Consider the following 72,089-nt stretch of genomic DNA (forward strand, 5'->3'; position numbering starts at 1 on the left):
CTATTAAATATTAGACAAATAGGTCCGGTGAGAGGGAGAACTAAAAAAGATCCACTTTCCTCCTTTCCCTGTTATTTTGTTTGTGTGCATCAATTCAATGGATAAGCAAGCAGCATTTTAATTTGACTTGCCAGGTGGCATGAGTGATGGACCCATCCCAAATCCTCTACAATTGCCTGATTAAGCTGCTTCTTGGGTGGAGAGGGGGAGACTTCATTCCTGTGCACCTCTTGGTTCTTCCCGAATCCTTTGACTAACTTTTCCCTGAGAAAGAGGAACTGGTGCTGCCCCACACAGGCACACAATGTTTATGGTGGTTTAGTGCCCTGGAACCTCCTCCCTGCTCAATTGTTTCTTGCAATTCAGACAGACGTCATACCTGGGATCCACTGCCAACTCAAAGTAATTCCAGACCATGATCTGCCACTTGCTCCCAGGTACTAGTGCTGCAGGGGGAACCTACAGTTGCTGTGCATCATCACTTCTCCTGCCTTTAACAGTGAAGGTGAATTTGAGCTTGGTTGGAGTAGAATTCAGCCATTGCTGTTGCCACCTCTGCCATTGCCCACACACTGCCCTTGGGAGCATCATGTGGTTTGTTGCTAGCACCACAGTCCTGCCTCATGACCAATTGTGAACAATAGAATTGTGACTGTGTAATAATGATGACAAAGTGTATTGTATGATGCTTTGCTGCTCACAAGTGAGTGCTTCTGCACACAATAGCACTGTAGTTTAGTAACAGACTGTTGTGTGTGTGAAACAGTCACAGGCATTAAAAGAAAACAGCATTATTAATTTAACAAATAAATAGGTAGGTTATGGTTTGGCAATGAATTAAATAAAAATCCCTTGGGGCAACCTATGGTGTCTGTGAAAAAGCCACATACAATGTATGAATATAAGGCTGTATAAAATGACTTCAGACAGACTAAATAAAGACTACAATGAATTTAAAGCAAACTCCTCAGACCGAAACTATTTTAGGAGCAGGATGGAGGATTCAATGACTCTAAGAATAAGGAAGCAGTTCAAGATTTAAAAAATAAAGACTAAAAAAATTAAAAAAAAACACCAGCAAAAGGAATAAATGAAAAATAACTCTAATTTGAAAGAAAAGGGCGGGTAAGGGGAGGGATTTAAGCAAAAGAAAAGTCAAGCACTCCATCAGACTCTTAATAACATCCCTGATCCTTAGAGACAGAAGCAAGTCATGGGATTAGACAGTCCTGGTATAATCATTTTCTCTGATTACATGCTAGACCTGTCAGTTACTTTCCTCCCTCATGTGTTTGATTTACCTCCTCCTTAGCCCACTCTGGCATTTTCATTATATGGTAAGCTTAGAGACATTAGTTTTACCTTTAGCAGACCATTTTGGGGGGAGTCTAAATCATTGAGGCACTAAAAAGTTGTTCGTGGGGAGAGCCCTTGCTTTGAGGCATCTTACAGATTCTGCTTTGCCTTGGACAAGTGCAGATTCCCTCCAAAGCAGTCCGCTTTGATGTGGGATTCCTCTGAATCCGTTGCTCACTCTGATAAGCGACATCCCTCAGTGTACTTTCTCTAAAAACAAAATAATGATTGATATATTTTTTTTTGCAATTATGATGTTTGATCCACATACATGCTCTGGTATTTAAACTACTTTGAATGTGTAGCTGATTTCCCACAAATTATTCTGTGCCTATTTGGATGATTTCTAGACTGTCTGAATTGCCATATAAACACATAGGATGTGATCCCATGATCCCTAAAATGATGTTCTGCTCAAGAGGTGCATAGGCAGAGAAAGAGGTCAGCCTTCATAAGCCTGTCCACTGTGGGTGCAGAAACTTTTGCTTTCCAAGTATGACAGCTGTGGAACTGGTGCAGTTTTCTCTCTCTTCCCATTGGGAAGGAATATTTGGATGGGAAAAAGCTATCTGAAAAGGAGGGGAATATAAAAATGTGCCTCCATTTTCCACCCTGTTGGGGCTTTGGATTTTCTGCTTCAGATTCTTCTCCCTCCTCTGCCCCGATAGGACTGCTCTATCCAAATGTAATGAGCCATTACTAAGAATACACAATCCATATATAAAAAGGGTTGGTTTATTGTCGTTCAAATACGTAAACTGAACAATCCCAACATTTCAAAATTAAACTTTAGAAACACAAGTTTAACATTCAAAACAGGAATATAGTTTACAAGAAATATCCAGAAGGGAAATCCATATTCTAATCCAGAAGTTGGTAGAAATCACTTTATGGTAAATAAAAGTGTATTTGTACAACCGTGCTATCCTGGGAAAAACACTTTTTTCCTGTGCATTTCCAATTTACAGCAAAAACATTAGCAGACTACTGGGCGAAGCAACTTGATTTTGCCTACTGGGGAGGACAGGGAGAGCGGGGAATTAAAGCAGGCCTGTGAACAAGATCAAATGGTGTTTATTCAATTTGGTCACTGTAAGGTTCATTCTCCTCTCATGCTGGATCTGACACTAATGGGGTTCGTCCTGATTTATAGACAGGAAAGGCCACACTTGAGTACAGAATTAGGATCTGTATTTTCAGGCTCATGAAGGGGTATAATCTTACTGCGGTGTTCAGCAGTCAATAGTTTAATCATCAGAGTGCCTGACCTTGGCTCTCCCATTAGGACATCTGCAGTTTTTTTGTCGTTCTTAACTTCAAACCACAAATATCAATCATCCCAAGGCTTTCACATGTAACACTGCTGAGAATGCCTCAAAATGCTACCAACATTCACACTTTGTACACAGATATCGCATTGTTCTAGGACCTAAAAATCACTGGAAATAGCTGCATGGTTAGAATATTTGTCAGTCATGCAACAAAGAGAAAAAGCATCAGTAATGCAAATGTTCTCTCTTTATAGAGACTGCTTTATGTTCACAAATGCTGCTTTTCTCTCTGCTCCGTGGATGGTTCTGCAATAGGTTCACGGTAATGTATACGATTAAACCTGCTAGACGGTTCATGCAATCTTCTTGACTTAACAGATATTCTTGTTTAAGAGTACTTTGCAATTATTTTGTTGTTCGTCTTGTAGGCTCTGAAGCTGTGGGGGGTGGAGGGGGTCCTCTGCGATCTAAGTCATCTACATAGGACACTATGAGTTTGCGTCTCTCCTCGGGCACACAGTCAAGTACCAGATAACGTTTGTCATTCTGTAGTATCTTTTCAATATCCTTCAGGTGCTGGTCAGATTCCTGGATCAACTTTTTGGATCTGCAATTAAGTGTAGGGGTCATCATTACCATCAGGAGACTGGGTGCTACATAAAATGAACTGGAATCTTGATGAAGATACTAGTGGACAGGTGTCCCAGTAACAATACCACCCACCAAAATAAATCTCTCTTGACATTGCAACCAGGTAGGCCAAATGCTCAAAAGGACATAGAGACTGGGCTATCCTCTCACCTATAAGGTTGCCCCTTCAGGTCAGGGGTGAGGCAAAATGGCAGGGATGTGTGAATGTAAAAAATCTTGCACTGCCACTGCCTGTGCTGTATCTGTTCTGCAGGTAAACAGAAGACTTCAGTCTCAAGGGCTGCCAGTACCTTTTAAAATCAGCACTAAGTTAAACTATAAAAATGTAAAATAAGAAAAATGAGCACATTTCAAATTAAACACTGTAGTTGAAGAACACCTGTAAAAATGGATGCCAATATCCCACTTGTACTCTAGACCAACTGAGGATTAATCTCATTATTACATTCATTTGAGATAGCACTCTACTTCAATGACAACAATAGCAACAATCAGGTGGGGAGCTCATGCCAGCAGCTCTTGACTAAATCACTGACAGCCTGCAAGAACTGCTGGGGCAGTTCTTTCCCCATCTTCCTGGGGTTACTTAAAGAGCCCTGAAGGAAAGGCAGCAGAGAAACCCAGGCTAGGGTAGCTTATCTTTTCATTCCTGGTAGAGATCACTAATAGCTTAAGGTAAATCTGCTGTTTTATTAGATTGTTCAATATTAAAACAAAAAGTTACATTTTTTAAATTGCCTTGAATGCTTTAGCATAAAGGTGGTATGTAAATTATGTCCATAAATACTTTGTAAAAACACTAACTACACAAAAAAATAAGACAAGCCATTAGGATCAAATTAGCCTTGCTAAATGGATAGGTTTACATAGATTTTGGGGACTGATAACAAACAAAACAGTGGTTTGGATCCAAGGAACCACCAACAGGAGAAGGAGAAACATTGCTTTTCCTTGAGCAATTCCATAGCAGCTACAGTAGCCTTCACCAACCTGTGGCCTTCCAAACGTTTTGGCCTACAACTTGCCCTCGACACCTTTTGGGTGGGGTAGGAATTTAATAATAACTAAAGATATCAGCCCCAGCCAACACACTCATAGGATCCGGTACCTGATGTGAGTACGGCTGTTTTGGCTGGGCTGATGGGAGTTGTAGTCCAAAACATCTGGAGGTCACCAGGTTGACAAAGGCATAGCTAGAGAACTTTTCATAGTGCAGCATCACAGTACGTATGGGGTTGTGTTACACCATTAGAAACTACACATAATACTTTCATAGTCTTGGAAATAACTGGTGGCAATCCAAAAATTCCCCATGTCAAAAAATTGCTACATTAATATACAAGATTAAAAAGGAACAAAATAATCTCTGTGCTGCATCTGATTACACACCTGTATGTTATAAATTTGGTCTCTTTCAAAAGCGTTCTGAAATCCGCTTTGGCTGTAATATATTTGTCTCTGATGTACTCTTCAAACTCTCTTTGCTTTTTCTGCATGAAAAGAAAGAAGCAAATTTGGACATCTTACCATCACTACAACACTGAATTATTGGAAAAAAGCATCACAAGGAGAAAAATTATTCCTAGTTTTAACAATGCATGGGAAGTCCAGAATGACTACTATAAAGCTTCTCACCCTGTCACTAGAAGAGAATTTAATACACCTGGGATCTTCTTTAATTATTTTCTTTACTTCTTTCCATGTTGATGTTAAGGTAATCTTTTAAAACAGAAAAACAAACATTACAGGATGGTATATGAAATGCAAACATGCAGTGCCAACTTGAAACTTTTGCAATTATCTGGTTCAAATGATGATTTCTGATCTAGCATACAATGACCATGATTAGAGACAAGTATCCAAAAGTGCAAGAGGTTGCCTCAGAGAAGCAAACAATCCTATATTCAGAAGATGTCCAGAGAAGGTCCCAAAACACACACACGCAAGCATCATATACTACTGCCCCATAACAGATTAAGTCTACCTTGCATCATGTGAAAGACATTGATACCCTTTCACACTGTTCAACTGTTAAGAGAGAGGAAGGAGGGAGGAAATATAAAGGTGCTACCTGAGGGCACATATTTATGGATCTGGGCAATTGTTATATTTGTTTTCACTTTTGAGCTCAATATTATTTTATTATGCAAGCTTTTAAAAGAAGGAAGTTGAGAAACCGAGTTCATTTAAGTAGCATTTACAGTAAAATGTGAGATATTTAATTTGGCAGAATGTCAATCAGTATAGGCCACTGCAAATATAAATTGTTAAAATGTACTGATGTAGGATCAAGCCTATTCCATTCCCTACCAATGAATATTGTTATGCTTCTTTGAGATCCTTCACTCACTACAAAAGTTTGCCAGAATTACAAATCTCTCTCCAGCCCCAACATGGCTCAGTTCTAGAAATAGGAGCAGATCATAACAGTCAGGCTGGACACAGATTAATTGATACATTTAGTAAACATGTATTTTGTTCCAAGTTTTGCTAGGCAAAAAACAGTGGCAAATGAAAGGACAGATACCAATTTCCTCTCAAGAATAATTTTTAGTAAAATTGAGAAATAGCTAAAGAAACACAGAACTATAAAGAAAGTCCAGGGGAAAATGTGGAGCATCTCTCTTACTGATGAAGTTTCATCCAGAAGTTGCCGGAAATGCTCCTTCTTCTTCTTTGTAAGTGCCTCAATGTGTTCATTAAATAGTTTTTCCTTCTCTTCTCTTTCCAGAAGGGAGCCAGATTCCCACCGATGATCTTTTCGTAGTGTCCTTCTGGTATCTGACCACGACACATCTGAAGATCGCACCTAACCAAGGAAAAAGTTTAGATCACTATACAGCTTGTTGTTTGTTTTAAAAAAGATACTTCAAAGCCTTTGGGTTAATTTTCATTAAGAACATTATCCATGGCTTAGATACAAATGCATCTATCAAAGAAGCAGAAAGATGTCTACATTAATTTAAACATGTCCCCAGGGTAGTCTCTCGTTCTGTGGGTGTCCAGAGAAAAATAAGTCTGAATTTTGGCTGTGCTGAAGATAATATATAAACCTAGGAGTTCTATGAAAACACAGAGTGCTACCCAGCTAAGTCATACTCATTGCAGCCCCTTTGAAATAAATAGGCTTAAGTTACTTCAATGGGTCTATTCATCACCCATTTTACCAAATTGGAACCTTTTAGTACTAAAAATACTGACTATCTATAGAGAGAGAACAGCGGTATTACCAGCTACAGTATTATACAAAATGTACAACATGAGGATATATTCCCAAATTACTTCAAGGGGAAAAAATTAAAGATATCCTTGTTGTCTAAAGTAATCTATTCACTGCTTATGTTACAGACTACCAAGATCACATTCTTTATTCTTATGGCTAACTGCAATACTGGAGACACTGTGAATTCTAGAACAGGCACAGTTACTCACCTGCCTTTAATAATACCAATACAAGGCAATCTACTGAGTTCATCGTTGGGGCAAAATTTTAAATGGGGGCTTCCTGGTTCCCAGCTTATTTGCTTAAGCCACTACACTACCTCTCATGCACCATGCAGTTATCAGGAGATGGCAGGACAGGGGCTGCTCATATTCTCTGGAACTTGGAAATGGAAGAGGAATTTAACAGGATTCCCCTGTAAATATTCCAAGCTCTCTTGTCCACAAAAACATCTGAAGGCATGCAGGAAAGAAGTATTTGCTGAAAGCGCAGATACAAAAGGGGATTACAGAAATTGCCTGCACTCTTGAGGGAGGCAGGGTTTTTGTGCAATGCAACACTCCCTTTCCTTAACATGTCTTCTGCTACCATTTAAAATTCTATTTCTTACCAGAATTCTACAAAAAGTAATGAATAGAATTATGAAGTCATTAGTTTTATGCAAGTATGTACTGGTTCAATCACTTATATAAAATAGAGAATTAAGTGTTTTTGATGCTAAGATATTTGGTATGGAATCTGTTCTCACATGGAAAATACACTCAATTGCCGTCCTTGAAAAGTCAGTTGGCAAAAACATTAGAACCAACCAAAATGTCACATGACCATGGCAAGCTTTTGAGTTATCTACCTTCCTTCACGAGACAGGATGTTACACAAAGGAAAGGACTGAGGGGATGAGGAAAAATATAAAGTCCAAAAATTAGGCCGGATGTTGTAACCATGAAGCTAGCTTGTAGACTCAGTTCCAAGATGGAACTTGGTGTCACATCTTGCCTGTTGAAGAGTTCTGAACTAAAAATGCTTGCCACCATTTCTGTGACATTTTTGTTGGTTCTAATAAAGTTATTACTCAATTGTGGATTTTGGAGTTTGTTCTCATGGACTAACTCTGCTATAACTGCTTTTTATGTCTCATTCTTGTGTTTACTTGATACAACAGAAATGCATAAAGAAAGTTTGGCACTTGAAACTATTCCACTGGAGCAACTAAAATTACTAATTACAGTGGACAATCAAAAAGAAAAAAGGCAGTTAATTTAGTTCTTCTCAATTCATAGGACCTTAGGGAAGGAATCTATACTCACATCAATGTCTCCAGAAGTTCGTATATTAACATCAACAGGAAACAATTTTGTATGCTCACTGTACACAAGTGCATGCTTTCACTTGTTAATTTCAACACACAGGAGCCTCACCATATCAGATAGGAGAGCTTTGAAATTCTGGATGGCCTCTTCCCGTTTGTGCTGTTCCCGTTCTCTATCAATCTCTTTTGTCTGTTCAGAACGAGCTTTCTGAACTTCTCTCTCTCGTTCACGTAAACTTGCCTCAATGCGAGCCTGTCTTTCCAATTCTTTTTCTTTTTCTGAGTCCACGTTCTGAAATTGAAAAGTATATATTACATTCTGTTTAGCCTAACTACAACACAAAATGAACTAAAAAAAAAGATTAAATAAGTTAACCTGTTTAAAATACAATCAATTTAATGGGGAAAAATTGAAAACATTACTGCTGTTACAGTGTGAGGTTTCAATTTATATGTGTTAAGAATGTGTCAACCAAAGTCATTATATCTTTGAAGTGTGTGGGGGGAATTGCCAACAATCACCTTAACACCCACTATACTGAGGGAAGGCTCTGCTGGATCAAAGGGCCTTTCATCAGTGGAGGGACACCAATTGGGTACAATCCATCTCATAGCATACTAAAAGAGGTGACAGACTGCCTACAAAATTACAGCTGTTGCGTTTTGTTTATATTGTAAGTGGAGGATAAATCAGGGATGAGATTCAAAGACTAGTTCTCTGTGTTCAAGGAGACTTTGATCTTATATTGGCAAATCATCTTTGAAATTTTCAAAAAGGAGGAAGAAATTAAAGAACTACATACCCAAGTCCTTTGGAACACCTACAATAACTCTTGAAGTCCAAGTGCAGTATTCAACTAAAACGTTCTGTGAGCACAAGGGTTAGTACTGGCTCAACATGATTTCCCCCCCTTTCCCCCTAGGCTATCCCCAAATCTGCTCTGGTTGGTTGGGAGAATCCTCCAGAAGAGAAGTACTTGCACTGACTGATATATCAGCTTAGTGGTACAATGAATACAACCCATGGTCCACAGACTGGGAACCATATTCACCTCTCAAGTAGCAGAATAAGCGACTAGAAGTTGATTAGGTAAGGCCAGGAATTGTAGCTCAGTCTGAAGGAGAATAAAAATAATCAGGACTAAGGGTGATCCTTGAGGTGAAAATAACAGAAACGCAATGAGAGTATCATGGCTTATGCAGTCCTTAGGATGAGAAGTCTTGTCCACACTTCTGATTTATACTGTCCTAGGACTTCAATCACATGCATAAATCAAAACAAAATTCCTGAAAGGAACACATGTAAGCCAGAATATGTAAACTGAAAAAACTGCACTATTCAAATTAGCTGCAAGGCCTAGGAGAGACAAACTAATTCAGTGCCCCTTTCTAGGCACAATCAAAAATATTGGTTCTTATCTTTAAATCCTAAATGGTCTGGGGGCAAGCTACGCAGGTGAGCTGCCATGCACTTAAAATGAGTACTATGTGTATTCAAATGCCACGACCGTCAGAAGCTAAACTAGTCACAAGGTGCAGGGTTTTCTAAGTAATAGGACCCAGTCTTTGGAACTTTTCTTAAGGGAAGTCAGCTTCACTTATGATATGTACGTCTCTTCACTGATATTTAGGTGCATATTGTTTAGTAGAGCATTTGAAGGATGAACGTTTTAAGCTGCTGGACTGTTGTTACGACTCTATGATGAATCAGTTTTAGCTTTAAGTGGTTTTAAAATTGTTTTAGAGCAGATGTTATTGTTCCCATTCCTATTTTAAACCACCTTGTGGTGCTACCAAACTGAAAAGAGAGGTATACATTTTAGTGAGCAAATAAATAAATTCATAAAACAGTGTTTTTATGAATTACTAAAAAGATATTCTTCAATTAGCAGCTCAAGTTTCCAGCAGGAAGGAGCAAAGGAAAGTTTAAAGGAAATGACAAAAAGGTCTTTTGCAGAATAGCAGGAAGGGCAAATGGACAGATGCAGATAATTTATATAGGGAGAACATTGTTATTATTATTTAGATGTATTAGTCACTTGTCACCCAAAGGTCTCCAAGCAGCTTATAACATTGTTAAAAGTAACAGTAAGTATATAATAAAAACAAACAGAACAGTAACAATCACCCCCACACAGTCACAGACAGCTTTGGCAGCACACTAATACAAACTACTTCATCTTAGCCTATCAAACGCCTGGGAAAAAGTTGTCTTTACCTGGCACTGGAAAAGACACCAAATGAAGGCACCAGGCAGACCTCATTCTATAGATGGGTAGCCGCAACTGAAAAGTCCCTGTCCCTTGTCACCATCCTCTGAGCCTCCCTCAGAGGAGAGAGTTGGAGAAGGGCCTCACAAGAAAATCTAAGGGTCTGCGTAGGTTCATATGGGGAGAGGCGTTCCAGAAGGTATCGGGGTCCTGAGCCAGAAAGAGCTTTACAGGTCAAAGACAGCACTTTGAATTGGGCTCAAAAGTGTTCAGGCAGACCGTGTTATTGGAACAGAATTGGTGTTATATGCTCTGTTTGCCTTGAACCTGCCAACAATTGGGCAGCCACATTGTGCACTAAATGATGCTTCTGAATGGTTTTCAAAGGCAGCCCCAAGTAAAGTACATTGCAATAGTCAACCTTGAGGTCACTTGAGCATAGATGACTGAGCCAGGTTATCCCTGTCCAGATAGGGTTGCAGTTGGGCTGCCAGCTTAAGTTGATGAAAGGCACCCTGTGCCACTGAGGCCACCTGTGTCTCAAATGACAGCAATGGAGTGTGACCTCATCTAGAGCAGGCTGCACACTCAGCCACTCAGAGGAACCACCCACTAACAGCATCTCAGTCTTAGATTAAGCTTCAGTTTATTGACCTTCATCCAGTCCATTTTTTGCAACCAAGCACTGATTCAGCACATCCACTGCCTCACCTGCAGAAGATGAAAAAGAGATATAGAGCTGTGTGTCATCAGCATATTGATGACAATGCACTCCAAAACTTTGTGTTATCTCACTCAGTGGTTTCATACAACATGAGAGATAGAACTGACCCCTGTGGGACTATATACTGGAGAACCCATGAAGCCAAGCAAGGCTGCCCAAGAACCACCTTCTGGAGCCAGCCATCAAGTAGGAACAGACCCACTGCAATGTGGTGACTCCAACACTGAACTCAGCCAGTCGCCCCAGAAGGATACCATGGTTGGTGGTATTGAAAGCCACTGAAAGATGGAAGAATAACCTGTTGGAAGTGGGACAAGAGCAACCCGTTTGGGTTCTTTTGTTTGTATTCCAGAAGGAAGATAGAGTTAGGGTCCTCCAGATGGCTAGGCTTGCCTACCTTTACGTGTACTGTTCTTTCCTAACTTCCTTCCATTGTAAACTGATATGCTCAGGGAAGCTGACCTGCCCATCCTTCCTTTGTCATCTTTTTTGACCATCTGAGGAGAGAGATCTTTGTCTTTGCTCTCTCTCCTGAGCCATGAGGGCAATACCCAAGTCTGGGCACTGCGCCTCCAACTTAGTTAGTTAGAACTAGGTATGCCTTTCCTATGACTATGTATTTTTATAAATAAAGTAAGTTTTTCTTATTTTACTAAGTCTTAAGTCTCAGTGATCTAAATGCAGGGTAAAAGCCTGCTGCTTAGGTAAATACACACACTGGCACACACGCAGCTCAGATGCTGATTACCTCTACATATTTTCATAACAAAGGGTTATGGCCACCCAGTAAGCTAAATTGAACTGCAAGTTGTGCCTGAAAGCAAAAAGGCTGTGTGTTATTTACAAAAAGAAATCAAAAGGAGACTAGATTAGAGAAAGAAAAGCAGAACAAAAGATAGGAAACCATGGCTGAAGAATCAACACAAGACAAGCATCCCAAGGCTGGAGAAGGACAATTATGTAATTTGGAGTCTCCGAATAACAGCACTTCTGGAAGGGGAGAATCTGCATGGAGTCCTGACTGATCCTGAACCTTAAGCAGCGGATGAAGTCGCTGTTGCTTCCTGGAAGCATAAGCATGCCAAAATGAAGTCTGTTCTTATTTCTGCTTTATCAGAAGAGGCACTAAATGTTTGCATGGGCTGTAGGAATGCTAAAGAAATATGGGGAAAGTTTGAAAATGTGTATCAGAGAAAATAAAACAATCATGTGATGTTTCTCTATGAGTCGCTGTACATACTGAGACAATCTGACAGAGAGGCTCTGAATCAGCATCTGGAGAGATTTATAAGTCTGCTCCAAGAATTAGAAAGATGCATTAGATCTTTAGAAAAAGATTTACAAAAAGTAATATTCCTGGCCTCTCTAAATGAACACCGTTATACCACAGCTTGCATACTTCAACAGATCAGAATTTGGATCAGATTATAGCATGTCTGAAAGATCAGGACTATAAAGAGAGACAGGAATAAGCTATGTCTGAAAAAGCAAATTTTACTGTGGGCAAAAACAGCAACCAAAGGCAAGATAGAGAGTTGAGTCATGCCCCAAAGCCGCAGCACGGCACAGAGAAAGGAAGAATTGCTTCAAATGAAAATATCCTAATCACCTTCAAAGAGATTGTCCTAGAAGGGAGACAGGAGAAAGTTGATTTTAAACAGAAGCAAGCTGAAAGAAATTCAAATAGCGAAACTAAAGTGAAGCATTCCAGTTACTATGTATCTGATGCAAAGAATGATTATAAAACCAGATTTTTAATCAACAATGGGGCTACCACACAGTTAATAAATAATAAAAAATTATTTAAGAACTTTAGCCCCCATACACAGAATATAATTACAGCATCAGGAGATGTTTTCTATTCTCAAGGAATAGGCACAGTGGAGCTACTTTGCAAAACGCCAAAGGGTTCCAGAGAGCTTGAATTGAAAAATTGCCTATTTGTTCCAGCATTTAAATATAATTTAATAAGTACCACTAAAATAATGGAGCTTGGAGGTGAACTTTTTTTAAGTGACAAAATTAGCCAAGTTTTAGACCAAGGAGAAGTGTGTTGTGCTGCAAAATTGAAAAATGGACTTTTGCATTTGGAATATTTTGAAACTACGCATGCAAATACAGCCAAAGAAACCTGTGATTCTGGATGTTTACATGTTTGGCATCAAAGAATGGGACATGCCAGCTTAGTCAGAATCAATGCTCTAGGGAAGTAAAATTTGGCTAGAGACATTAAATTGGACAGTGTAAATCCAAAGAAAAATGTGTATGTTGTATAAAGACAAAAAGTGTGAAACCAAACTTTCCTAAGCAAAGTTAAAGGAAAACTGCAAAATATCTAGAATTAATTCACACAGACCTTTGTGGACCATTAGAATGCCATCACAGGGTGGAAATTTATACATGCTCACTTTCATAGATGATTACTCATGGTATACTACAATGTACCTACTGAGAGGGAAAAGTCAAGTACTTCAAAAACAGAAGGACTAAATCAGAATTGCATCCAACAAATTTGCCAGAAAGCCACAAACTATAAGATCCAACAATGAAGGAGAATTTGTGTCCAGGGCTATGCAAGACTTTCTATGTCAGGAAGGCACAGAGCACCAGACTACTATTGTTTATACCCCAGAACAAAATGGGGTTGTGGAACGCATGAACCGGACTCTTGGACAGATGATTCGTTCCTTGTTGGAAGATGCAGTTACCACACAATACTGGAGGGAAGAAGCGGTTACTGCCACCTATCTGCAGAACCGACTTCCAGCAGATGCAACCAACAAAACACCTTTTGAGCTATGGTATGGTCGGACACCAAGCATGTGTCACCTTTGTGTATTTGGCTGCAAGGCCTTTGTACACATCCTGAAATAAAAGAGATCAAAATTTGACAACACTGCCAAGGAAGGAATATTAATTGGATATTCTTCAACACAGAAGAGATACCGAGTCACAGATCCCAAAACTGGCTAAGTTGGCATATACAGAACTGGGCACTTTGATGAAGGAAAGTGTACACACCAACCAGAAGGGGCGCCACACCAAACAGATGACAGTGAAATAGAAGACACTGAGCTATTCTTCCACAACAGAAGGGATCACAATAATACACCAGCAGAGGAAGATGAGGAGTCTGAGCCAGAAGAGGCAGCCAAAGTGCCAGCACCCACAAAGATGTACCACCAGAAAGATTTGCTTACCTCGTGAGAGATGAACTTTCAGAGCCAAAGAACTGGAAAGAGATTGAAGCCTTACCCAACGCTGAAGCTGAGAGGTGGAGGAAGGCAGCCAAGGAAGAGCTGGAAGCTCTACACAAGAATAAAACTTAGACACTGACCAAGCTTCCTCAAGGAAGAAAAGCTGTAGGTTGCAAGTGGATATTCAAGAAAAAGCAGGATGCTGAAGGAAACCTTGAAAGATACAAGACAAGCCATTGGAAAACTTCTGTATATCAGCACTGTTACAAGGCCAGATGTGGCGACAGCAGTGAGATACCTGTGCAGAAAAACCAGCTCACCAACCAAGAAGGACTGGGAAGCAATCAAGAGAATGGCGTGATATCTGAAAGGCACTGCAACCATGAAGTTGAAGTTAGCAGCTACCCAAATCCCAAACTACTGGTATATGCAGATGCTGATTGGGCTGAAGACACTACAGATCGAAAATCCACCAGTGGAAACATCTTCTGCTCTGGAGATTCTGTGATCAGCTGGGCAAGTAAGAAACAAGAGACTGTAGCACTCTCTTCCAAAGAAGCAGAGTATGCATCAGCTTCTGAAGCAAGCAGACAGTTGCCACAGCTACTTGAACTGTTCAAAGAATTAGGCATCTCTATAGCTGGGCCTGTTGTGATCAGGGCTGTGGAGTCGGAAGCAATTTTGGGTGGAGTCGGTAGAAACGTACAGACTCCGACTTCAAAATAAAAACTTTCATAGGAATTTAGGAAAGTTTTCTTGTTCAGAAATTTTAATCAAATCAATATATTTTATGTTCTATCAACCTAGCCTGATGATTCACGTAGTGGTGATGAAATGCCTTGTGCTACCATTTTACTACAGTAAATTTGTTATTACTAGTTAATATACATTTGCCATTTATGAAGGAGTCGGACAGTAGAAAAATAGAGGAGTCAGAGATGAAGGTTTGGCGTACTGACTCCACAGCCCTGGTTGTGATGCATGAAGACTACCAAGGATGCATCAGACTCATGGAGTCAGAAGGGGTGAGTTCATGAACCAAGCACATAGATGTGAAGTACCATTTCATTACAGATACCTATCACAGAGGACTACTCAAGATGGAGTATTGTCCAACGGAAGACATGAATGCAGACGTGCTGACGAAGGCGTTGGACAAAGTCAGATATTTCAAGCTAAGAGACAAGATGAACCTCGTGGGCTGAACCAAACACTCGTTGAGAAGGGGTGTTGGGGCAAGAGCAACTCCTATTTGGGTTCTTTTGTTTGTATTCCAGAAGGAAGATAGAGTTAGGGTCCTCCAGATGGCTAGGCTTGCCTACCTTTATCTGTGCTGTTCTCTACCTAACTTCCTTCCATTGTAAACTGATATGCTCAGGGAAGCTGACCTGCCCATCCTTCGTCATCTTTTTTGACCTTCTGAGGAGAGAGGAGACATCTTTGTCTTTGCTCTCTCTCCTGAGTCATGAGGGCAATACCCAAGTTTGGGCACCGTGCCTCCAACTTAGTTAGAACTAGGTATGCTTTTCCTATCGACTATGTATTTTTATAAATAAAGTAGGTTTTTCTTATTTTACTAAGTCTTAAGTCTCAATGATCTAAATGCAGGGTAAAAGCCTGCTGCTTAGTGAAATGCACACACTGGCACACACGCAGCTCAGATGCCGAGTATCTCTGCATATTTCCATAACACAACCGAGTCACACTCTCTGTCTTTCTCCCAACCCAGGTCATCATATGGGGAGACTAAGGCAGCTTCTGTACTAACTCCAGGTCTGTTTGGAGCTATGAACAAATTCCATTCTCAGGACACAGCTCTGAGGTTTACTACAAGTTAATTACTCTACAGATAGATTTTGTGATCACTGCATGACACTTGGGAGATTCCCCTCTTCTATTTATGAACACAGATTACTTCTAGTGTATTACATTATTTTGTGTTTTTAGAGTCCAGAGCTGAACTTAAAAAAAAATTTTTTTTAAGAATTATTCCAACACCAATATGTCAAGCATTACTGAATAGTTTATATTCATTGGGGACAGCAATCCTCCAAGGGCAGGGAAGGGAGAACTTGTGGCAGTCAACCTCTCAAATTCTAAACCCTGCTGGTCTTGTGCTGGCCTGGGGGTGGGTGGGAAGAGGAAGACAAAGTAGTACACTGGCTATAGGGCCGTCTTACTCCACTCTCTCCCTCCTCCAAATTATTGAGGAAATGGGAGGACTATGGACCATCATATATTCCGGAGGGGTTCAGTACACAGCCACGGGTGAGGCAGAATGTACAGACCCAAATAGGCTCAGTACACGGCCACGGATGGGGCAGAATGCACTGGCAGATGGCGAAGTACACGGCCACGGATGGGGCAGAATGTACTGGTTTAGGAGCGTTGGTACACGGCCACGGATGGGGCAGAATGTACAGAATTATCAGTCTTGGTACACGGTCACGGATGGGGCAGAATGTACAGTTCAAACAGCTCTTGTACAGAAGTATCAGCCTTGGTACACGGCCACGGATGGGGCAGAATGTACAGTTGAAACAGCTCTTCTACAGTAGTAACAGTCTTAGTACACGGCCACGGATGGGGCAGAATGTACGTGGTTAACAGCCTTGGTACACGGCCACGGATGGGGCAGAATGTACAGTCCAAACAGCTCTTGTACAGAAGTATCAGCCTTGGTACATGGCCACGGATGGGGCAGAATGTACAGTTGAAACAGCTCTTGTGCAGTAGTAACAGTCTTAGTACACGGCCACGGATGGGGCAGAATGTACAGTCCAAACAGCTCTTGTACAGTAGCAACAGTCTTAGTACACGGCCACGGATGGGGCAGAATGTACAGAATCAAATAGTTGCAAAAGACTACATACAAGCAGATGGGCAGCAGTAGCAGAGGCAGTAGATCTGAAGCCTTGGCTCTGCTATCCTCAGCCGTTATAAACTAGATCCCCTTTATAAGTACTGCGTAAGCTAAACAGAAAGAGCGTGAAAAAGGAGACAGACAAAACGGCGCCCGTGAAAAAAGCGGGAGAAAAAATGGCAGAGGAAGGAGCAATGGCGGACACTGAGGGAAAAGCTCGGGTAAGACGGCTTGGAAGGCGTTCTACAGCCGCGGAGCTGAGAGACGTAACTGCGTCATTAAATCTAGATGGGGGAGGTTCTGCCAAGAGTCAGGGGAAGAAAAATAAGCCGCAGCCGCAGACCCCAAGAGACCATTGCGGCGAGAATCTTAAAGCCGCGAAACGAGTCGGGGAACGCAGGACAGCCCCACTAATAGGAGCTGTTCAGAAGGCAGGACAGAGAGCCGCAGCCGCAGGCTCCCGGAGGGGGAGGTTTGAAAAAACTGCCTCAAAGAAATGCCGCTAATTAGAGTCGTTGAGGCGGAAGGGTGGAGAGCTGCCGCCGCAGGCTCTAGGAAGGGGAGTTTTGAAGGAGTCGCCTCAGAAACAAGCCGCAGCCATAACCGGGAGGGCGGCGAGGGACTGAAGGCGCAGGAGCCGCAGTAGCAGGCTCCCGAAGTATGCGAGAGGCCGTAAAGGCACAAGAAACGGCAGCGGAGCAGAGCAGGAAGCCGCAGCCGCAAGCCCCTGGTTTAAAGCTGTGTCCGCCGCCTATAGAGGAGAGAGCCGCAGCCGCGGTCTCCGTGAAGCGCCATAAGGCAACTTCCTGGGGAAAAAATCACAGGGAAAAAAGAACCCTCCAAAGAAATTCCCCAGGGATAACAACTGGATTTAAACAAATGGTTTGAAAAACAAGACAAGACAAGACAGGACAGAGGAGGAAAACGTACACACACAAATCTCCCACCCTGTCACACAGAACAGAAAGACTTATCTATAAGCTACACTATCAATAATCAAACTTGTTCGGTACGAAGGCAAGAATGAACTGGAGAGTGGGAGGGGCCTGACGCCCCTAGTCTTGACTTCAAAACATTCTTGCCTTCGGACGATAGGTGGAGCTATAACCCGCTTGATGGCAGTCCTTCTATGGAAAATCACCCCCATTTGCTCCCTCTGCACCATCATTCTGCAAAATATTATGGGCAGTGGGATGCCCTTCAAGGGACCAAAGGGTTGTTTTATATATAATACATATTGTATGGTGCTTAGAGAGTTGATTTTATAAGGCAACAAATAAATAAGGATACCAATCTGAGAGTAAAGGTCAATGCCTATTACAGATAAGAAAACTAGATTAAAAAAAAAAAGAAATAGCATTCTATTATTTGTGCTATTGGGGGTACTTCAAAGTTTATATGAATTGCTCCATCAGTAAAATACTAAGAAAATGGAAGCAGTTTCACTAGTAACACATACTTTGGCTATTTTTTCAATGTACTGCTTAAAAAGATCCTCCCTTAGTGAAGAACTATCCACAGCTTTGTAGCGAGGGTCAGTCTCTACTTTGTCTTTCACTTTGCTCCAGCGAGACTGACTGTCCAAGTGATGATTAGATAACAGTTCAAAGAAATCCATTTTGATCTGTATTTTAAAACATAAGACAAAAGGAAGAAAAGGGGACAAACGAAGTCACTCAACTTCTGAATGCTTGCAGTGCAGTTTTTTTAAAATAGCAACAGCAGACTTACCGTACAGCAAAAACTATTTTAATTTCATATATTCAAAATTAAATTTTCCATAAGGATACTAAACTTTAAATTTAATCCACTGTCATTTTGGAAGAAATGTTTGTAAATATATTAAAACATAATACAGAAGCCTTCAAAATGCAATATGAATAGTTCCTTAAAGGATACTGTACAGTCACTACAGTCTTAGGCCATTATTTAAAGAGGCTGTTTATACAGGCAGAAGACAATTGCCTCAATATTTGGGGCTTTCTTGAGAAGTTTCTAGTACAGCAGCACTACCCTGCTAATCCACCTAAGAAGCATGCATCTCATATACAATTGGTATTGCTCCTGCAAAAAACTGCAGAGGAAACCCAGACTGCAAACATGGGGCCAGTCCACACATTCATTGAAATAGTCCCTTATACGCTTCAGAGGGAAGCATGAATGCGTAGTGTGCATTCTGGGGCATATATGTTCATGATTGGTGCAATCCTTCCACTTTGAGGAAGTGTGTGCATATGTGGAGAAACGCTTGGATCGTTCATACTCCCACACCACTTGTAGTGAGGACCTGCTTTGATAAGTAGCCCATAGCTCTACCCCTTTGGATTCTAGTCAGGGTATAATACACTGTAGGTTGTTTTTTCACAGGAGCAATGCTTGGTGGGCTATACTCTTAGGTTTCCCACTGCACTTTTAAGGACTGATTTGCTGAATTAAGGAATAAAATATAAAAATTTACATATATGCATTAAAATGTGCAAATTAGTTTCAAGGACATCAGTAGCAGCTAGCAATGGAAACTGATTTTAAAACTTGGTGATGAAGGTCAAAATTAAATATCATATAAAATAGTGAGAAGCTGTCTGAATCTGACTAAAAGCAAGCATAAATCATGATAGTAAAATTCAGTCTATAATGAAATGGTTCATAAAACAGTTCCCTCTTCCACATGAACAAATGCAGCCAAACATAAGCATTCTTTTCTTCACTCTCCTTCTCCCCTCCCTCCAGTTATTTTCTCTGTCAGCTTCCCTTGGAACTTTTGGGATTTTCTTGATTTAATGTATGACAGAGATGGAACTGCAGAGCCTTTGGCAAAGTCACACATACAGCCACTTGCATGTGGAGGTGTACATAACACAACCACATGGCATAGCAGCATGTTATAATCGGCTTGCAAGGATCAATTTCTCATGTTGCTGTGGCAGTGGAAAACCATCTTTTCAGCGGTTGTGATGATGATAGCGGTGGTATGTGTGCACGTGGGTGCAACGGGGAGCAGCGAGCTAGCACTGCCCTCCAGGTGTCAGTGCTGCACTGCCAGGACAGGGGGCGGGCAAGGTCAGGGGAGCTCCACACTGGTGGAGCAGCCGCACAGATACAACACCAACCTCCCCAGACCTCCTCTCTTCTTAGTTTTTGTAGCACTGACACCGGGAGGGTGCCACAGATGCTCCCAATACACCGCTGTTGGACAGTGTGAGCACAGCTGCTGCAATCACATGGGAAGTTGCTTCACACATAATTAGGCTTCTGATCCACGGGAAAAAGCCTTTCACTGAGATCAGTGATCTCATCTTGCTAAATGGCCACGGCCTGCCCATGGGGCCAAGTATACTTTTTAAGTATATTCACAGCTTCTTTCTGAGACTGGATAGGGATCAGTTATTTTAGCTGTACAACAGACATTATTGAATCAATAAGCCAGGCCAGATCATAAATGTTAACATCCTCCCTGACAAACCCAAATTATGCATGCAGAGCTTATTACTTGAAACCCTAAGTCTTAATGCATCATAGGACACTAAATCCCATTGACTTAAGTATGGTTAATATTACGGTTTGATGCAGATGTGCCTTACCAACCAAATGAAAACTTGTATTCTAGCTCCCTTCAAATATTAATGGTAATTACTACATAATGCTAATAATCTGTAGCTATCCCTCAATACTGGTATTTGGTTCTTGGTAGTGTTATGCGAGGACAATGAATTTTTTGAAGTCCAAAGGCAAATAAAATCAGGAAATGGCCTCACAGTGCTGAGTACAGCAATTTTGTTAACTGTCTACCAATTATAGATCTACCACAGTAGTGTTTAAGAAGGTACTCAGTAACCTTATCACTAAATTTTAAAAATTGTATTTGTTACTCCAAAGATGAATGTAAACATAACATGCAACTAGTATCAAAATAGAAAGCTTTCTAAGCCAGATGTAGGAAATGTATACTTAAGAAAAGACAAACAAAAGGTGTTTCTGTGGAAATCTTTAAAGTAAGGTAACTGTACAAGCACACCAAATGGATTAATGTTACTTTTCTACTTTCTTTTTATACTGTTCACTAAGCTCACCTTCAAGTCAAAAAATTAACTGGAATTCAATTAGAAGGACTCAGAACATTACAACTACAAAAGAAGCTACAGCAACAAACCTGCCTGACATCTACACAGCATGCACCCGTATCTCTATAGAAACCAGCAGCTGTCAACCTTTTTCTAACTTGGAAGCCAGCATGATCCTACCACCAAGTGCTGTAGAGAAGAGACAGTATTTCAGCTAAAGGTAACTCTTCTACTGTCTTTTCTAACAAAATCAGTCAGCTGAAAAGTATAAACCCAAGAGTATTGATTCTAAATCCTTAAGTATAAAAACACAGCTGTACATTTTTTCCTAAGTAGGTTCTGATCATAACTGAACCACACTCTCTACTCTGTCCTTTGATTCTGTCTTTATTTTTACTTTCTTTAAAAAAATGTGGACAGGGTAACTGAGGGTAAATGGAATTCGAACAATTGCTAGTGAAAAGGAAGGTTGCAGAGTAGTTTAGTTAAATTATAAAATACTGGCCTGGCAACATTCAGCTTAGTCAGACCTTACTGAGCGGAGCTATATAAATACATGCACTTTTGAAAAACCCCTCTTTCTATTCCTATAAAGTTGCAGCTAAGCAACAGGGTTTAATTGATATACCTTACATCTCTCCCTTCAGCATAAAAATATAGTCATATTTCTAGTCCTAAAGGACCTTGACTATTTTCCCTCTTTAATCTCACTAAATAGCTGAACCACAAAGTTGGAAGAACAGTTGACTCGGTGTGATATTTCAAATGCTTACTTTAAAGGTTTGCGGAAAATCATACAATACTTGCATTAAATCAGGGATGGGGAATCTGTGGCCCTCCAAATGTTGTTGGACTCCAGCACCCATCAGCCCCAGCTAGCAATGATGGGAACTGGAGTCCAATGCCATCTGGAAAGCCACAAGTTTCTCCACTCCAGCATCAAGGCTCTTTGTGTATGTGTGGGTGGGGGGAACTGGCTGAGAAAGCTTCACTTCACACTTTAGGCATATTTTTGGTTAAGTTTTAGATTTTTTTGTGGAAATACAAAAGCACATAAGGCTGAAAATATTTTGTGCGTATTTAGGAGGATTTTTCTCCTTTTTTTTGCAGTTTACACATTCTGGGCACAACTCTCATCACTTCACAAGGAAAAAAACTGAAAAAATGTAAAGTACCGGAACTGCGGGAGGCTAAAGTCACCACACAGAGATACCAATTCTTTCCTCACTAGGGAATCCCATAATACTTTGCGTGTCAGTGATTGACAGCTGTCAGACTGAACTGATTGACAGGCCGCACAGCACAAAACTGTAAAATCTATCCACTTGTTACAAAACAGAATACATAAAATGGTTACAAGAGGCTTTGGGAGAAAAGAAATAATTAGTTTCAAATGCAAATATAAATACAGTAACAGAAAATCTCGTCTGATGTAGCTCATGCAACCTAAGAGAATTTATTTATTAATTATTCACTTTGATTATAGCTAGGATCCAACAATGTTTAAACCATGACTATACATTCAACAAGTAGAGAGTAGTGTAGGCTAAAGTTCTGGGTTACGTATGTCCACCTCTAGAAAGCTAATCATTCTGGTATAGCATAGCGATTACATAGAGTTGATGTCGCATAGAATCTAAGGGCGCAATCCTATACGTATCTATCAGAAGTAAGTTCCATTGAGTACAATGGGACTTACTCCCAGGTATATGTGCAAAGGATTGGAGCCTAAGACTGAGCAGTTCTTGGACTGAATCTCATTCTGGTAAGAGGGGCCTTAGGTAAGCCACTCTCTCTTATCATTAGTTCTCTATCTGAAATATGGAGAAAAATACTGATCTACTTAAACGCTTGCTGTTATTATTATTAAATTTATATCCTGTCCCTCGGGGAAGCAAACAAGTGATAAAACAATAAAAACATCTTTAAAATGTTATTGTAAGTAAGGTTGTAGTAAGAATTACAGCAAGATAATGCTTAGGAAGCATTTTGAACACTCAAAAGTGAGTTATAAACACATATTAAATTGCTGGCTGTTACTATTATAATAGAGGATGAGCTGTGAAGAACCACATACACATACTGAAGAGGTTGTATCCAATGCTGTCCATGTGCAAGTGGAACAGACTTTCACTTACACAATGGGACTGCAGTGGGAAGGTGAAATACCCCCAACAAGTGAACAGAAGTATACTCACATGATGTTGGATTCTACCCAAGGCCTATAAAAATTGCTAATTTTTGTTATATCAATAGATTTGCATTTCAATTGTGAATGCTTCCCATTCCTATGTGACAGGTTACTTTTGCATGAAATACACTATACTGCTTTCTTACTGAAAAGAACTTATATTAGCTTCACTTATAGAATATGTAAAGAAACAGAAATCCCAGAAATGATTAGGTTTCAAAAGGATGTCTTTTCCTTAATTCACACAGCATACTAGGACACTGAAGGAAGTTGCTGAATATTTTGATGCCAACACTGTTGAAGACAGTTTGCAGCATCCACCTTCCCCAGTGATGTGCACTTTGCCTCTTGTATTGCCAGTGCAGACAAATGACATTTGGAATTCATTAATCTTTCATAGGCGACCTTTAATTGTGATAAATAGCCATGCTAAAATACATTCATTGGAAGATTAAAAAGACCACTGAAGTGTTAGCATTTAGAGGTAAAGCAACTATTTGAAATTTGTCCACAAATAGTTCTCAAATCTTACTTGAATCACTGACAGAATGCATATGCAATAATCTGTTTGGAGATTAGCAGCCAAAATTCTATTTTTTTCCATACTCTAGAATTTTGAAACCTATACATTAATTTAGGAAAAAGGAATATTATATACTACACTAGAACCGTATATTCTTTCTGACTTTAGAGAAAAGTTTAACAGACCAGCATCCCCCCAAAAACAAACCAAAAAATAAAATACATGATCAAATGCTTAAACTAAGAAAAAAAAAGGAGAAAATAATTGGGAGGACAGGGTGAGAATCTGGAAGACTCACAGACTAGCATGGGCCCTCTTCCATTCCTCTCATTATGATCCTTTCACATCCTTGATATAAAAATCTTACCTTCTCTCCTCTGGTCTTCGAATCTTCTTTTTCCTTCTTTCGTGCTGCTGTGATAAACTCATTAAACAAGGCCTCCCGATCTTTCATTTTTTCAATTGCTTTGAATCGTGAGTCTTTAGCATGCTTGGCTGCAAATTCACTAAAAGTAGTTCTGTAACAAAATGGCAAGTGTACTGATTGGGCAGAGATTTCTTAGCTTGAAAATATATTCAAAAGCACAACTGTGTTTTTGTTCTGTTGGAGTACATACACTAAGCACCAATACACCAGTATCCTCACCACAGCTGAAGGTCCAAGAGACAAAGTTTACATATTTTTTTCCTTTTAAAAAAGATGACATGAGCCATTTAAAACTTTTAAAGAAAATTGTCCATATTGAATGCAGTTCTTCACATATAGCATAATCCTTGTTGAAGACAAATATTTTACCAATCTGTTCTAATCATTCATGATTATGCAATGTAAAGTTAACAATGCTCATTTGCCATCTAATTCCGCCAGAAACAAAACTGACATGACACAAAAATCCAGATTCTTTTAACACTGTGAGCAAGGACAGTAGTGTCTGCAGGGCTTTCCACTCTTTCTACCTGCAGTTCTTATTTTTACAATATTCTCACCTCCAGGGCCAGATTCCAAATCTCAGATGTGCAGTAGATATAGTACTGCCACTTACCTCAAAAAAAACCCACTACTGCGCTTTTTCCAAGATCTGATGCTAATCTGACCCCAAGATTACGTGAGACATTATAATCCTACGATTGTTTTCATCACAGCATGGAAATAATTAGAGTTGTGAAATCCCGCCTACTGTTGCTGTAGGGTAAATTAAAACAAGAGAAGAATTTGGTAGCTTATTCAACTGACTGGAAGTGAATGTAAACCTAAACTAAAGAAAGTGAACTGCTAAAGAAAGTCTGGACATGAATTCTTGAGCATACAAAGAGCAAAGATGATTTTCAAGGAATGCAAACATCCAAAAGGGCATTGTTACCTTGGATAAAAAAGCAAAATTAGAAAATGAAGTTAACAAGACATGCAGGTCATTTGGAGATTGCCTTCCTTATTCATTGTTGATTAAAAACAAAACATACATGAATGACAGAAACAACTTCTTTGGGGTACAAAAGTAACAAGGAATAGTTACGGCTAAATCATGAAAATGGTTACACTAACAAAAGCAATTATTTTCAGGCTCAGTATTGCAACCACTCCAAATACTAAAACTGCAGAACAAGCCCATTGCGATTCTATTATGCTTATTCAGAATTAAGTCCTACAGTCCTCAAGACAGCTTATTCCCTAAAAGGGGGTGGGCAACCTGTACCCCTTGGCTTTAGGTTATATGGCTCTCAGCCTAATTTTAAAAGCCCTTTTGCAAGCAATCAGTTCAGACTCCTGGTAAGAGGGATCCTGCTCCCTCTTGTAGCTCGCTGGTCAGGGAGGAAAAGGGATAGTGGGGAAAGGAGAATGACAGAAAGAGAGAAGACAGAGAAAGGAGATGTCAGAAAGAACAAAAAAGGGCCATGCCCACAGTCGGCATGTGGCCCCCAAGAGAATACCACTGAAGGAATGTGACCACTGAAGAAAAAAGGTTGCCCACCCCTGCCCTAATCGGTGTGTTTAGGACTGTATCCTAGCTGGGTAACCATTTGTAGACATTAAGTTAATTCAATCAAAGTAGCACAATATGGGGGGGAAAGTTTGTATGTTTCACTGCGTTTTACTGAAACAATACCATTAAACTAAAGCAGATGAACAGTTAATGCAAAATAAGTCCTACCTGGTTTGTGCAAGAAAACCCACTCAAATAAGTATTTAAAATTGAATGACTATTACACACTATCCAACAATATATTAGTGGTATCTTGCTTACAATATAACTGAACTCTAGAAATCCATTTGGCTATTGAGAAATAAAATAGCTGGGGCCTCTTTGCATATCCAGTTTGTTAAAGTAGAACAAACAGCTTTTTAAAATATTGCTCAATGCCACAAACAATTCTGGCATTGTAGTCAACACTGTGATTGGCAGCGATATGTTTCATATTTACTGAATGCTGAAAAAGTCAACATTCTTTATTTTATACTTTTATATAAAATTATTTTATATAAATTTTATATAAAATAATAAAATTTTATTTTATACATAAAAGAATGGGGTGTTTTCACAGCTAATATAGATTGGGGAATTTGGCTTGTGAATATTTAGGGCAAATAAATCCACCCTTCACACCATGTGAAACATTTGCGATTGCTTCATATCCTGAAATAGCCAATGTATTAGAATTTACCTTAAATGACAGTAAACATGAAGAGGAAAGTGCTGGACTTAAGTAAACAAAGTCTAGCAATGTAGCATCTGGAAAAAAGTTTTAAAAACCACATAGGAGGAAACATTCTTACCTAGGATTAATCTTTGCTTCTTCCATCATTTTCTTGAAATCTTCCTTGGCTTGCATTATTTTGTTTTTCTTTTCTTTGCGCTCTTCTTCTGCCCTGGTTTTCACATACTGATCAAATACCTATGGAAATGTTAGAGAATATACCACTTGAAGCATAATCATCCCTAAATCATCCCTAAAGTGGAGAGACCCAGACGGGCAAATCAAAGGTGAGCATGCATCATCTGCAGTAGCACAACAAGATACCAACACAAGGTACCTTAGTGTCAATGAAATATTCCTATCTATAAGAGTTTTTATATCAAGCCTCTCTAAACTAAATGAGGTTTCAACAGCAGTTTTACCACCGTTCTTTAATATGCCAAATGATAATCACAGCAACAGCAGAATGTAATGCAAACAGTTGGGACACTTGAAAACTGCTTGCTGCCATCAGGATGAATTTGTGTATTTTTAAGTTTCACAGAGGTCTTCATTAGACAATGGCATGTTGTTTGATAGACCCATATGTCAGCACTCAAGTCCATCTTGAACAATGTGTGTGAAAACAGGGAGCTCCTACAGTTCAGAACAGCCATGTCCCCCCAAAGGTATTGCTGCACATGGAGACAATGACACATCCTTCTCTATCAAAGCCAAAAAGTTTAATTCTCACCAAGAGAAGCTGATTCTATGCAAGTATCAGCAAGGACCTTCTTCTTCTTTCATACAACATATCCTGCATTTAAGAATGTTTAAGAACTCCAGAAACACTATTATGGCAATGACATGTAATAAAATTATAATAATTCATTCATCAGGACACTGAATCCAGAACATTTGATAATTAGTGGTTTTGATATGATGAAAAATATAAGAGAAATGTAACTGATCACCTTGGTTCAGATACTGGTGGTTGTAATAAGATTTTCTCAACTTGTAAATAACCATTTTGGAGATGCAGAAATTAAAATAGAATAAATAAACGTTTAATATTCCCTCTACTATTTTTTACATTTCTCATTTGTTTTAATCTTTGCGAGAAAGGATTTTCCAGAAGGTCTTCGGTCTGGATATTTTCCTATTAGTCAGTTTCTTGGTTGAATATTCCTGTTATTAGACAATTGATACAATTATCTGTGACAATTCCTGTTTGGGAGTGTGTGGCTCTGTACCTACATGAACATTTGAGTGTGAAGCTTTCATTTCCTTACAGAAACTGTTAATTTATTTTTCTTAAGAAATCCATCAGAATCCTTCCCCTCTTCCCATCCCATTGCCTAAACCTTGGTTATCTGAAACTCCCAGATACCACAGAATTCACAGAAGACCGTTCACATAAGTTTTTTCCCCTAATATAAATAAGAATGTATACTTGTAGGCCTTTCTTTTACCTGTTTCCTTTCTTTAGGGTTAAGAAGCAAGTATCGGGGATCAAAAACTATCTTGTGTAGCTCCTTCTCCCAAGTAGAAAAGGCAGAAACCTTAAAAAAAGAAGAAAGGAGGGTGGAGTGGCAGAAAGAAAAGTGTTGATTTTCCTGGAAATTAAATACGCCCAAAGACACGCATGTTGTGCTGTTTTGCTTGAAACCTACACGACAGCTGTGAGAAAAGAGCCATAACTGAAACCCTTACAGCAGTTTCATCACTAATAGATGATGAGCTGCAGGAGGTCAGCATGGCAAATTTCCACACTAATCGGCTCTGAAAATCTCTACATAATTACACAACTAACATACACCTAATTACTCATTAAAATAACCACTACTGTGTGACATTTAAAAATTGCTACATCAAAAGTGCCTTGAAGTTCTCTATTCTGACTTCCTATGCCTTCAGCTTTTTCTAAATGATCTGATATCTCTCCCGCCCCAAATAAATGGGAAGGTTTTGCGCAGGAATAGTCTCTGAAGCATTTTAAAAAGAAAAGACTGAAAGCTTAACAAGACAGACATATGACATTTCATGGAAACTACATTGGAAAACCACATTGAAATCTACCATTCCCCACTCTAACAAGGGAATTTTGAAATTAATTGTAAACTTGTGTGCAGTTCTCTCTCTTCCCCCCCCCCATCAAGTCTCCAGGTATTGCAATGATTGTAGCCGGATATGTTCCGCTGTCCTAAGCTGCTCCTGCAAAAGACAACCTTTGTGGGCTTCTTATGCTAATGAAGTCCAGTGGGGTGTGCATCCAAGGAGCAGGCATCTCTTCAAACACACGTAGGGAGTAGGCATCTCTTCACACATGAAGCTTCAGCAGTGCAAGACTTGAACTGGAGATATGGAGAGGAGCACAATACAACCCACTCCCCAAATTAAGGAGATGCCATTGCCCCCATGGTTGTACCCAACAATCCCTTACTGTAGAAATTCAACAGTTGAATGTTTTCCAGTGGTATTTATTGAATGTGTGCACCAGTGTAACCTTTGGCCAGCTATTCCGTCCATCTGAACAATCAAATTACAAGTGTATCAAAGCTTAGAAAATTCTTATTAGCACGCATCCTGAGTTGGGGTATCATATTACTATACTGTTAACCAATATCCTTAAATCCTAACAACAGCTTGTCAGATAAAGACGACAAGTAGATGAATATATCAATAAGATTTTTGGTTTTTCAGACTAGTTTGTTCCAGTCCTATTTGTTTTTCTAATCTAATTCAGGAATGCATGTGTGCATGACACTTAGTGGTTATTAGCAAAGAGATAGTTTGCAACATTATAGCAAACTTAATACAATAATAGTTTCTGACCCCTCTCTCAAGTAGCATGTCCTTGAACTGTTTCATTCGTGCTTCCAGAGGGACAATAGCTCTCTCTCGAGCAGCTTTAATTTCAGCTTCCATGGCAGCCTCCTTCTCTGAATCAATGTCTTTGTTTTCCTCCTTCCTATAAAATGAAGGCATACAAGATTGCATTGAAATTTTTTTCAAAATTACAATTAAATCTCTAGCTTTATATCACTTCGGTAACACAAGTTCAGGGTGAATTCAAAAGGTCAGTTTTTTCCCCATACAATGCATAGTGGAACAAGAGTTAATTTGGTCCAAAAGCCCAAAAAGAAATTTAAAAAATATGGTTGATCGTGCAACAATACTTTTTGCATGTTGCAGACAAGCAACCTACCTCAACATGGTGACTAAAAAAGTCTATGTGCAGTGTGGGAAACTTAGCTTTCCATATTCAAAGGCCTGAGATCCATTTCAGACTTAAAAACTAGCTAAACCAAGCTTTAAGCTCATTCGTGAATTGACCACGCAGTTTCACCTTTCATACACAACTTACTTCCGCTTCTTTGCTTTAATAGGCTCATCATCATTGGTTTCTTCTAGCATTTCATGCTCTTCTTTTACTGTAAGAGAGGTCTCTATTAGCATCCCTATAGATACAGTTCAGAAAAGAAAAGAAAAGAAAAGAAATCACATTTACTGTTTCTTGCCCACAGTTGTAAAGAATGTATTCCATGTTACTTTCAAAACATACGGATGCACATTAGTGCCTCAATAAACCATAATGTAGTATTTGTTCAATAATCTATGTCTCCAAGTAATATATTAAAAAATTCTAGCATAGCTTCCAGAATCTAATAAATCTAATACATGCCAACCTCAGAGAAAAAGGCTCAAATGAGATGAAAGTGACAGCTGTGATCAACGTTACATCTGAATTGAGCAACAGTTTGAACAGTGAATCAGAAACAATACCATAGTAGTTTTTGTGGGATGCTAGGACTTTGTTATAGCACCCATCCTAATGAGAGTACAATAGTGAATGAGGACTCCCTGATATTTAGACTTAATTTTTGCCATGTATCTCTCAGGCTCCACCAAAGCTTCTCTGTAAGACTGCAGCAAGGTGTGCATGTGTGTATACATTGAGAGAGAAATTGATATTATGCTCCTAAAGCATATGGTCTTGTAAAATTCAAAGCCAAGACTGGAGACAGCGATGCTGAAGGGAGTCACAAGTTCATTAAAAAAAAAAGCACAGTAAATGCAAGTGTTGAATAAAAGAAAGTACTAGCATTTGAATCAATAGGAAATGTCAAGCAGAGAGAACCTGCATTTCCTAAGATTATATTCACTAATAGGCAAAAAACCTTACAATTTAAGAAAGTACCTATAGCCAACAGATATTTCTATCAAACTTTAAAAAGCAGGGAAATTGGGCAGCTATAGTGAATGCAGCAGGAGTGCAGGCAACTTAACCTCCTCTCTGGGATGTTGGACTGCCCTACAAAGTTGTCAAAACACAAACACAATTTGGGTTGGTCTTTCACAGTCCAATCCACTTCCTGTGTAGCTTGGAAGAATTTGGTAACGTGCCTCTGAGTATATGGGGAGGGATGGCAACACCTGCCCTCTCTAAAGATGGAGAATTACATTTTTGTATGTTTGCTGTGTTCTTCTTACTTTGCTTCTTTGATACATTCTTACATAGAGCACACCTACAATTTTGCTAGAATACATTTCACCTCCCACTATTTTATCTTGTGCAAACTGAGACACTCCTGATGTCCACTGGAGACTATTCTGCAGAATAGTCAGTGCCATTATTCCACAATTATTTTTGTAGGTTTTGTTAGCATAAAATTTGCGAAGTGTTCCTGTACTTCACATATTCACAGAAATAGAAGCAAAAGAAAATGATTTCCTATAGGAAACTTCACTAAAATTGCAAAGTAAATCAGACATATTTAAAGTGACCATCTGAACTATATCAACTGTCTTAATAATGTTGCTTCCTCCCTGCTAAAACAAGATCAGCACAGGACATATCTTCTTTCTATTATTTGGGCTGATTGCAGGTATTGCTACCACCTGCCATATGCCCAGAGGCACATGTTACCAAATTCTTCCAAGCTACACAGGACGTGGATTGGACTGTGAAAGACCAACCCAAATTGTCTTTGCATTTTGACAAATTTGTAGGGCAGTCCAGTATCTCAGAGAGGAGGTCAGGTCTCCTAATCCCCTGGTGCATTCATTATAGCTGCCCAATTTCGCTGCTTTTTAAAGTTTGATAGAAATATCTGTGGGCTATAGGTACATAAGGTTTTTTGCCTATTAGCAAATTTCTCTGCTATTTAATCCGGGAGGTAAGAAATGGGATCGCGTGCAAGTTTGCTGAGAATGGATTGATCATTTGCATGTTTATTGAGTTCAGTGTGATTTACTCCTGTGCAATCATGCTTAGGATAGGTGAAACTGACCGGGGGGGGAACAGAGGGAGGACTGGAGTGGGCAGGGGAGGAGGAAAAAGGAAGAGGGGAGGGGAGGAGGAAGGGAGAGGGAGGTCTGATTATTTGCATGCTTACTGAGTTCAATGGGATATACTCCTGTGCAATCATGGTTAGGATAGGTAAAACTGACCATGGGGGGGGGGAGGGAAAAGGGGAAGGAGTGGATTGGAGGGGGGGCAAAGGAAGGGGGAAGGGAGGGCAGGTTTGATCATTTGCATGCTTATAGAGTTCAATGGTATTTACTCTCATGCAATCATGCTTAAGATAGGTAAAACTGACCATGGGGATGAGGAAGGGGGAGAGGGAAGGAGGGGATTGGAAGGGGATGGGGAAGGAGGGAGGAGAAGGGAGAGTGGGTTTGATCATTTGCATACTTTTTGAGTTCAATGGGATTTATTTCTGTGCAAGCATGTTTGAAAATGGTAATGGACTGCCTTCAAGTCGATCCCGACTTATGGCAACCCTATGGATAGGGTTTTCATGGTAAACGGTATTCAGAGGTGGTTTTACAATTGCCTTCCTCTGAGGCTGAGAGGTAGTGACTGGCCCAAGGTCACCCATAGCTGTGTGGGGATTCGAACCCTGGTCTCCCAGGTCCTAGTCCCACACTGACAGGGGGAAGGGTGGGGAGGGGAAGCCCCTTTCATTTCCAAAAGGAAAACAATGTGAACAGTATCATTGTCTTTCAGGGTTTCCCCCAGCTTTTTATTCTACAGCAGGCACATGTAGCCTTTTTTAGGTTTTTTTTTTTAGAAAAAATAGAAATAAATGGGGTTAGTAATCAGGTCTTACTAAGGAGATGTCATGGATTCTGGATTTAAAAACGATGACCCCTAGTGGCCTTAATGAGGAGCTAGAATTTCTTCCTCTTATGAAATTCAGAAGATATCCAGGTTCCCTTACATGGTCTTTACCTTCAGCTGTCTGTGATCAATTAATTCTTAAGTGATTTTACGGTCTTTATGTTCTTTGGTATATATATGTACAGGCCTAATCAACTGTTTTCTGAGGTGTTTGCATCGGTAAAAGCAGTTTGCTTATTGGAAGATACTTCTTGGCAACCTATATTGTAAGTGAAAAGATTGTTTATATAGATTTTATATGTATGATTTCATTTTATATGCTCATGTTAGTAAATTTGTCCCTGCCTTTTTATTTACAGCCACTGATGAAGGCCTAAATATACAAAGGCTGAAACGCGTTGGGCTTAGATTATAAATAAATACTTAATTTTTCTAGCATTTTGGTTTTCCTTCCTCCTACTCCCCTGGTTTTACATGCTAGCCACTTTCTGTTGTTGTTTCACATCCACACCAGGCCTTTATTTCACTTTATACAGTAATGGCTTCTCTCAAAGAATCCTGGGAAGTATAGTTAGTGAAGGGTGCTGAGAGTTGCTAGGAGATGCCCTGTTCCTCTCACAGATCTTCAATCAGAGTGGCTGACTGTTAAACCAGCCTGGCCACTGGAGCCCTGTCAGTGGAACAGGAATCTCCTCTCAGTACCCTTCAGAAACTACACTTCCCAGGATTCTTTGGGGGAAGCCATGACTGTCTCATGTGAAATCAAAGTCTGGTGTGGGTGTGGCCCCCTGATTAGGCAAGCCCAGCAGCTGTGAGTCTGGCTTTTAGAACACTGACAGTTGGTTCTTACTGAGCATGCCTGACACTATCATTCAGTTCAAGTCAAAATTTCTTAAATTAATTACAAATCAGCCAGGCATTTCTTTTTAACTTTTAAACTGCAGATGATGAAGGTCAGAGTATGGGGCAAGGTCAGTAATAGGATTACAGGTACACTGTGAACGTGGCTGATTTTTAATGAATTTCAACAGATTATGAGAACTCTGACAGAAAAAAGTCCAAAAGGGGGCTGGGTTTTTTTCTCTCTTTTTAGACTTTGAACTCTGTATTCCCTGTGTTTTGTGTATTGCCATGAAAATTTAGAGGGTTGTTAAGCAAGCGTTTCTGAGTTCAGGACTATACATTTTGTAAGGTTTTGTTTTTAAATGAGCTTATGGGAAGGATCAGAATGGCATGGGGGTATTTTCAATTTAACATTGCGGAATGTGAAAAATCCATGCTGGCTATACTATACAGCCACTCTCGTAGCTGTATAATTCCTAAGATTAAATAAATGTTCATATAATTGAAAAAATGCTTAGCCTATGCTGGTAATCAAAAGAGAGTTTAATTTAGTCACAACTCAGACCCATCAATTACACATTGACCAATATTTTTTCCCAGACAAAACACTGTTTTACTCTTACTTTGTTTTTTCACTTCATCTATTCCTTTTTTGTGAGGAGGCTCTTGAATAATTTTATCCACATCTGCTCTTCCTATTAAGTCATCTGGTCGGTCCCACATGGACAGACGAGTGGTAGGGTTGTAAAAGAAAACCCGTTCATCTCCAGTCCACACCACACACCTAGAGAAAAACCACAATCAATGATTTATCCATACTCCATCAGATTTTGTTTAATATCCTGAGTCATCAGCTGAGAATTTTGCACAGACCTATGATTTATATTCCATAAGCATGCTTTATCTAAATAAAATACAGAGGCCTCGATCCCTATGGTATGTGCACTTAAAACTCCATAAAACAGCACAGTCCTAAACAATAAGCAACATTGTATTCAGTGGGCTTATTCCCAGATATGTGCATAAGATTATAGCCAAAATCTACAGTACTCAACCGGACCTGACTATACTAGAACTTATGAACCTATGAAACTTATGAAATTTGGCCATTGCTGCTGTTAATTTCCAGTCAGTCCAATAGAAAAATAATTTAAACCTTCTTCCTTATTCAATGTGAAATGTGCAATATAAGCCTGTTAATGTTATTGATTGATAAACAACTAAATTAAAAGTTAATTTTATATTGGAAATAAAGAAATAAAATATTTGCTATTTTATTGTACAGGGTTTGAGGAATTGCAATGTTAATCTTAAAAATTAGTACTAATGCATTCACCGATCAATTTGAGAAAGAAGGCTACATACCATGGAGTACCAGGAATAGGGGTAGTAGCCACAGGCTTTGCTTTCTGAGCTGCCTTTTCTTCTTCAGTCATTTCTTCTTCTTTTGGCTCCTGGCAAGAGACCAAAGGGTGTCTAAAACCAACTTTTGCATATTTATATTAAATTAACAAGAAGGGTAAGAAGAAACTATTCAAAATAAATTGGAAGCACTCTCTCAACATAAAAAGCTAAAAGGAAAATGTAGTTTGAAAGCTAAGATAATTAGTGAATGTATGACACAAGTTTCTAAATTTTAATGATTAATTCATACTATGTTTAATAAACACTAAGATGTCCACCTGACTGCACCGTGGAAACCCATTTGCACAATGGGACTTCTGGTTTCGCTTTTCCTCTGTGCCCCCCTAATGTGCCCCAAGTTCTGCTCCAAAGGGTTCCACAACCCCCTGGATCTCAGTCTAAGTAAAAATTTAGAAAAATTATATTTATGTTAAAACCTCAGCAGTATAAAATCTGTCAAAATGTTATGCTATCTTCTTTCTATGGCCTTTGTCACTTGCTTTGAGGGAAAAAACTATACAAATGCCACTTTGTTTTGAATTTCTAAATGTAAATTGAATTTTTAAAAAATATTTAAGACATTGCAACTGTGTTTTAAAACTGTAGACTGTATCCAGCTAAGTTCTACTCAGAGTAGTTCAAATTAATAGACCTAAGTCAGTCATGTCCATTAATTTCAGTGGGTTGGTTCAGAGTATGACTAGCATGGGATACAATCCAATTTTTCTAGCAGTATAAGACTATCTACAATATTAGTTTTAAAACAATTTGTAAAATCAAATACTGGTTCCAATCAGTTCCTAAAATATGAAAACAAGCTATTCAGTTAGCTGTCAATAAATTTTAGGCATCATCCATCCAAAGTTAAGTGCAAATTTTCTATTTTATTGCAAGATTTAAATATATCTTTCTTTTGATTGTACCTCTTGATCTGCAGCTTTCTTTTACACACCAATAAAGAATACTCAAATCACAGCTAAATTAAGCCGTAGGTTTGTTATGTCGTCTACCTCCTTTATAAGTTCCTTGATAGGTTCAATTTTGGGCTCCTCCTCTTCCGTCTCCATAGGCAAAGGGTCCTCAGCAGGCTCTTTAATACTTTCTTTCATCTTCTCTTCTACTTTTTCTAAGGAAAAAAATCCTTATTTACTTTCCACTTTCTGTAAATTTAAACTTATTTTCTTATCAGTATAATTTTCATAACAAAAATCAATGAAAGTACATTTAAGGCTAGTGTTTTCATTTTTGCCCAATTTTTCCTCACTGACTATGGGCATGCACAAATTTGCACAGGACTAGCCATAAAGTGATATTGGGCAACTATATTGTTCAACATCTATATGAAGCCATTGGGAGTGGTCATTAGGAGGTTTGGAGTGTTGTACCATTAGTGTGCCGATGATGCTTAGTTCTGTTTCTCTATTACATCTGAATCAAGTGCGCTGCGCAATTTCTGGATTGTTGCCTGGGAGTACTGGCAGGTTAGAAGAGACCCAATAAACTGAAGCTAATTCCAGAAAACAGTCAATTTCCCAACAAAGTTGCATTCCCTGTAAAGGAGCAGGTATGTAGCCTGGGGCACTCAGTGACTGATCATTGTCACTGGAGGCCCAAATAGCCACAGTGGCTATGAGTGCCTTTTAGCAGCTTCAACTGGTACACTAGCTGCAGCCGTTTCTTGACAGGGATAGCTTGGCCAGTCTTTTGCTGGCAATATCCAAAAAACCACCTCTTTCCCTACAGACCCTCTCGGGAGTTGAGATCAGCACAGCGGAGCCCGTTTGATAGCTCCATCCCCCTTGGAAGCTCGGGGGGACAGGAGAGGGCACTCTCTGTGGCAGACCCTAAGCTGTGGAACACCCTCCACAGAGGTGCATCTATCAACTCCATCATACAGCTTTCAGCGAATGCTGAAGACACTCTTTACCCTGGCCTTCGACACTTGAAATGTATATTTTTAGGACCCACCTTGTTTAGGTTGTTTTTAACTGTTAGAATTTTGTGTTTTAAAATAGTTGTAACATTGCCTAGGACTTCTGGATGAAGGGTGGGTAAATAACAATAATAGTAATAATTGTTATTTGCACTGGCCCTACAGGTGCTGCTGTATTTACTGTTTTGTTGTATTTTAAATCTTTCATTGTTAACTATCTTGAGATTTTTTAATTCTATGGAATTCAAAGTGTAATACAATAAACTACAATATATAAGAAATATATATAAGAAATCAAAGCAGCAATAAAAATACAACCAAAAATCATGCAATAGGAAGAAAACGTCATTGAATGGTCCTCCACAACTCTCAGCAATTTTCAAGTGGTCCATGGTGGAAAAAGGATTAGGAACCACTGACTTAAAGGAAACTTCATATATTCAATTCCACGAGGAACTCTTTGTCATATTCAAAAACATAACCCTAAGCAAAGACTACTCTACTTCACAAATAATAATAAATGTAAATAAGCAGTGAATGAAGAGTAGAAAGATTTAGATAGATTTAAGAGTGAAGAAGCACCATGGCAGCAGTAACTTGGATGTAGGAAGAGGAGAGAAAGCGGGTCCAAAATCACACCATAAAAAAAAAAGGATACAGTAACAGATCTCTGATTGAGCACGGTTCAGTGAAAAAGCTAAGCGCTCCAACTTTGATGTTTAGTTTAAGATGTTGGCAGAAAATCCAGAAAGAAACATTGATCAGACAGAATTATGGGACTGGACAGAGTTTGAAACATCTAGGAGCAATACCATAAGGACAGTAGGTGAAACCGTAAGAGTCCATGTCTGAGACGGTAGAATTATGAAAAAACAGGGAGACAAAGAAAAGCTCACCTAACAGAACTGTCAGAAAATTTTCTTGTCTGAGGAAACTCTGAAGAGCAGTGTGCATGGCAAAAACCCGTGGAAAAGGAAGTATCTAAATGGACAGGCTGGGAAGCAGCTCTTAGTTTTCACTAGAGGCAGTCAAGTTTTTTTTTTTAAAGCAACTGTTATTTATCCTCTTCTAGTTAGTTACATTTGCAAAACAAGAAATCTATTTTACTATCTTCTGTCATTTCTGAACTAGCATAGATACACAACTTCCTTGTATTGGGTCTGAACATTCGTAATCAAAGAGGATACCATGAGTACTTTAGAAAAGAATTGCTAAATTATTATTATTTCCATTTATAGACCACTTACAATCTAAAAGATCTCAAAGCAGTTTACAATAGAATACACAAGGTACAATAAAAAAATTCAAATTAATTTACAAAGCAAAATACATAAACAATATCCATATACATAAACATATATATAAACACAGTATAAAAGTCAGAATTCACCAAGGGAAGCCCGTAAGCCACCCTCCCCACTCTATGAAAGTGTCAGAAAACTGAAATTATGTTGACCGTGGAGGAGGGCGACAAGCAGGGAAAAGGTTATTGCTCCCCTGGTGCGGCTTGCCACCATTTCTCTTGCCTCTCCGTCCTCCTGGGGGGGGGGGGCTGGGATTGCCCACCGGCTGCAAGGCTTCAGGACTCAAGCCTCAGCGGGCCTGTGTGTCCATTGTTCTGAAGGCGGAGCATCTCTCCAGGAGGGAGGTTGTGATCAGAGAGCAGGACAGGCTTTAGCTGGGGGCTAAATGTTTACGCAATATGAGACATACTGTAGTAGCATTCAGGGGTTTAGTCATCCAGGGCTGAGGGGTCGTAGACCCATTACTTTTTTTGGATCCCTATGTATGAGCCAATCAGCATGAAAAGGGAGTGTATTAGCCACTGAGAAGAGTCCTGACCGAGGTGAATCAGCCACAAAGAAGATGCTCCTCAGTAACTCGCACACAGCCTCCTCTTTCAAGTTGACTGGCTTCTAGACACATCTGTTGTAGTGGAGCGTGGACATGCAAGACAACAGGAAGAGCAAGGGAGACGAGGGAAAGTGGGAAATGGGCCATGGCTGTGAGTGGATGTGGTGCAACTATCATGAAGAGACCCTGCACTCCTGAATTTGCCACCAACTACTGGTGGTATTCCCTCACTACTGATATTGGCTTGTGGTCTATTATGTTATTGTTCCAACTACTGGTGGTTCCAACTACTACTAGTTATCTATGCTGAAAGACCTTTCCGTCATACCCTCTCAGGTGTTAAGATCAGCACAGGATGTCTCTTGGTAGTTCTGCTGCCCTCAGAATGACAGGAGAAAATATGCTCTGTGGCAGCCCCCAAGTTGCAGAATTCCCTCCACACAGAGGTAGGTCTGACACCTTCACTGGCCAGACCTCTTTACCCTGGTCTTGTGACACTTGTGATTTGTGTTTTCAGGACTCATCCTATTCCTGTGGCTATATGTGTTTTAACTGTTTTTAATACTGAATTTTAAAGTGCTATAACTCACCCTGGGACCTGCTGGTGAAGGATGGGTAATAAATCTAATAATAATAATTTCTAATCTAGTTTGCTCTTAGCAATAAAGTTGCTGTTTTGTTAGGCATCCTTTCAGGGCCTGGCTCCTTCTCTGAAATAATCTGAGATAGTGTCAGAAGTCTTAAGTCTTACACTTTACAAGAGCTGCTTGCCATGGCTCAATTTTCAGCCCCAGAAAGCTTCAACAGATACTCAGAATGGCTAGACTGCAAGGAAAGGTTTGCTCGTTTCTGCATAGCAACAAGGCAGACTGAGATGGGAGAAGTTCAGCTCAGTTCCCCCCCGTCTATGGAATGGGAAAGGAAGCTGACCATATGTTCAACTCCTTCACCTTTACTGAGGAGAATAAAGGATTATTAATCATTATTATTTATTCAATTACTTACCCACCCTTCACCATGAGGTCCCAGGGCAGGTTACAGCAATTTAAAAATACAAAAGGTAAGAATGTGAAAGTAATAAACTGACTGGGAGAGACAGGAAGTAGGGTCATCCCATTAACCACAGCCTGGGGGTAGGAGTGGGCTATCCAGCAAAAGGAGCCCAAAACCACAACTGGAAACCTGGGACCCTTTGCAACAATATGACATACTAAGACAGTAAAAGAAGTAGCAAACAGTGACTGTGAGACAGTAAGACAAGAAGGTAAGAATGTGAAAGTAGTAACAAACTGTTTGGGAGTGATAGGAAGCAGGATCATCCCATCAACTTTTCTAAAGTCCAGCTTCACTGGGCTATTCCTCTCCTTAAACTGTTTTCATCTGAGATGGTCATTATATGAGATACTGTTTAGTTTTAAGAATTGATGTCTGTTTTTTCCCTTCTTCCTCCCCACCTATTTTTCCATCTTTGTCATATTTTATATTCAGCATAAACCTGCAGACAGGAATTGTCTTGTTGAATTGAATGTGAGCACTCTGTAAGAAGTTTTGGCTGAAGAGTGGGGTAAAAATGTGTGAAATACACACATTAATCAGCTAATTTGTCTTCTTAATTTTGCACAGCACATCATAAATATGTTCCAAAACTGAATAATATACCTTTCTCCTTCAGTTCCTGAGGCTTCTCCCAGGTTGATTCCAGCGTCCTATTGTTATAGTAATAAGTCTTCCCATCTGCTGTTTTGTACTCTGTCCATTCAGAGACTGCTGTTGCTCCAGCCAATGTAGCAGGTGAAGCGGCAATAGCAACCTGAGGATGGATCATGGGTACAATAGGAGGAGCCATTCCTGGTAAGACACCTACATAAGAAGGAGCAAAAAAAAAAAAGCACTGATAAACTATAATTTTGTGAATCAAAAGCATTACATTGAAACCTATAAAGTGGCTTATAAATGAAATTGAAGCTACCTATTCTGGAAGCTGACATAATCCTTCTAAATTGTATTTCTGTGTTACTACCCCATACTTCTTGCATGTCACTTAATCACGACTGCCCTTGGTCAGCTGTAAACCGGATGTTGACAGTACAACATGTAGTAAACATTTGATGAATTAATTGGATTTGCACCATTTTATGAGTTGAGAATGAATTTATTTCTAATTCCATACGCTATATTCTAAGAGTCAGCATTAAAACAAGATGGGAAGGATTTACTGCTCTTCAAAGTGATAACACTAACGAAGAGTAGTAAAACAAAAAATCAGCTTCTTTAGTATTGCTGCAGCATGAACATTTATCAGCAAATAACCTCTCTTAGCTCTCCCTCTTAACTGGTTGTAATCTGTGATCCCCACATGCAAGCAGAGCATTCTCAGTGTCATGGAGGGGAAGAGAGTCCTGCACACTTACTTAGCTCTATCAACCATTGCCAGGAGCACTCAATTTCAGGAGTCAGGATCAGATGTTTACATGCCCATACAACCTGGTGCCTGGGGTTTTTTCCAGCCTTGGCTTATTATCTCTGAAAGCTTCATAGCGACTCTTAGATCTTAAAAAAAAAAAGCTACTAAAAGATAAGGTACATTTCATTTTTTGACCTGGACTTTACTTGGAACAATTTTAGGACAACTCGAAGTTGGAATGTTAAATTAAGGATAGAGTGATTCCCTCTGTTTCCTAAAAATGAAATGCAAGAAATAAATTGATTTTTTTCTCCTTACTTGGATTGTGGATAAAGATTTTTTTGCGGTTAAGTTTGATTTCTGGATTTTAAAGTTAAAGCAAATAAGTTTAACGCAGTGCAACTCTAGCTTTTCAACTGAGTGAATGAGTAAGGTCCTTCAACAAACCCCTTGTTATATAAAAACATATGTATCTAAAACAACCTTTAAAATGTAAGTTTAAACATAGACATAGACATATATACACATACACAAGCACACTAACATGCAAACAAAGTCTGAAGACTGAATAGATGGCAGGAGGAAAAAAACACACCAAAACACTGCATCCCACATAGAAAAGCCAAAACAAAATATGGACATGGAAGAGATTCACATGAACAGAGTAATCTAACTTGAAAAGGGCTTGCACTGATTAAGCTAACAGCCAGTTAATTGGGGAAAAAATCTTGCTGACTACATGTGAAATCTGTATTTATAAGTGTTTTTTTTAAAATAAAGATAGAGATCCAGTTATTTGGGAAAAGCAAATAAAAAGGTAAAAAACAACAACATTCACTACCATGCCAACTTACAGACAAAACAGACTAAGATGGTTTTAAAAAATTACCGGTCTTGGTGGTAGCGACTGTCTTTACATACGGGCAGCTGACTATTTGCATCATTGCTACACCTGTAAAATGGATAAGCAAGCATGTTGGAAAGCTGCCACTGCATGTCAGCTACCACTGGGAATCTGAGTAGTATCATTTTCCTGCTATAAATTTAGCATGCCATTTTTTCAGTGGCAATTGGAAGCAAGCAGGAAGGTATAAAGTCAGTTTTTCTTTTATTAAAGTGATGCCAAATCAATTATCTTGGTTTATAGTGAACAAAGGACAGTGCAGCGATGGTTTTTTTTTTTTTTAAAAAAAGGGGAAATGACCCAGGGATTTAAATTCAGTATGGTCAGGCTCCTCCACCCCTTTGCGAGATAATGCTAAGATCCATCATACTTATCTTGCTCTATTTATGTCCAGCACTTAGGCAAAACAGCTCATGCAGCAGAACTCTAGGCATGTTTACTTGGAAGGAAGCCCCATTGTGTTCAATATGGTTTAGTCCCAAGTATTCACAGAATTGTTGCCTTAGGAATGTATTCATTTGGGAAAAGAAAATAATGGTGGTATTGAGAAAGCAAATCAAGGTAGAAGGCATAGGAGTATCAGAACAGGCAAGGAAGGTAAGGGAGTGAACAGGAGGAGGACAAAGTAAGGGGGGAGGAGGAAAGGAAACAGAGAAGCTGAGTTGATGGTCCATTAGTTGCCTATATCTTCTCTCACCTCCCACTCCTACCTGCATTCCAGAGCCAATATGGATTGCAAGTTAGCTCTTTAAACACAGAAAATCTGCTTTTCTGTGAGTGAGTCCCATGCGGCTATGTAAGCTAATGTTTACAGGGCCCTTTCAAATTTATTTGTTGAGAAGAATAGTCAAGAACTGTTTTCTAATTAAAAAATTATATTGACAGGTGACATAGGATGGGGCATCCAGCAAATGAGAAAGGAAAAAAAAGAGGGGTGGAGGGAGTTTCCAGACAAGAGATAATTTAAAGGAGGCAGCTGCATGAGGGGTACCAAGTCTATAGTACATTTTAACAACTGAAAAGTGCGAAAACGTAAACCCTTCCTGAATCCCTTTTAGAATATTTTTACTTCCTTAATTGGGGATACACAAAATGAAATTAAATCCCAAGTTCAAAACACAAACAAAACCCCCCCAAAAAGAGTCTCCAAGAATGTCCAATACAAAAACATTAAAAGCATCATTCACAGGTTTTTGTATTGCATCAGTCTTCTAGAAAATATCTTTTCTAATAAAATTCTCAAGCTTTATTCATGCATGGCGCAAAATGCACAACTGCCAAGTCAAGCAAAGTATTTGCCAATATATGCTAGGGTGTACGTATTTATGTTACAAACTTGCAATGAATGCAGATGTTAATCTTGTTAACCATGTTTTGAACATGCCTGAAAATTACATCTAGAGCTGCAATCCTAAACAGACTTACTGCATTGCAAGTCTCATTACATACGATATCTGCTTTTTGTTTTTAGTTGTTGTTGCTTTTTAGAAATGTTATAATTTTGTTGGTTTGAATTCTTGTAGGTTGTTTTGTTTTGATTTGTATTTATGTTTTTCTATTTGTGTGTGAGCCGCCTTGGGGGCCTTTTTGGCCGAAAGGCAGCCTAGAAATAAACGCTAACATAACATATAGGTTTTTACATGATCCTATTCATAGGGTCGCCCATAAGTCGGAATCGACTTGAAGGCAGTCCATTTCATTTCAACATATGGTGGAACTTACTTCTGCGTTAACATGTATAGGCTTGTGTCCGAAGTTATGATAAAGAAACACATGTGAAAGGTCACAGAACCTGAGAGTTTCCAGTTCAGAAAGATTTCTGAGAAATGTAGTTGTTTCCACTGCCAAACTTGTCATACTAAAATATGCAGCCAGCTATAGCATATGAACTAGGAGAAACAGGCCTACTGTTCAAAACATACATTATTATATAAAGCTCTTCACCTACAATATGCACTGTGGATATTGGCATGTGCATACTTGCCTTGGTTAACCATAGGGGATTTAGAAATGACTACAAGCCATGATGGCTGTGCTCTGCCACCATAGTCAGATGCAGTATGCTTCCGTTGCTGGAAGCCGCAGGAGGGGAGAGTGCTCTTGCACTCAGGTCCTGCTTGCAGGCTTCCCATGGGCATCTGGTTGACCATTGTGAGAACAGGATGCTGGACTAAATGGGCCACTAGCCTGATCCAGCAGGCTCTTCTTATGTTCTTAGAAATCTGCTTGGCTGCATTTTCAGTATCTAAAGATTTTATTAAGTATTCCAGACACTTATTTTTTTCTTAGTACATTCGTATTCTTACTTGACTAGGTATGTTAGGAAAACAGAATTCAAAAGCACACTGGCAGAAATACAATATGAAGAGAACAGTAAAAACTAAAACACTATGAATTGCAGTCAGCAGAGTTCTGCTTGCATCAAAGGAAGGAGGGAGAGAGAGGATTTTCACTAATTCCTCCTTCCCTCTGCAGCCCACTGAATATCGTTTTTGTTGTTCTGTTCCTGTGCTACATTTGCATTGTTTTAGCAATTATTCATGTTGATACTTTTCAGAATAACTACTAGAATTTCATATTATATATTTAAGAATCCCCAATGTTCCACCTCAAAGACAAACAAGTAGCACTGAAAGCCAAACCAGAAGTGTTTCATGAGTTTGAAAAAATTTCTGAGCATGAAAACCCAAGTATGACACTGGCACTAGATATATCTTCTCTAAAAAGTTAACTTCTTCCTGCCAGCTAAGGTGACTAAGAATGCTAGCCCTAAATGATCAAATCTGTAATTAAATATCTTTTTAATTATAAGTAGGGCTTAAACACAATGGCATTTGGCAATAGACTACAAGGGTTATTATCTTCTAACAAATGTTCAAGCACACTTTCCACAAAGTGTCAAGATTCTCTCTTCAGCCATATAGATCTGAAATTATTCCATTTTTAGAATGAAGCTGTACATCCTAGGAATTTAACATGAAGCATAGATCACTCAAGTGTAACTTAAAATGTTGCAAGGAGAGACTGAGCTGGACCAAGGACAAGGCTTTCCATATGTTCTGCCTCACCACGCTGCCTGGGACCTTGATAAGGAGGAGCTGCTCCCTAAGGACTTACTCCTGCTCTCTGACATCTCTGTGGTGTACTACCCCTGCCTTATTTTAGGCAAAAATGTGAATGTATTTGGCTTTTTAACAATGTTAAAATGTTGTTTTAAAATTTTTAAGTTCTATTTTTTTGTACTTGAATTTTGTGTTTGTGCATTACCCTTTGTGAGCCGCCTTGGGGGCCTTTTTTCCCTTTCCAAAAGGGAATGCCAACAATGGCAACAATGCCAGTAGTGTTTACATTGTCTGCCTTTACGCTAATATCAACACTCTAGTAGGGACATATCCTTAAATACTGTTGTAAAGAGATCAAAGTTTAAACTATATGGCCAAGATCCAAAGAGCCCCATGCCTGACCAGAAAGCACTTGTGTATGTCTCCATCACCAAGTTCTCTATGTGGTCGCATCACATTCTCTCTCCAAACATCAGGAGCAGCTTTCCAAGAGGTACAAGGGACTACAAGGGTGGGAGGAGGGAACATCATAAAAACAGATGTTTTTTTCCATTGGGAAATACTTACTTAAACCCCTAGTCTAACTTTGTATTTATTCATTTAATTTATACTGCCCCTGAACAAAAAGGTTTCTCATTTCACCTGGTAATTACCACTTGGCAAAGTAATACCTCTGAAGTGTAATGTCTTTTGTACTCATTCAGTTTAATCTTTACCAATTACGCATATACATCCAGACCTAAACGTGATGAACAAAGTTGCGATAACGGTTTCACTTTAAATCTGCAACTCTACAACTATTTTGAAGACCTTTAATAATTAACAAGTTTGAGAGTTAATTCACCAAATAAGCTGTTTATTTCAAGACAGTAGTCTGCTTCTATCAAGACACCACTTATTTTTAAAGTCAGTAAGGCCTAACATCACAAGCCTGCTCTACAATCCTAAGCATGTCTACCCAGAAGGAAGTACTCCCAGGTAAGTGTGTATAGAACTGCAGCTTAATTACCAGAGGCAAGGTGAATTTCTCCCATCTATTAACTGTTAGACCAGTCCATTGTGTTTAACGTACAAGATGTATTCTGCTCATGCCAAAGAAAGTGTTTTACATGACTGAATTTGGCTTCTTTCTAATAAAAAGAAATATTGGATTTTTATTCTTTTTTTACTTTAAAAGCCTGCCAACTAACTCCAAATTTGTTAAAGAATATATTTTAAATTAAGAGGATTCAGGCAAATTCTATACACAGTGGACACATGAGTGCAAACAAATTGACAACATGGACATGTGGTTGATAAGACAGTTGTAGTTTCCCAATTTACCTGGAAGTGGAATAGGCATGCCAGGAAGGGGAACACGAAATGGAGGAACCATTACTGGTGGAAAAGCAGGAATTGCTGCTGTCGGCTGAGGTACTGCGTGAGGAACTGCAGGAGGCAAAGTCTGTGGGACTGGCTGGGGTACAGTCTGCACAGGTGTAGCAGAAGGAGCTGAGGTTGAAACACTGACTGAAGGTGTGGCAACTGAAACAGCTGAACTGGGGGTCTGGTCTTGTGTTGTAGGTGCTGACAAAGAAAATAAACATCCAAAACCCTGCATCATACATGTGTAAATTTCACATTTAATACGATTCACCAACATTTTCTTGTAAACTGATGCATTATGTTCTCATAAGTGATTTATGAACATATACATAGTTTTCAGAGAGGGCACTTAAGAACCTGCATTGTTCTTTTGTTTCAGTAGAAGCTTCCTCACCTAAAATGTTTTACAACTTTAAGGCTAAGATCCTCAAGGCGCTTGGTCAGTGGAGTCACCTTCAAAGATGTTTCTGTTGTGACTATCAAATTATTAAATAATCTCTGCAGCTCTGGACATTCACCATGCACACACACTCACCTCAAATTGGGTATGAAACTTTCTGAAAATAGCTGATAATTATATTTTTCAGCTTTCTTCAAAGGATAGTTAAGATTTTATTTCACTTCCACATTTTCCATACAATGCACCTAACAAACCTCCAGAGAGGTGGCATGAGTTTTCTGTTGATTCACCAAACAGCATATACAGTCAGTTGAAGAACTGATATATTAGGAACTTACATTACTCCAAGTCAAAATAAAGAACAAGCAAACTACACTGTACCTTTGAGGAGTGTAGGTACATGTGTAATACAAAACAAAACTTTAAAGCATCACAAAAGCAGTGCATCATGTGCATGGCCACAGCATAATGCAGATATATTTAATCTTTCCCCCTTTAATTTAAAGATTAGCATTCTAGAATCCTATAGCACCTCCAACTGGTGCTAGAATTTAGTATTAAACTCTGCAGTATTGCTAGAGACTGCATTTAAAGGTGATAACATTGTTTATTACACTATATGGTATCAGGACAACAAATACTACAACCTGGATGCAATCCTGAACCACAATATGGCCCAGTTTGGACATCACCCCTAAATCAGTTTAGCATGATGAGAACAAGCCACAGCAAGCCTTTAGCTCTTAAGCTCTCCTCCAGTGCAAGGTCATAAGGAGTAGTTTGGATGTTTCTGTTTTTGCTTAACCACAGCTTTGGTCATTTGAATTTATAAACTGTGGCTAATCTTATCTATGGTTTGTTTGAAATCACCCAACTTCAAACTGGTTATAAAACTGGCTTTTTTAAATCAACCAGTTAAGGATAGCTTTCCCCAACCTGGTGCCCTCTAGATGCTGTGGATCCCAACTTCCATCATCCCTGACCATAGGCCATGCTGTCTGGGACTAATGGGAATTGTAGTCCAAATCAAGTGAAAGGCACCAGGTTGGGGAAGGCTGGTTTAGGGATTGAATGATATGCTGAACTGTGGTTTGTGGAAATCAGAGGTGAAAGCTTCCAATTTCCTCCTTGCAGCCAGGCAAGGGAGAGCACACAAACTCAAGACTTACTGCATAAGGGTCTGTTCTCTAGGATCTCTCTTTATTGCAAAGTATGATCACTTCAAAGAGGGCTGGAAAGTACAGCAAGCCAATTGCATAGCTCATATGGACTGATATTTAGTCCTGGACTCCTTCTGGAAGGAAGGGTGGGATATTATTAGTAGTAGTCTGATATTTTTCTTTGATTTTCAAAAGTGGTTACATATGCCAGAACAAATGACTTCACTTTGGGCGTATTTGTCTGACCATATATTTAATTTAAGAACTCTACAGCACAATTCAACCTTTTTATTGTGTAGCTAACATCATATCTGGAAGCCTCAACACATTAAGCGCCTTAAATTGAATCCAGATTAAGGTAGTCACAATTAGGTCCACTCTATAACAATGCGACTTAAATAGTAATGGGACCAAGGTGTAACTAACTATATTTGGATCGAACTAGTGCCATACATCCACTTCTGCTGCTGGGAATAATCAGAATGTCCTGATTTAAGGTGAACATATTGAGCATACTGTACAATTAGGCACTTTGGCTATTATACACTTATACGTTTCACGTGGTGAAAACTCTTCTTCCTTTACGTGTCATGAGTTTGCAATACTGCAGTCAGGAAAGTCAGGAAAAGGAGAAAAAGGAGGAAAGAAATCCATTCTGAGCACAACAGATGCTAAAAGCATGGTAAAGAAGGATTTAAGAATCATTTTCCATTTATCTTTTTGATAAGAAGCACACAGTTTTAAGGATAACAGCACCTACATTCAGATGTAATGCTGAATCTAGCTTCCTCCTTGGATTTGGTTGCTGAGCTCTCCTCCTCCTTTGCAGTCAGGAAGAGGAGTTCAAAAGGTTTGGGGTTTTTTTTGCTTTTAGTTAACTGTAGTGCATCGTGTAATCTGGAGTAACAAAGTGTGGTTAACATTAACGATTGTAAATTTAAAACTTCAAACTGTATTTCTGAAACTGGCTTGTTTAAACTAACCATAGTAAACCATATTAAGCACAATTCCCAGTTCAGATTATATTAAAAGCTGCAGCTAACTAAAAGCAAAAGTACAGGACCTAGTAGGAATTGTTGTTTTGTTATTAACCACGTGGATTATTCCAAATGGGAAATCGTCTCCTGTTCATCTGGTCACAGTTTTATAGAATTCTCAGGACTATCTGTTGGTACTCATTTCATAACAACTGCACAGAGAAGACAAGCTCCTACTAGTAGTTTCTTAAGGCATTTCATACAGGTAAGCAAGCAATTCTTTCCTTCTCCTCAGCTGAGGCAATGTGTAGATGCCACCAGCAATTCAGATTATAATTATGAAGAGAACACGAGATGATTATCGACTGAACTGCAAACAGCCCTTCATCATCGTCCTAACGGGATTGGCTGTTGTAAGTAGGAAAGAGGGATGGTGCCCTAAAAAAGGCATGGGTATCTAGTGGCCCTCCAGATGTTACCTGACTATAACTTCCACCATCCCTGACCACTGGCCACAGTGACTGGGGCTGATAGGAGTTAAGAGACCAATAACATTTGAAGGGCACTATGTTAGCCACCCTCATCCTACAACCTGGCTTTTGAGAGGGAATTTCCTCAAATACATGGTTAAGCACTCACTACAGACATGCGGGGATCCCATTCCCCATGCATGATGTCAGAATTAGCATACACCTATTTCTCTGTATCAGAAGAGGATAAACAAGAGTGAGAAAAATCCTGAGGGAACTTTCCCCTGCCTTTCAAAAAAAAAGTTTTAAAACCCCTTAGAACAGTGGAATGTTTCAGGTTAAATATATTATAATCTAACTCAGGGTTAGTCCAGAACAGAAGGCAGCTTTGCTATGAGTGACTAGGAATGAGTAGAAGTGACACAATGTTCATGTGAGGGCATCATGTGTATGCACTGCCTCATTTACACTGATGGCCATCACAAGAATCAGTCTGTCACAAATAAAACTACCCATGTGGAGGTGTCAGCTCCCACAAATAGTATTTCCATGTGAGAACAGCATATCTGGAAGCTTGACAATCCTATGTGCTCTTAAGGCACTTGTATGAAGATCACTGCATGTCTGAAATAGCCCTAAGGAATAATGAGGTAACAGCACAGAATATTTCACAGTCAGTTTAAATATGTGAACCAGCCTCTTTTTTCTTCCACATGATCCTGTATGCCAAAGTAACCATATTAAGACAAACGAAGGGGAGGAGCAGCAACATACATAGACTGTAAACTGGCTTTAATATGAGGTGTAACATGCAACACAGCTGAACTCTTTTTCTAATATATTATATATATTTCTCTCCCACTCAAAACCTAACCTTAATTTCCTCACACCCTGCAAATTTTACTTACTGGAAACTGTTTGAGAAACAGATGTTGTTGTGGTAGTAGTAGAAGTTGTAGACGACTGACTATTCGATGATGGAGATGGAGATACTGACGCAGGACTACTAGTAGTAGGTGTGGAACCACTTACAGCTTGAGCTTGAGCTTGGGCCTGAGCTTGGGCTTGAGCAGCCAGAATTGGTGTCAGTTCAGACTGCTGAATAACTTTCACTCCATCAGGTTTGGTCCACGCTGACTCACGTGTCCGTGCATTATAGTAATAAACCTAGACACAAATTAGACAATTGCATGCTACTGTACACAACCTATTTCTTCCATTCACCTTTGAAATTCCCAGTTAATCAATGTATTTGTTAGATTTGTTAATATTCCGTAGTTTACTCCACAACCACCTTAACCATTAAGGTTACTAAGAATGCAATCCTAAATCAATCCTTAATTAACGCTGCTGGAGAGCGTTAGGATTAGACAGAGGTATCCCTCCACTGGGCTCCACCAGTGGGGAGTTCTGCTGCCTTGGAGGCCACTGATGCGCCTGCCAAAACTGGGGGCAGCTGGGAAGCTAACTATGGCATAGAGCCCCAAAGCAGGGTCAGCCATGGATCCCACTGGGTCCTAAGCTGGTCCATTTCCCAGAAAGGGGGCTGATCCAGGCTCTCTGTGGTGCCAGCCTGAAGCTGGTACACCAAAAAAGAAAAACCTTCCCCTACACCCCCAACCGTTTGCCCTGGCAAACAGGAGCCAGTAGGGCTCTAGATGCAGCAAAGAATCCATTGCTCCTTACCTTCCCAGCCTTCCTAAGATTGCTCTGTTTATTCTGTAAGGCAGCATGAGCCTTAAACGTGCCAAGGCAGCATGAGCCTTAAACGTGCCAAGACAATGATTACTACTATTGTTACTAGGAATAAATCTTACCTTTCCATCTGGAGTTTTGTTTTCCACCCAGATCTCTTCAGTAGGTGGCATTGTTGGTGTGCCAGGGGCAGAGACTGGTGGCATTCCTGGAGGAAACATCATACCAGGAGGTGGTGGCATATTACCCATTGGAGGAGGCATGAAAGGCGGCCTCTATAAACAAACATACAATAGTAAAAATTCTACAAGGTATGTTCCAATTCACAGCACCTTGATAACTAACCATGTCTATCCAGAAATAAGCCCTTATGGGCGGTATCCAACTAAATCATTGAGCATGCAGAACAATATCCCCTCCTCCTCCTCTCCTGCACCCCCCCCAATCTACTGTGTTGTTTTCCCCAAATCTCCAGATCAGATTTGGGGGCAGCGTGGTGAGGAAGGAGAAGTCCCACTGCACTCATCAAACTGGATGATCACATATTTCACCATAGGAAAAACAAATAAAACCACTAAAAAAAATCAACTGATACTGCCCTCATCTCATACACATTTTTTCATCACATGCACATTTTTACCTGTAGATGTGGAGGTCCCATAGGGGGCGGAATTCCGCCTGGAGGTGGCATTGGAGGCATATTTGGATCAAATGGAGGACGTCCAAAAGGAGGCCGGGGTGGTGGTGGCGGCCCTCGCATCATACCAAAAGGTGGAGGTGGGCGCATAAGAGGCGGTGGGCCTCTCATGACAGTGTTTGGTGGAGGAGCTGGGCCACGAAATCTCAGTGCTTGCTGTTGAGCCATTCTGTGAGCAAAGCAAAAACAAACAGTTTTGTCTTTGAACTTGTTGACCAACAAGACAGCATTGGTGAATGAAAATATTGTGGTAAAGTTCTCATGAACAATACTGGGCCCCCTAATTTTTGGGAGACTTTATCTTCACAATTTAAATTAGTTAGAAAGCAGTATCTAGACTGGGGCAACTTAGAATGGAAAGGCACTGTGCAAGCTTCCCTCCCACAGGCCTAAATACATGGCACCTCAAATATAAGGTGCAATACCCATATCTCTCTTATATATACTCGAGGCTTCTAAAGCAACTGATTCTGAAAAATACCAAGACACCCAACAGTTTCATAATGTGAATTGGGTGCACACCACACACTTGGATGAGAATGTCTACATTCTTTTCACTTGTAACCTAAAATAGAATTTCAGAATGCTAAACCCACCGTGCCACCCAGCCCTCTATAGAGGAACCTTAGTAAATGTATATATAGAAAAAACGTTCACCTTTGCAACCAACAAACGCTCTTCTGATGCTCTCAGGAAAACAATTTTGCCCACCATTTAGTGCCAGTGCAATACCAATGTTGGCATGATGACTCAAAATTGAAAAAAACAAAGGTTATAAGGTGGTGAACGACAACAGACACATAATTCAACACTCATTATTTAGACACCTTCTAATTTAGGAAGTTGCATAGCACAGCACTGAGGTGTTTAAGGATTCTATTGCTGTATATCATTTGTAAATTTGTGATGTGACACTTTAAGTGGTCACTGACAGTTCCATTGATATGGTCAAGAGCCACGTCAGATCACTGTATTCTTTATAATGCAAAGTGCATAATACATGCATATTGCATCCGTTATAAAGAGTGCAGATATGTAAGCATTTCAGGTTATGCCTTTAGAATTCAAGCACGCTTGGGCCTGATCTTTTCTAGTCACAACTCACAGGTATTTTAAAAGGAAAAAGCCACAGTGCATCCATGTGTGTACATAACTGATATGATATACATGTATTTTGCATATATTTCTCTACAGCAATGTACAATTAGAGTGCCAAAACAGAACACTTTCACTAAGGAAGGTCTTCTGCCAGTTCTGGAAAAACACTTTCTACAGAACTGTTAGCATTTGTATCACAGTACACACAAAGATTATGAGAACCAACAAATGAACTGGAGGACTGATTTTAGTGTGGCATTTTGAACTCACACTTTCATTTTTTTGTGATTCTTTAAATACTACAAATGAAAATGGGAAATAGGAAACACAACTTTTCCATAAGTATTAGCAGACAGATCCCTATTGAATGCTATTTATGGATTCGACATTTGCATTCTCACAATTTGACACACAGATTCATATGTTCCCTTTAAGCATAACTTACAAACATAATAAAAACGGGATTTTTGCCCTTTTCCAACAAGTATACCCGTTTGCACTAAGTAGTAAAAATGAAATGGAATTAGTTGTCTGAAGGTGTCACCAAGTGATCTTGAGCAAACACTCTTAGAATGAAATAGATTTTTGCAGCTGATCCAGTAATCAACTCTCATTTGACTACTAATTCCATGTTATTTCACCAGATGACCAGCAAAGCCAATGTGCTCTAGGACTGGTGATGTGGATTTTCTAGAAAATGATTCTGTGCAAACTAGGCTAATTTGCATAGACTTATTTACATGGGAATTTTAATTTGCATCCAAAAATGTTCTAATGTCCTACAGACTTGTTTACTTTAGCATATTTATTTAACTTGTATTTAGTAAACAAAGATAAAAACATCAAAAATACCAAGCTTGCTTAATATTATATATGTAATTAGCATTCATTCTTTGACAATAATTAATTTATGAAATGGAAAATATTCTGCAGAAGAACTGCACACTAGAAAATTTTCTGCCCACATCACTATGTGGGATAAACCAATTGCCTACATCCTTCCTGGGAAGGACAAATTAGCAGAAACCAAAAGAATGCAGAACTTCTAGTATTTCCTAGGCATGTAAGTTATTTCAATTCAGTTCATGATAAACATATGAAAAAGCCTCTTCTACAGGCTCAAAGAGGAGAAAGATCTGTGGCCTGCCAAAGAGTACACAGTGTTCTGGTGCAATATGGGCTTTCCTGCCCTCCCCCCACCTCCACTATTCACTGTGGATAGAGACAAGCTAGCATTGCCACCAGCCCAACTCTACTCAAGACCTGGCACAAGTGGAAAGAGACCAACCAATACATCCTTACTGCTTTCACCACTGCTGCAATAGAAGGAAGAAATAGATGTGGGCCTAGAGCACCTGGTCCACCACATATGCCTAGTCAAGCCTTGTTGTCTTGGTCACAATGGACCATTTCAAAGGGACATCGCCTTTTTACATACGATCCTGAACACTGCAATTAAGACTGAGCAAATGGATACAGCCTGCTACTGTGAGTTTTAAAAAATCCAGCTAAGTTCTAAGTAAAACTATGGTGTTTTTTCATCACTCTTATGATCATTAGTAACTACACTGGCTAGACTCTGGATAGAACAAGTTGCAGCATACAACGAACTCCCAAAATGTTACATACAAATAGGGTGCCCAGGTGAAAGAGAAAACAGGGCTTACGCAGAACAAGGAATTTCACCAGCTACTGAAATTCCTTCTTCTGCATGACTATTAAATGTGCATGAGCCCTATCTTCTTTTTCCCTTGGCCACCAAACATGCAAGATTGTTAAGTAAAGGTTTCTCACTTTTCTCATAGCCATATGTTGTATGCATCAGAGTGGTGGGGAGATGGGGTGTGATATTACTTCAGTCTCAGTTATTTTGTTTAATTGCTAATTATGCTTAATATGTACAATTTTATATTTGATTTTTACTTGTAATTGTTGATGTTTAATTCAATATTTTATTTCCCTGTTAATTACACTGCTTAAACATGGATCTTTATTATATTTTACATCTGATTCTCTTTCGTAATGTTTTCTTTGATGAGTAGATTGTAAACCACTTAGCCAGGAGTTTTTTTCAAAAATAAAAAGCGGTATAGAAATTCTAATAAATAAGTTTTCCACATACAGAAAAGCATGAAACATCATAAATGCATTTACTCTGTATTCACATGCTGAGAAGCTGCAATTTGATGCAGCTTTTCAGGATATGAATTCCAAAAGTATACCAAGCAAAACAGCCACATGCAAATATGACACATGTCAGTTTCGCAGCATTTTATAGGTGGAGGTACTTCCTTTTGTAGGACCAGCATTAACACTGAATCACTCCTGAATGTTACATGGATGAATCTTTAGATATGATCCACATCTTGGAGAAGGGAAACAATGCCAAGGAGTCAGGTGAACCTTTTTCTATGGTTGCAAGCAGCTCTGTGTTACATAGGAACCATGATGAACTTTTTTTTTTAAATGCTCTCTAGTTACGCGAATGCACAATCGTGCCTTACATTGCGTCAGCCTTTGGGTCATTTTGCTCAATACGGTCTAGTAAGCCTTGCCGCTGCTATAGAGACTCAACCAGGTTTCAACCCCTGCCTGCCTCAGATCCCCTTTTAGCTTGAAGACTGAGATCTTACACATGTAGAGACAGCAAGATAACATGTGCTCTTACTACAGTACTGAGCGATGCCCCAATAAGCCACTACTCCGTTCAACACGGAACTGCGGTGCCAAACATGCATCCCCCCCACCCCTTTTAATACGTCAGCGCGTATGGGAGCCGCCAACCCATTGGCAAAAGCCGAGTGCGTGAAAAAACCCTCAAAAGACAAAACGGCAATCCCGCCCTAGAGACAGAGAAAGAAAAAGCTGCGCGGCTGGGTCTCTCCAACACCGCCGCCGCCTCTTCTTCACGAGGCGGAGATCCATTTGAGAGAAAAATAAAATTACAAAATGAAACAAAAACTATACCCAACTGCATAACAGTGAAATAAGGACGAGGGTTCAATGGCCAGGGCAAGTTAACGGGGAATCTCACCCGGGCAGAAAGGAGGCTTGAGGTGAAGTGGAGGACGCGGGTGGGGAAGTACCTAAAGGAGTGAAGCCTGAACGGCCGCTTCCGCCTCGAGCGAAAAAAATGAAGCGTTGGGGGAAGGGGGACCCAGCTAAGTGAAAGCGGAGCGGGAGAACGCTCGTGCTCCCTGCGCGCGCACTCACAAAAGGCCTCGTGCTCCTGCTCTTGCTATACTCTCCCACCGCGCCGGGAGGCGATTTCGGAGAAGGGCTTCGCCTTACCTGATCTCATTATTGTACCGCTCCGCTGCCCCGGCGTTCCCTTCACCGCCACCGCCTGCTCCGCCACTCGCGCCTCCACTACCGCCGCCACCTCCTCCTCGTTCCGCCATCACCAGCCGACTCTGCCGCCGCACACGCCCACCCTTGCCAGGCCTAGCTCCCTGTCAGTGGCTGCAACGTGCGTCAATCATATGACGACAGCCTCTTATCCTAATCTTGATTGGTATTTGTCGCCGCCGATTTTGAATGGAGGTGGAAAGCGAGTGATGACTGGCTGATTTTGCTTCAAGGCCATCAAGAAGCGCCGTTGAACGCGCCCTCTTGTGGCAAAGGTCCTTGTACGTCACGTGACCTATAACCCGGAATTCACCTTGTTATTTTTTTAAAAAAAGGAGAGAAAAGCTAGTTCTGCGTGACCACAGAGACAAGACAAGAAAAAAATGGGACGCATCTTATTATTTGAATACGAAATTTCCGGGTCTATACTGGAGAAGCCATTTTTAAAACTTCACGGGGTCGGGAGTGAGAGCCGCTCATACACCTATGATTCAATAAAATCAGAATTCTGAGCTATGATTGGTCTGTATCGTGTCCACTCCGAAACAAAATATAGCACGGGAGTTCAGGATCTTCTTGCTTTCTTTTTTCAGTCTTGTTTCATGCGAATCAATAACGTGATTATTACTGACTCCCTTTGAAATTCCTTTGCTCCAGCATGGACACTCTAAAGGCACTGACTTACAGAGTATTCTAGAAGGTTGAAAAGTTCCCACATTGGTTTTGAATAATACTATTTTTAATGACAGCTTTGTGTCTGTTTATTCTAGGGGTTGTCAACCCATTGTCCATGGATGCCATGGCAGCAGCTCCTGCGAAGGCTATCAGCGGTACTCTCAGCAGGTAGCCTTGAATCTGAGCTTTTATTTTTAAAAAAACCCAAAAACAAATCTTTTTTTAAAAAAATCTCTCATAGGAAGAAAATTATAGAGCAAAATGAGCAGATACCCTTCAAAGTGATTTATGTGAAATAATTTGGCCTGGCTTCTCCTGCCTATCAGTGTTTTTTGCCAATGAGAAAAGCCGGAGCTGTGTTGACAAGTGAGTTTTTTGAACACCAGGCAATAGGACTCCCCGGGGTCATAAAAAGATGCCGTTTTGCCCTCCCTTTTAGTGCACTTTTCCTGCTTCTTTTTTCTAGTCCTCAGAATCTGCATGTTGTGCCCTTTTTCTCTAGCAATCAGGATGCATCTTTCCTCTAGTGTAAGAAAATAACCCTTTGCCCTCTTACATGGAAGCTTTTTCACTGTCTGTAGATGTGCAGAGAATTGATATATTTTTAGTGAGTAGACAGTGGTACTCTGCACATGTGTAATGGCACACTTTTCTAAATAAGTGCTGCATATGTCCCACTGTGATGAAAACAGCAAGGCAAATTTTGGGGAAAAGGTTTTTCCTCATTTTCTCCTCAATTTTGGGAGAAAAACCTGGAAAATTAGGGAAGAAACCCCACTTTTTTCTGAATCTCTAATTACAACTACGCATCTCTAATTATAACTACACATCCAGTGCCAAAAAACTAAAACACACAAAAACTTTTTAAATGTGAGGAACGCTTGCTTTCAGTTGCATGCCGTTTTCCTCCACCCCTAAAAAATTTAACTTTTCATTATCCAAAACACTTTTTTCTCTAAATTAAAATAACAAAGTATTCCAACCAACAGACAAAAATTTATTCTGAGCCAGGGCACATCAGAGCACAGTACAGATAAGCAATGCATGGCTCAGTCCTGAAAATGTCAAGTAATAATCTCTGATTGTGTGCAAGCCTCTGTTATATATGAGATCAGGATGAATATTTTCTAGGTTTGGGGAAGGATATGGAGTCTCATCCAGACAGATATGGAGCCCAAACGTTTCATTTTAGAAATCACTGACAAAACTCAAAAAAAGCAATCTAGATATAAATCAGAGCTTGGAAAAGTTACTTTTTTTGAACTACAACTCCCATCAGCCCCAGCCAGCATGGCCACTGGATTGGGCTAATGGGAGTTGTAGTTCAAGAAAGTAACTTCCAAGCTCTGAATATAATGGCACCAGCATTTTCCTCCATTCCTTTGTTTTGAAAATACTCTGAACTTAAGTTAAGAGAAGGGCTTGTTGGAAGCAGATCCACACAACTTTTCTAGAGCTATTTTGGAATTGCAGTTGGTTCAGATCAACCTGCCCTACTCCATACAGCTTTTAATGAGTGAATGCAGATAAATGGTTAATACAGAGTTTGCTACAACACATACACAAACTATCCACTATTTCTCCTCCCAATTCACCAAAATAAATGCAACAAGTAAAAAATAGTAGATATTTATTGTGGACAGAGACTCAGTTATTTGCTTGCTTGCTTCTTGCTCTCTCTCCCTCTCTCTCTCTCTCAGAAGGTCACAAAAATACTAACCTAAACAACAAAAGAAGTCCTCAAAGTAGGAAATGTAGGAGATGTTGCTTTTTCTAGTTACCTATGAAGAGACCTGGCCTTCAGGGAAATAGCTCTGGCCACTCTTGGAACCAGTGTATGATATCATTCTGATATAGGCTAAGGCTACATAGGGCTGTTCTTCACTCCTGACTCCTCCGTACAAACGCAGGAAGCTGCCTTCTACTGAGTCAGACCATTGGTCCATCTAGCTCAGTATTGTCTGCACTGACTGGCAGCAGCTCTCCGGGGTTTTGGACAGAAGTCTCTTGTAGCCCTACCTGGAGATGCTGGGGATTGAACCAGGGACCTTCTGCATGCAAGGCAGATGTTCTGCCACTGAGCTATGGCCTTTCCTATACAGGCTGTTCTGGATAAGCCTCCTAAGAGATGTAGTGGGAGCCTTCCTAGAGGGGCTGACAAGCAGGCAGAGCTGGGAGAGACCTCTTTGCCATAGATATACTTTATTATTATTATTAAACATTTTTAAAAGTCTTGCTACTGCAAATTCAAACTTCAATGCAGTCCATCTTTATTGTTGTTGTTATTTAATTAATGTATGAACAGCTTCCTATGAAGCATCTTGAAGCGATTTCACAATGCAATAAAAGCATATATAAAAATTGCATATATAAAAACAATTGAAACCATTATATATAAAAATAATTAAAACATTAGACCGTTTCCAATCTAATACAAATACTGTCTGAGATAGAAATCTCCACTTAGAAGGCTGGGAGAGAGTAACCTATGACCACCCTGCAATATGACCACTGCTAATATTGCGGATTAAAAGTAGGCCAGTGTGCTGTAGTGGTTAAGGTGTTGGACTACGACCTGGGAGACCAGGTTTCAAATCCCCACATAGCCATGAAGTTCACTGGGTGACCTTGGGCCAGTCACTGCCTCTCAGCCTCATGAAAACCCTATTCACAGGGTCGCCATAAGTCGGAATTGACTTGAAGGCAGTACATTTACATTTTTTTCTCATTTCCAGCCAGAATAGCACTCTAGTTATACCACTACTTAAATTGTCCTCGGACCCACTCGGAAACCTTGTGCTCCGTAGATGTGCACAAAAACAAGTTGCGCTTTTAAATGTTTAAAAACTAAAGGAGTTCTCATACCAAAAAAGATGCCAGTTAGAAAAAGCAGGAATTTCTGCCTTTGTTTGCTGCTTCCTGCAGAGCTTGGAAAAGTTACTTTTTTGAACTACAACTCCCATCAGCCCAATCCAGTGGCCATGCTGGCTGGGGCTGATGGGAGGTGTAGTTCAAAAAAGTAACTTTTCCAAGCTCTGCTTCTAGGTGAAAGTGACAGTCAAGGGACCTTGCTAGCTATGAGTCCTGATGGCCAGGCTAGACACTCTGGGCTCTGAAAAAGAAAGTTGGAACTCTTTCTCAGAGCCCTGAGTGTCTAGGGTGGCTATCCAGACTCAGTCACAAAGGTTACTTTTGATTTTGCTCTCTTTCTTCATTGGGATCTGCAGTGGGATTGCTGGCTTCAGTGTCTGCCTCTGTGTTTTCTGTGACGGTGATGCTATAGGAGCAGTAGTACCAGCAGCATCATTGGGGCTGGCTGGGTGGATGGGGAGGAAGAATGGAAGAGGAGCAGAAAGCATCAAACAACAGTTTAAATGGAGCAGGAATTAACAATAAAATTCTGGATTTGTCCATTGATTTACATGAGCCCTGTTGGGTGGTAGGAAAAACCCTACCAAAACTGGAAGCTCAATTTATGTGTCACTCCACACGTTTTGTATATGTGGTGAGAGGCAGGCCATAAATAATACTTCAACTGTCAGAGAAGTCCTAGTGATTGACATGAGTTTGCATTCCTAAGCCAATATTGTAAATTTTTATTGCAAATATAACAGAAGGAAAAAAGAAATAAACAATGTCAACTCACATTAACAATAAGAACAATCCATCAATTCTTATTTAAATTTGTATATTAATATTTAATAACTGAGCCAGTGTGGTGTAGTGGTTAAGGTGTTGGACTATGACCTGGGAGACCAGGGTTCAAATCCCCACATAACCATGAAGCTCACTGGGTGACCTTGGGCCAGTCACCGCCTCTCAGCCTCATGAAAACCCTATTCATAGGGTCGCCATAAGTCGGAATCGACTTGAAGGCAGTACATTGACATTGATCAATATTTAGTATTATTTATTTATGAAATTTGTATGCTGCCCTTCTTCCCAAAGCAGCCCAGGATGGCAAACAGCAAAAAGGTAAAACAGTGCAAGTTAAAACAGTTCATTGGTTTGTGACAACTACCGACTGGTCGCAAATACCTCCTTTTTAGGGGAGGTGATTGAGAGGGTTGTGGCGCAGCAATTGCAAGTACTCTTGGATGAAACAGATTATCTTGACCCATCCCATTCTGGGTTCAGGCCTGGTTATGGGACTGAATCGGCCTTGGTCGCCCTGATGGATGACCTTTATCGGGAGAAGGACAGCGGGAGTGCGACCCTGTTATTCTTACTTGACCTCTCAGCAGCTTTTGATACCATTGACCATGGTATCGTTCTGGGCTGACTTTGTGAGCTGGGTGTTGGAGGCACTGTTTTACAGTGGTTCAGATCCTATCTCTGGGGTTGCTCTCAGAGAATAGCATTGGGTGATTGTCTTTCTGTTGGTCAGTGAAGCAGGTTGTGAGACTCACAGACAGGGTTTTTAGCAAAGAGAGTGAAACCTGAAGCAGAAGGGTTAAGTTGTGAGAACAGAGCGTCAGGTTTGCCAAGGTCAGTAGCTGGCTGGGAAGCCTGATAAGGTGGGATGTTTGGAAAAGCTCAGAGTGTGGGGGAAAGCTGACTGTGAAGAGAACTGTGTCTAATGTCTTTGCCTAGTAAAGACTCTTACAAGAAACTTGCCTGGCCTGGCTTATTCCTGTTCTATGCGACTCTTGGATTCCATCCTTGTATGATCTATACACGCACACACGCAACAGGGGTTATGGGCCCAGCTTATCATACAAGGTAGCGGGTTCGAGTGTTGACGTGACGTTGGTGCAGAGAGAAACAAAGTGCAAGTAAGAGGCAAGTAAGAGTGGGCAACATGGCTGTAAACCTGTTATCCGGGATGCCGATGGAGAGACTGAATGCTGTAAACTACTCCAGCTGGAAATGGAGAATGAGAGCAGTTCTGATTAAAGAAGATTTGAATGATGTCGTAGAAAACCCCCCTCCGGCAGCTCCTTCAGCAGCGTGGTTGAAGAAAGACGAGAAAGCGAAGGCTTTTATTACTCTGGGGCTGTCTGATTCTCAACTGTTGCTGGTGAGTAATGAGCCGACAGCTAATCAGATGTGGGAGAAGTTAAGAGCCGCTCATGTGCAGCAAACTGCAGGGAGCAGGCTGTGTTTAGCACGGAAACTTTATCAGATGCGTTTTACAGATGAAGTGACTATGACAGAGCATCTGGCTGAATTTCGTAGATTAAATGCTGAGCTGCAAGATAGAGGAGTGCATCATAGTGACATTCAGATGGTCTATATACTGTTATCTTCATTTGATCAAAAATGGGACGTCATGGTCTCAAGCCTGGAAACTTTACCTGACGGACATCTGAATTTGGACTTTGTAGAACAGAAACTTCAACAAGAGTGGAATAGAAGACAAGAGAATAAGAAAACAGAGTTAAAAGAGACTGTGGCTGTACAACAACAACAAAATCAAAGAAGCAGGCAAGAGAATAAAATATGTTATTTTTGTGGGTCCCGTGGTCATATACAGAGACATTGTTTAAAGAAGAGGAATAACAGGGACTTTGGAAGTCAGAGAACAAGCGTGAACTTTGTTACTAAGGAGGACAATAAACTCATTAACTCTAAGTGGCTTCTCGACAGTGGAGCGTCTAATTGCCTAATCACAGACTCTAGTTTATTTTACACTTCAAAGCCGGCGCAGGAGAAGATTTATCTGGCTGACGGATCGACTCAGGATGCGATTGCAAAAGGCACGCTCACGTTATGTAATTTGAGAACTATATTGACAGAGGTATTATTGGTTTCTGGTTTAAAATATAACATTCTATCAGTGAGAAAATTGGCTCAAATAGGTTGTAAAGTTACATTTGAAGGGGATAGATGTTTTGTGAGAAAAGATGGTGAAATATGCATGCAAGGGAAATTACAGAACCAAATGTTTATGGTTGAGTGCAATCTTGATAAACCCACGCGTGCTTGGATAGGAGTTAATAAAAATAAACATGATAATTGTTTACATGAATGGCACAGAAAATTAGCACACACACATTTTGAAAAGGTACAAAACACCCCAAAGCATAGTCAAGATTTGAAATTAACACATTGTGAGCATGTGGATGAGTGTGAGGTATGCTATAAAACAAAAATGACTGTGACTCCGGTAAATAAGAGCTGTGAAAGCACGACCACTGAACCCTATCAGCTCATACATGTGGATTTGGCTGGACCTTTCCAGTGCTCAAAAGGTGGAGCAAGGTTTTATTTAGTGATTGTGGATGATTTCTCCAGATTTACACATGTGTTCTTATTGAAAAAGAAAAGTGAAGCAGAAGAGAAATTGAAGGCATTTATACAGAGGACAGAGACACAATATGGGGTTGTTATCAAAAATATCAAATCAGATCAAGGTGGAGAATTTACCAGTAATTCATTTAAAACATATTTGGAAAAGAAGGGAATAATACAGAGTCTCACTGCTCCCTTCAGCCCATCCTCCAACGGAACTGCAGAGAGGAGGAACCGGTCATTGCAGGATTCAATGAGAGCCATGCTAGCAGATGCTGATATGAATAACACTTATTGGGGTGAATGTATTCTGTACACTGTTTATATTCAGAACCGTCTCATGCACAGAACAATAGGCATGTCTCCCTATGAGAAACTGACTGGAAGAAAGCCCAGGGTGAAACACATAGAACGTTTTGGGGCAAAATGCTGGGTACATGTTGCAAAACAGAAAAGGCATGGTAAATTAGGCTCAAGAGCTCAGGCAGGACGCATTTTGGGATTTCAGAATTCATATTATAGAGTTTGGTTGCCTGAGAAACAACAAGTAGTGTTAAACAGAAGCATAAAGGTGATAGATAAACCTTGGAGAGACAGTCAAACAGTGATACTTGAGGGTGCAAACAAGCAGGAAGCAACAGATGTTCCTTTTGGGCAGCAAATTCCATTAAGAACTGCATTGACTGATCTAATACACGGTGGCAAACGTACTGTAAAAAGGCTGAGAGGTGAAGACATGGCAATGCAAGATACAGAAATGCCAAGTACAAGTGCAGACACAGGTGCAGGTCCAAGTAAAATAGAAAGTGAGGAAGAAATGGAAATAGATAATGTTAGAAGGTCAGAAAGAAAAACGAAAGATCAACCACCTCAGAGATTCACATTTAATGTTACACAACAGAATGATGAGACAGATAAATATCCAGTAGAATGGGAAAAAGAAGGACCAATAGATAAAGAAACAATGGATCTCATGTGAAAGTTTTGTGTTGAGGAATGAAATATAAATGTATTATCAAATAAAAGTGAACAAAAATGACTCTGTAAAACCTGTGTGAATAAAGAAATAAAGAGACAAGAACTGAACTGAAAATGTAAATAGAAACTGTAAGAAAACAAACCATGTACTGATATGTATTGTAATGAAAAGTTAATATTGTAGAAATGTAATAATGAACAATGAAGTTTTGTAATCTGTGAGCCTCAGGTGGGGGCTGTTGGTCAGTGAAGCAGGTTGTGAGACTCGCAGACAGGGTTTTTAGCAAAGAGAGTGAAACCTGAAGCAGAAGGGTTAAGCTGTGAGAACAGAGCGCCAGGTTTGCCAAGGTCAGTAGCTGGCTGGGAAGCCTGATAAGGTGGGATGTTTGGAAAAGCTCAGAGTGTGGGGGAAAGCTGTCTGTGAAGAGAACTGTGTCTAATGTCTTTGCCTAGTAAAGACTCTTACAAGAAACTTGCCTGGCCTGGCTTATTCCTGTTCTATGCGACTCTTGGATTCCATCCTTGTATGATCTATACACGCACACACGCAACACTTTCAGCCCCTGGCAGTTGTGCTGTGGGGTGCCGCAGGGTATCATCTTGTCCCCCATGCTGTTTAACATCTATATGAAGCCCTTGGGAGCAGTCATCAGGAGCTTTGGGGTGAGGTGTCAGCAGTATGCTGACGATACCCAGATCTATTTCTCCATAACACCTGAATCAGGAGAGGCTGTGCAAGCCCTGGACCGGTGCCTGGACTCGGTGGTGGGCTGGATGAGGGCCAATAAACTGAGTCTGAATCCTAGCAAGACGGAGACACTGTGGGTTGGTGGTTCCCAAGTTCGGATAATTGGTCAGTTGCCTGCTTTGGATGGGGTCATACTCCCTCTGAAAGAGCAGATCCATAGTCTGGGGGTGCTCCTGGATCCATCTTTGTCGTTAGAGGCCCAGGTGACCTCAGTGGTTAGGAGTGCCTTTTACCACCTTTGGCTAGTAAGACAGCTGAGGCCGTTTCTGGACTGGGATAGCCTGATCACTGTCCAGGCACTGGTAACCTCCAGGCTGGATTACTGTAATACCCTCTATGTGGGGCTGCCTTTGAGGTTGCTCCGGAAGCTGCAGCTGGTGCAAAATGCTGTGGCGAGACTGCTCACTGGGGCAGGGTATCACCAACATGTCACCCTGCTGCTGAACGAATTGCACTGGCTGCCCATTTGCTATTGGGCCAAGTTCAAGGTTCTAGTTTTGATGTACAAAGCCCTATACAGCTCGGGCCCAGGATACCTGAAAGACCGTCTTACCCCTTATATACCCAGTTGATCACTGCACTCTGCAGGTGAGGGCTTCCTGCAGATACCATCTTATCAGGAGGTTCGTTCTGCACAATACAGGAAATGGATCTTTAGTGTGGTGGCACCTACCCTGTGGATTTCCCTCCCCTTAAATATTAGTGGCGCAGAGAGGTAAGCGGCGGTAACGCAGCCGAAGCTCTGCTCACGGCCGGAGTTCGATTCCAATGGAAGGAGGAAATCGAATCTCCGGTAAAAGGGGTCGAGGTCCACTCAGCCTTCCATCCATCCGTGGTTGGTAAAATGAGTACCCAGCATATGCTGGGGGGTAAAGAAAGGCCGGGGAAGGAACTGGCAATCCCACTCCATATATACGGTCTGCCTAGTAAACGTCGCAAGACGTCACCCTAAGAGTCGGAAACGACTTGCACTATAAGTGCGGGGACACCTTTACCTTTTTTAAAAATATTAGGGAGGTGCCATCTCTGCTATCTTTTCAGTGCCTTTTGAAGACTTTCCTCTTTCAACAAGCCTTTTAAGTTGAGACCTGTCCCAGTCTGTCTCTGTTAGAATTGCTTTTTAATTTTTTAAAATAATAATATGTTTTAAACCTTTTTTAAAAGATGTCTTTAAAGCTTTTTTTTCAAAAATGTTTTTAACGTTGTTTTGTTTTAATGTATTTTAAGGTCTGTTTTTATGATATTTTAAAGTGTTTTTAGTGTTTCTGTTTGCCGCCCTCGGCTCCTGCTGGGAGGAAGGCCGGGATATAAATAAAATAATAAGTAAATTAATAAATAAATAAATTTAAAATCAAATCAGAACATATTTAAAATGATTAAATACAATTAAAAACATCTAAAAGCTATCACCTACTCTCAGAGTGATTAATTTTGTGGTTGCTGTGGCCAGTATCTCTCGCCCATCAACTGCCAGGGTCAGCAAGATTGTTTTTTTAAAATTTCTTCTGAAAATCAATAATGAGGGAGACAAATGTACCCTTAACAGGAAGGGTATTCCACAAATGGCCCTGTCATGGCACCAACCGGGCATCAGCCAGAGGTGACACCATGAACAAAGCCTACCCTGCCAATCAAAGGGCCCAATATTATATCATTCATTGATTGACATATTGCTTATTTGCCAAAATGGCTTCTGGTAGATATTCAAAGAGTCGCTACTTTAGGTACTTGTGTCCCAAGCTGTTCAAGGCTTTGTACCCTAGTTCTATTTGGGCTTGGTAGCTCACCAGCAGGCAGTACAGAATTTTCAGGACTAGTAACACATGATCCCATCAGGCTGTCCCAATTACCAACCTAGCAGCCACATTCTGCATTAGTTGCCTCCAGATGGTCTTCAAGGGAAGCCCCAGGTAGCACATTACTGTAATCCAAGTAGACTATATAGGCAGTCCATATGTCCATGTAGATATCCAAACGGCAGTGATTAATGATATGTGTTCAAATGTAGAAACAGCAGTAAAATCTTGCAGATCACTGAGTCATAGATGATGGATTTTTATCCTTCTAACTTTTGCAACCATAAGAGCTCTCAGGGTCCATTTAGCCCTCACATCACACTAATAGAGTTTGAAAGAGCCAATGCTAATAAGGATTATAACTCCAGTTTCCATACACACTGTTAAGTCTTATTTTCACTCTTCATTTTAGCCACTAGGAGATCCCCTTCATCAGCTTTGGTATGTGTAGACAGAGTTCTCCATCAAGATAGAAATGCAAATCTTCTAGGGAGTCCTTTTCTTGGTGCATTGGTTTATCTCCCTTGATAGCTTGTCCAGTGGAATGCTTTGAAGATTGACCTGAAAGAGCATTCATGAAATATCACTTTGCTGTAAAGCTCAAGTCTCTTCAGTGCTAGCTCTTTCCTTTGGATAGCTTTACTACAAAGCTAAGCAGGTTTAACAGCCTCATTTTTTGTTCAGCCTTGCATTCTGTTATTCATCTGTTGCCTGAGGAAAAGGAGAACTTGTCTGGGTAAGTAACAAACCAGCAAACAAGACACCATGTTTTCTCTCTCACCTGCTGTTAAAGGGTTGGTAGCCTTTTCAAGGGGCCTATATGACTTAGGGTTTGGTGGCTGCCACTTCTTTACGTGAACCCAAAAAGTTTACTGTAAGTCAGGGATGGACACAGTATGGTCCTCCAGATGTTTGACTTCACCTCCCATCATTGCTGATCACTGGCCATGCTGGCTGGAGCTGATGGGAGTTGGAGTCCAGCAACACTTGGAGGGCCACGGGTTCTCCAACCCTCTGCCCCGTAAAACTCAGTGGTAGCCATTTAGAACTGAAACTCATATTTATATAGCCTACCCCTTCATTTGCATGGCCCCACCCTGGGTTCTGTTTCTTGGCTACCTTGCAGTGTGGCAGGATGTTAGGAAAACTGACACATATGTACTAGCTGTTCACAGTGACTAAAATCACAGGCATTGAAAAACAAGTCAACCCAGTGTCAAATACGTTACTCACTGTCAAATGAGCTCCTCCTTTGAAGACAAGTGTATGTTCATTTCTAAATAATGATTTGCCTTTTTTATTCAGAGAAGTTGCGTGGTTGACTCTGAGCAGCCTCTAGGCAGGCAATGTTTTCAAAAGCTAGTTCTTACACTTGTAAGATCCTATTGGCACAGATTTTAGATGATGCAGGACAGGAGCAGACAATGAATATTCAGGGAAGTCAAAGAAGCTAAACAAGGGGAGGGGGAGGGACAGAGCAAGTAGAAAAAGAAAAAAAGGTAAAGGTGTCCCCGCACAAGTGCAAGTCGTTTCCAACTCTTAGGTGACGTCTTGCAACGTTTACTAGGCAGACCGTATATATGGAGTGGGATTGCCAGTTCCTTCCCCGGCCTTTCTTTACCCCCCAGCATATGCCAGGTACTCATTTTACCGACCACAGATGGATGGAAGGCTGAGTGGACCTCGACCCCTTTTACCGGAGATTCAACTTCCTCCTTCCGTTGGAATCGAACTCCGGCCGTGAGCACAGCTTTGGCTGCATTACCGCTGCTTACCACACTGCGCCACGGCGATAGTAAAGAGAGAATTCTGTTTATTAAATGGAAGCCCTCAGCTGAACTATGTTTTGTTTTGTTTTTAAAAAAGAGTGATTAGTTGAATTGCTGCCCCGTTTAATTGGCCACCTATAAAACTAAATATATACACATGTATCTGCTCCTTCGATGTTACTAATGAATGAGTTCTTTTAACTTACTCTGATGGCTGATAATTGCACTCTAGCTCCTGGGCAAAAGTTATCAGTAATGTGGGTACGTAGAGTGGCCACTGGCATCAAATATTCATACAGTCACAGATGGGAATCTACAAAGAGTTTGCACAGAAACAAGAGCGTGTTCCAGCCATTCTGTGGTGGGAGTGTCAAAACATGAAGAGGAACTGGTGATTTGTTGCTACAGCTACATAGACTGGCATAGTTTTGCTTTTTAGAAGAATATAAGGGCCCTTATCAGCTGGTGTTTTCCACTTGAAGTAGGTCAAGATATGCCATTGGCTTCAGAAGACTGAGGTTTTATCTGCATCTTCTTCTGACTGCTTAGTCCTAGACAATGGAACTTCTATGGACTGGGGAAGGCTTGTAAATGCCTTTTTTTCCCCCCAGTGCCTCTTGTATCTGCCACCAAAAGGCAGCAGCAGCAGCAGCCCAGGTGAGATAGACCTGTCCTGTAAGGGGACTAACATCTGGCTGCTTTGGCAGCCATTTCTGGGCTAGAGTTAGGGTTGCGAGGTCAGAAGCATCCCAAACCCTGAAATTTCAGGGGCAGGCCCTAGTGATGTCATGGGGCGGGCCCTAGTGAAGTCCTAGTGGTCGGTCCTAGTGATATCATTAGGCATGATACATTAGGCATCAACTACAGTTGCTTGGAGCATATCACTCAAACAAAAAAATTTCTCTGATTAGAAATAAGGATAGAAATCTTAGCTAAATGAGGGTGTTTCTAGGTCCAGCTGAAGCGACAAGATCATACCTTCTCACCTGCTTAGAGGCCTTGAGTAAGAAACATTTAATCTAGCCTACTTGCTTCTGGCAAGAAGGGTTTAAATGCCCTCAGGCCAGGCCAGTCACCAGAAAGCCATTGTAGGAAGAAGGGAACCTAATGTTGTAGAGATGTTAGATGGGAGCACTCAGGAGTAAAGATGGATGCCCCTGAAGGCTGCAATTCTAAACACACTTACTATGGGACTAAGGCCCATAGAACTCAACAGAACTTACTTCTGAGTAGATATGGTTAGGATTTTGTTGTTGGTAAGACTTGACTAGGGATCCTCTGCAATGATATCCATATCAAAGCAGGGTTGGCAACCACCTGCCTGGAATGTGCTGCCTTGCCTTTTAACTGGGCTGCTGCAAACTTCTTTACAGACTTGACCTTTCACTACAGAGAGAGGTTTGAGAAATGAGTAAGAGTTAAGAAGATTCTCTGCTCTTTCCTGCCTGCTCTGTGGGCTGCTATAAACTCACTTTGACAGCCAACCCAATTCCAGTGAGTAATAATGGACAGAGAGAAAACACTCATAGTCTGGTCTATCTTCACAGACAGTAGATTGGAAACAACAGCAATTGAAGTCACACTTCCCAGTATGTGAATTCTCTTTTACCACTATTAGGCAAGAAACAAAGCATCATGCTAATAACAAGGTGCATCATCAGTGGGTTTAAGGGGGTTGAGCTGACCACATATTAACATAACTGCTGTTGCTTCTATGGATGTAAGGGAGTGAGGTCAGAGGTAATTGAAATGCAAACAGAAAAAGAAAAGACAGTGATGATTTCCTAAATGCAATACCATACCAACCACAAGGTTCCTATGAGTAAGACAGAAAACTCAGCATCCCACAACCAGTCAGGTTTCCTAACCAAAAGTAAAAACATCCTGGCAGCCAGTCAGCCAAGGTCACAGAAATCCCCATGCATCACAACCTGACCTGGGGGCTACAGTTAGTGCAGAATGCTGTGGTACGATTGCTGACATGAGTAAGACCCTATCAGCATATAACACCTCTGCTCTGAAATCTGCACTGGCTGCTGATTTGCTACCAGGCCAAGTTCAAGGTGTGCTTTCCATGTTACGGGTGCCACATAGTACTTGTTCTGCTCTTGTAAGAAATTAATTCTTTAGTGTGGCAGTACCTAGGCTTTGGAACTCCCTGCCTATTAACATTAGGCAGACACCTTCATTGGACTCATTTTGGCACCTGCTAACAACATTTTTGTTTTGGCAAGCCTAACCGGGCATGTAGAAGCTGTTATGTTTTTTATATCTGTTTTTAACTCATTGTTGGTTTTATTATTTTCAGTGTTTTTAAATACCTGGCTTTAACTGTTTTTCCCAATAATTTTATTGTTTTAATTCATGCTATAAACCACTTTGAGGGTTTGTACAATAAAGCAGTATGTAAATATTGTAAATAAAATAAATAAATAAATTTCGGAATCACTGTGCCCCTTGGGTCTCTTTCCTCTTTTGTACCGAGTCAGGCCATTTAGTACCATCTAGCTAAGTACTGATAAGAACATAAGATGAGCCTGCTGGATCAGGCCAGTGGCCCATCTAGTCCAGCATCCTGTTCTCACAGTGGCCAACCAGGTGTCTGGGAGAAGCCCGCAAGCAGGACCTGAGTGCAAGAACACTCTCCCCTCCTGAGGTTTCCGCCAACTGGTTTTCAGAAGCATGCTGCCTCTGACTAGGGTGGCACAGCACAGCCATCATGGCTAGTAGCCATTGATAGCCCTGTCCTCCATGAATTTGTCTAATCTTCTCTTAAAGCCATCCAAGCTGGTGGCCATTACTGCATCTTGTGGGAGCAAATTCCATAGTTTAACTATGCGCTGAGTAAAGAAGTACTTCCTTTTGTCTGTCCTGAATCTTCCAACATTCAGCTTCTTTGAATGTCCACGAGTTCTAGTATCATGAGAGAGGGAGAAAAACTTTTCTCTATCCACTTTCTCAATGCCATGCATAATTTTATACACTTCTGTCATGTCTCCTCTGACCCGCCTTTTCTCTAAACTAAAAAGTCCCAAATGCTGCAACCTTTCCTCATAAGGGAGTCGCTCCATCCCCTTGATCATTCTGGTTGCCCTCTTCTGAACCTTTTCCAACTCTATAATATCCTTTTTGAGATGGGGCAACCAGAACTGTACACAGTATTCCAAATGCGGCCGCACCATAGATTTATACAACAGCATTATGATATCGGCTGTTTTATTTTCAATACCTTTCCTAATTATCCCTAGCATGGAATTTGCCTTTTTCACAGCTGCCGCACACTGGGTCGACATTTTCATCGTGCTGTCCACTACAACCCTGAGGTCTCTCTCCTGGTCAGTCACCGCCAGTTCAGACCCCATGAGCGTATATGTGAAATTCAGATTTTTTGCTCCAATATGCATAATTTTATACTTGTTTATATCGAATTGCATTTGCCATTTTTCCGCCCATTCACTAAGTTTGGAGAGGTCTTTTTGGAGCGGTCTTTTTGGAGCTTTTCGCAATCCCTTTTTGTTTTAAAAATCCTGAACAATTTAGTGTCGTCAGCAAACTTGGCCACTTCACTGCTTACTCCTAATTCTAGGTCATTAATGAACAAGTTGAAAAGTACAGGTCCCAAAACCGATCCTTGAAGGACTCCACTTTCTACAGCCCTCCATTGGGAGAACTGTCCATTTATTCCTACTCTCTGCTTTCTGCTTCTTAACCAATTCCTTATCCACAAGAGGACCTCTCCTCTTATTCCATGACTGCTAAGCTTCCTCAGAAGTCTTTGGTGAGGTACCTTGTCAAACGCTTTTTGAAAGTCTAAGTACACTATGTCCACTGGATCACCTCTCTCTATATGCTTGTTGACACTCTCAAAGAATTCTAATAGGTGCCTCCACCACCCT

The 72,089-nt window shown here is 40.3% G+C and overlaps 1 protein-coding gene across 10 annotated transcripts; it reads right to left on the bottom strand.

Annotated features, from left to right (window-relative positions):
• Positions 1-2,075: 2,075 nt before the first annotated feature.
• On the bottom strand, positions 2,076-56,141 carry TCERG1 (transcription elongation regulator 1). Of its 10 annotated transcripts, none has more exons than XM_061616947.1 (22): positions 55,937-56,025; positions 52,205-52,296; positions 51,491-51,716; positions 50,973-51,125; positions 50,064-50,322; positions 46,107-46,349; positions 41,707-41,769; positions 40,073-40,273; positions 35,637-35,752; positions 34,588-34,676; positions 33,846-34,006; positions 29,620-29,713; positions 29,088-29,223; positions 27,725-27,814; positions 26,353-26,471; positions 23,947-24,097; positions 18,264-18,428; positions 7,920-8,102; positions 5,908-6,087; positions 4,914-4,997; positions 4,668-4,768; positions 2,076-3,234 (listed from the first exon to the last, which is right to left on the bottom strand). In XM_061616947.1, the coding sequence occupies exons 3-22, from the start codon at positions 51,713-51,715 to the stop codon at positions 3,033-3,035; spliced, it is 3,015 nt and encodes a 1,004-aa protein (XP_061472931.1). In that variant the 5' UTR covers position 51,716; positions 52,205-52,296; positions 55,937-56,025; the 3' UTR covers positions 2,076-3,032. The 10 variants fall into 10 exon arrangements, with proteins under 10 accessions (XP_061472931.1, XP_061472930.1, XP_061472926.1 ...); XM_061616946.1 differs by lacking the exon at positions 55,937-56,025 and adding an exon at positions 55,680-55,700; XM_061616948.1 differs by lacking the exon at positions 52,205-52,296 and adding an exon at positions 3,429-3,525 and having other exon boundaries at positions 3,150-3,234; positions 55,937-56,141.
• Positions 56,142-72,089: the final 15,948 nt, after the last annotated feature.

The sequence above is a fragment of the Rhineura floridana genome, chromosome 3, assembly GCF_030035675.1.
Source record: "Rhineura floridana isolate rRhiFlo1 chromosome 3, rRhiFlo1.hap2, whole genome shotgun sequence".
Classification (NCBI taxonomy): Eukaryota; Metazoa; Chordata; class Lepidosauria; order Squamata; family Rhineuridae; genus Rhineura; species Rhineura floridana.

Coding starts and splice junctions, on each gene's coding strand:
- TCERG1 (XM_061616941.1), bottom strand. CDS start 56,046: ATGGCGGAACGAGGAGGAGGTGGCGGCGGTAGTGGAGGCGCGAGTGGC. Junction 8,103..18,263: donor ACATTGAAAAAATAGCCAAA/GTATGTGTTACT, acceptor TTTCAATTTCAG/AACGTGGACTCAGAAAAAGA. Junction 4,998..5,907: donor TTCTGGATGAAACTTCATCA/GTAAGAGAGATG, acceptor CTGTTTTAAAAG/ATTACCTTAACATCAACATG.